The 72,089-nt window shown below is 42.6% G+C and overlaps 1 protein-coding gene across 1 annotated transcript; it reads left to right on the top strand.

Moving 5' to 3' along the window:
* The first annotated feature begins 14,017 nt into the window (after positions 1–14,017).
* On the top strand, positions 14,018–70,302 carry LOC112570613 (potassium channel subfamily K member 12-like). The gene is given in 6 exon segments (XM_025249143.1): positions 14,018–14,554; positions 14,807–14,969; positions 21,325–21,633; positions 22,812–25,821; positions 65,471–66,052; positions 66,055–70,302. Coding segments are annotated over 3 exon segments (1,233 nt in total). The 5' UTR covers positions 14,018–14,554; positions 14,807–14,969; positions 21,325–21,633; positions 22,812–25,481; the 3' UTR covers positions 66,366–70,302.
* The last annotated feature ends 1,787 nt before the right edge of the window (positions 70,303–72,089 follow it).

The raw sequence follows: 72,089 nt of genomic DNA, 5'->3' as shown, positions 1-72,089 counted from the left end.
GATTTCACCTCCACGCTGCTCAGAAATTCCATCCGCATACGCATACGCTTACGGGAAACACTTGGTGGGATCGGTCTGCGGAATCTCAGAGTAGCGCGAGGCTGTTGTTTACTTGAACAAAATATGTTGAACATACTTGCACGGGTGAATACTCATCAGAGTTGTTGTTTTGGTTAGTGGGTGAAAGGTTTTCAAACTTGGACATCATCAGTTCAGTCCTTTGCCTTCTGTCGGCGTGGAGTCGTCCCTTGACTTCTCTGCATGTTTGTCTGCGTTTGTGTTTGTATTTGTTCGTGTGTGTTTGTTTGTGTGTTTGCTTGCTTGTGTGTGTGTGTGTGTGTGTGTGTGTGTGTGTGTGTGTGTGTTTGTCTTGTCGCCATTTCTCTTCCCATGTGTTGCTCAACCAGATGGCCGTGTTTATCGAAATGTGCAGATGTGGTCAGTGATGTTTCCCTCGATGGCGGCGAAGAAACATGTATTTGGGTCGTCTCAAGGGAGACAATGCGATCAGTATTTTTGACAGGAACCTTCTCTCTCTCTCTCTTTTTTTCTTTCTGTTTTTGCTCTCGTCGATTTTCCTCTGACGGCTTCCGAGGAGTCGCGCAGGAGGCCTGCCTCGTAAACACAACATTTCAACAGCAAAAAGAGTAGGGTGGGGGAAACCGCAAACGCAGATTGAATTATCTCCGCATAAGACGCCAGCAAATGGCCGACATTAATCAACACGTGACAATGTGACGTCACTAGAGGTTCAGCTCTGGGACCGGAGAGTTGTCCTGACATCCGGTAAAGCAGAGAGGACTTGCTAGTCTGTGAGAAGAGGACCTTTTGGTGGGTGGACACTTGTGTGTGCGTGAGAGAGAGAGAGGGATGGATGTGTCCTCTACTCTTCTGTCGCTTCATGACGTATGTAAATGCATAATTATTTTCTTCTCGTCTTCTGAGAAGATATTGGAGGAGCGAAACTCGTCTAGTACCAGGCCAAACCTTTTTAACTGCTGATTGAACTCAATACCAGCTTATTATTTCTCCAAACGTGGATTATTAACTCCCCTCTGCTCTCGGGATACAAACATTACCATGCACATCGTAATAATAATAATAATAATAATAATAATAATAATAATAATAATAATAATAATAATAATAATAATAATAATAACGATTTAAAGCTGCTAGCCCTCAGGGAACATTCGTCTTGTCAAAGGACAGCCAATTAGATTAACTCTCTTTCTTCCTCACAGTGGCCGCAGTCGATCGCATGAATTTAATTTCGTCTGACAATTATTCTTTCTGTGTTTGCGAGATGACAAGAAATGCTTGTCAAATTATGGCGGTCTTTGCTGTTGCTTCCTTACGAAGAATTCTTAAGTGTGTGTGTGTGAGAGAGAGAGGGAGAGAGAAGCAGAGGGAGAGAGATGTATCAGAAAGTTCAGACAGTGATAATTGGATGTCGCTGGCGAAATATTTTCGAGAAAAAGTTGACGACTGCCGGAGAAGAGATGACTGTAATATGATTCTATAAAGATTTGGTTCTTTTTCATTTCTTCAATTTATTATATCTTGATAGATTGTGAACAATAATTGTCTCAAACACATCTTCGAGAAACTGTCCCCTTCCTCTCCTCCTTCTCGCCGCCTGTGATAAGCGTGTACAACACTTCACTCAGTAATGGCGGCAGAGGAAATATTTGTCTCCAGGGAGTAGAAACGATCAGTAATCCTTAAAAAGGTTACGGAGGGAAATCATTTCATGTCACATGAAGGAGGGGAAAGTTTTTCAGGGTGTTAGGCCGAAAGGCGAATAAACAATGGCTGACCAGGGAAGTGGGAGAGGGGGAGTCAACATGGTGATGCTGACAGAGGTGGAGTTGGAGGTGCCAGGAGCTAAAAGCTACATTGTGGAGGGAAAGTTCAGTGTGAGCCCAGGACACCGGATCCTCCATGTTATGCCAGGGGGTTTCGACTGTTTGTTCCAACACTTTTGCCTCACTTGCAGATTGTCTTTTAATTTGTCTTACGCGATGACATCATCATTCCGCCAATAGAAAAAGCTTACTCGCTTTGGTGTCACGTGATACTGAGATGGTGACACTAATGACGTCATGTGCACACCTACTCATAATATATGAGTGCGCAATCATTTTATTAGAAAGATACATAAAATTCAAAAATTAATGTTTTCATTTTCCCATGTAGTGTAAATCAGTGTCAAAATGAAATAATTGTCGTCAACTACAAAGAGAATAAAATATTTTCAGATTATCAAATATTAAAAAAGTCTGATTGGATGGGGGATTTCGTTTTTCATGGCAAAGGAACCGTCGAAGGGTCCAAGAGTTCTCCCCTCATTTATTTACTTATTTATTCTTGCACAGCAGGATGCATTTTTCGATCCAACTATTCATCGTCAAGCGAGTGAAATGTCGTTAATAGTGTCCCAGCATATGACACGTGAGTTCTCAATCACTCCTTCTTTGACAAAATAAGTAATTTTCATGACTGTCTCCATATTATAAAGTAGCCATCATCTGATCTGATTTAATACTCGCGTGTGTGTGTGTGTGTGCGTGTGCGGTTGCGTGTGTGTGTGTGTGTGTGTGTGTGTGCGTGCGTGTGTGTGTACCGACGGACCGCTGGTGGCTGGTGGCCGTCAAGGATCTGGTTAAGTACAGTCTACTATGTCTCTGTCAGACACTACGACCTGAGGGAGATACATTGCACAATCCGAGTATAATCTGAGTTTCTATAGCAACAGTCAATGCCATGTGTTAGGTGACATTTCCCTGTGGCGTCAAACATTAGAGGCCAAGAGTTTCAGAAGGAGAGGTGTGTGTGTGTGGGGTGGGGTGGGGTAGGCTGGGGTCGGGGTAGCGGGGCAAAGGTGGGTATGTTGCCGGCTGGGTTACAAGCGACTAGAATGATGAGTCGGATCAGAGGCGGCCTACACCCCATAATAACATAAAATCATTATTGAGCTCAGAGCTTGGTTGGTGCAGCACACATTTGTTTGTGGTAATTGCATGGTTTGGAAGTCATGTCTTCAATGAATCCTTGAACTCACTCACTCCCTCACTCACTCACTCACTCACTCACTCACTCACTCACTCACTCACTCACTCACTCACTCACTCACTCACTCACTCACTCACTCACTCACTCACTCACTCACTCACTCACTCACTCACTCACTCACTCACTCACTCACTCACTGATGTATTTTGCCACTACTTACAGAGCACTTAGCTTGGCTAATATCACCCATTCTATCACTTTTCGCGAATAAAATGATTCTGTAAGCTGTAACCAATCGTTTAAAAGAAAAACCACACAGCAAAAGGAATTCTTCTAACAAGTAATTAAAAGCTAGAAGGATCTTCGCCGGATTAATTCAGCTTTGCTGCCAGGCAGCCCGGATTTTAATGAAAAACTTTCCGACAGCAATTTCTCTGTAATGCTTATTCAAAGTCCAGTGAGAGCTGAAAAAAGGGAATTACAGACTTTTAAAACATTTTCTGATGATTTCCACCCTGGGCAAAGAAAGGAGTTGTTTGCAGCATTTAGACGATGTCTAAACCTTCATCAAGCTCAATCTTTGATTAAACACCAGTAGAATATGTGTGTTGAAGTAAGCCTTTCGGTCAGTCTGTGATTATTTTCTTACAAATAAATTTGTCTTCCCTTCAGCGATGTTGCGCCAAGGAGAGGTTTTCGTTGCTAATCTCCTTTCCTCGAGCAGAAGTGGAATGTTGACAACAAGAGACCGTGGTGAAGGACTTGGATGCTCTGAGCTGCAGGACGACGAAGCACCAACCTCTGGTGGTCGTGGCCAAGGAGAACGAGGCTGGAATCTTTGAGAGCGATAATTCAAAAATTGTCCAACGTCCATAAAAAGGGACACTTGACTGAGAGGTTCACTACGTCCAGGATATGATGTACACAAGACGAGGCCCATCCCACTCCTTCCTCCACTGTTGACTGCCTCTGATAAATCAAATTTCCGAGACTGGGTAGAGGGGAGTTTTCCAGTCACAGACCGGAACGAGCCCCGATTACGTGCTCTTTGGTCGAGTGCCTTAACCACCAGACTTAGGGAAATCTGTCATCGTCACTCGAGAGGGCGCGCACTGGGAGGTACACTTAAAGGAAGAGAGAGGAAAGGGTTGTTGGAGATTCTCTCTCACTCGAAGGCAGAGAAACAAGAAGAGAGTTGAGAGGGAGGAGAAAATGATGAAATATTGGTTTGCGATGTGCCGGCAGCTAAGGCTACATCACTACAGACAGCAAAAAATATGGCCACGTGCAAAGAAAGAACGGAGTTCTCGAGATTCGAACCTAAGACAGCGGATCCTCAGTCTCGGTTACATGTGCTTACCCATCGTTGGACCAATACCTATATTTTAAAGAACAGCCTACCCCTAACAAAGATCCCAGAAGAAAAAATAAGGAAGGAAAGAAACTAAATAAACGAAGTGTGTGCAGAGAAGACGCAAGCAGCTCACAGACAAAGACGCTGACGCCATGTTGTCTACCCATCAAACACTGGGACTGAACCGTCTGCAACCTCTGTCTCCAAGAAAGTGATAAACAAAACAGTTTAACACCTGAGCCGTTAGTTCCCGTTATCGTGGTCAAAGTCCGACAACATGATGTCCCAGCAATGGGTGAGACAGTCACAACCACATCCGAAGTTAAGATGGATTCCGGCAAATCCGTTGTCTTGGAAACGGCGTTCTTCATTTCTTGTCTTAGTTCTGACCTGAGAGGACGCGATGAGACCTTGATGTCTGAAATACACAGACCTTGTTTTCTGCGATCTTGGCGATAAACTGGTTTTTGTTGTTGGTTTGACAGCCGTGTAACGTGTAATCCTTCTTCGTGGGAGCTATTTGGACATCCGTCCTACGGAAAATTATTAACGCAATTCTTTCCCGATTCACGATTTGGTCTTTCCGTTGACAAGATCGATACGACAGGGCTTTTCTGATTGGCTCCATCGTTTTATTTTCTCCTCGAAAACGAGAAGGAATGGAGCGCAGCCTCTGACAGGCAAGATAAAGATTTATGATAAATTGTCTGAATTAGTGGCACAGCGAAAAATGGCGCCACATCAACAGACATACAGATATGAAAACAACATCCGTACCCGGTAGATGGTTGCTCTTACACACGCACATCCGGAAGAATGTACACAGTTATCGTCTCTATATGGATTGCAAATAATGAACAGAAAATACGGCCATGTATATGAATTAAGATAGCTGTTCCTACTTTCTTTTATTATTTTTATTATTTATTTTTATATTTTATTATGTTTTTCTTATTTTATTTATTTTTTTAAAAATATTATTTTTATTATTTACTTTCTTGTTAAAGCAGCTAACACCACATGAACATGACATTTTCTGAAGGAAATTACAAATCAGAAATTCACAAATTCAGAAATTAAGAAATTCTGAAGGAAATTACGATTTTCCTTTGGAAGTCAGCAACTCTACAAACGGTCTGCAAGGGTCTTCGTTCGCTCGTACTAAAGGTCAGTGGGGTCAACTGTGGGACTATGGATTACTGCCCCTGCTTGTGATATGCCTTGGCCGTTACGTACTTGTTTACTTAGTCGTGGTTGTGATAGGCGTTACCTTTCACTTACCTGTGTTTTTTGTCGCCGTGCGACAGTCTCTTGCTGACATTTGCCGAGCTGCTCGTGCGGCGTAGACAACAGTCTTCACAGATATTCTTAGCCAGAGGACGTTGGTGATCGATGTCTACAAACTCCATGCAGTCCCGGCGACAGGACTCGAACCACAGTAGTCTGGGAACTTCCGCTGACGTAGCGGAGATTTGGATGGAAGGCTGGGGATAATCTCCCTTTGGAGTGAGAGAGGAGAGAGTTATCTGAGCAGCGCGGTAGCCGTGGAGCGTTGGTCATTCCACTCTTCGTTTCTGTTTTTTTTTTTTCTCTTAGCGAAACCCAGATGAAAAAGAAAAATCAAGGTATCTAAAAACACGTTGGCCATGAGATTCCCGCTCTGAATGCGTGAAAGCAGGGGACACATGAATGAACTCACTTTGTCCTCGAAACGTTACAAAAATCGAGCTCTTACTCTGTCCATGTAGAATAACAGATTTTGATTACCTGAGCAATGTTTTCAGTTGATCTACAACAGACACCAAGTTGGAGCAGTTGTTGAGATTTCCTAAGTTCAACTGCCAGTTCCTGTACAACAGACACCAGCTGAGTTGTTCAGGGACTACCAGAATGTACACCAGGTACAGGTTGCTTTATTGTGAGAAGGACCTCGTCTACTTCATCCTCTAAGCTTTCTCACCATTATTCCTTGACATTCAATACAAAATATTCCTCTGTGTATTTTTAGCCAGAAATATTTGAGCGATTTTCAGAAACCGATAATTTCTTAGCAGAACAAACGGAAAGCCCGACGGGAGAGATTCCGCATCTTCCGTTTGCTCGTCATAAGGAGTTGTACTCGTACCCTGTACAATGATGACGAAGAGCATCAGAAGAAAGCCATCTCCTTCTTGGATACACTTTGTATACTCTACATAAATACATGATCTACGATCATCTGGTGCAGAAAGAATGGAAATACCAAGGACTGGGGTCATCTCCGTACCCTTATTCTCCTCATGGGGTTGTGTATGCAGTTTGGTTCAGTGTTTAATCTCATACTTTCTACAGAGATATTTCCCAGGTTGTAGCAAGGCTTTGTATAAGAAGTTGTGCGAATTTCAATGCAACTTTTAATAAACTCTTACTGTTCAATATCGAAAAGTGTGTTTTCCATGTAATATTATTGCTTTTCGTGAACACAGTATTGATAAAGTTTGAAAGTCTTTCGAAAAAGAAAACAACATGATGTAAGTGGACTATATACACCCTGCCTGGAATCTTCTCCTGATAAAAATGGTAATCGGTCAAGCATGAAATGATGGCAGTAGACTGTAGAGAGCTGCTTGACCCCACTTGACCTCACTTGACCCCCTCGGTGTCCACTCTTGATGAGTCTCTTTGGATTCAGTACACATCCTTCAACTGCATGGTCTGGAACATTCTCCACTTGGCCTTTATTTTTAACACTTTTCTTTGCCCAGAATAATCAGCCTCGTTTGGGCGCGCAATTTCGGGGAGGAGGTGGGGAGAGAATCTTGTTATTCCTGCATGAGCAGAATAGTGTTAATTGTGTTATTACTGCATGAACACAATATTGCTAATTGTGTACAGTAGCCATGACATTGCTATTTCTGAATATTAATTGAAGGACTTGATGTCTTAAGTAAGCAGAAAAGTAATTGAGGGTTTAGTTTATATTTTAAAGAAAGGAATAATCAAAGAAAGAAAGAGAAGGAGGATCGAAGACTGAAAAATGTGATTCAGTCGCTCATGACATCAGAATAAACCCTCGGGGATGGCTAATGTATTGCTTCTGTATTTCTGCTCGTTCATGGCAGATGAGGAGAATTCAAATAAGGATTCAAGGAAAGAAATCTGAAAGGCATGGAAGGAGGGAATCGATATTTTACTCTCTGTATCTCGGCAAAGCGGCCGGACCTGTTCAAAGAAAGAGCAGAGTAGTCGAGACGAAATCCGAACCCGTGCCAACCAAACCTCATTGTCATAGAGACAACCGCTTAACCTTTATTGTATCTCAGAGGCAGCTGATGAGAATTCTAGAGGTAAAGGATTTCTTACACAGCTTCATCGACTTTAAGAAGGAGTTTGACATTAAGGGCTGTGGTGAGGTATACGAGAATTGGACATTGAGGAGGGATTTTCACAAAGAGCTCAATGAACTCAGTACCATTCAATAACCAACTTTCAATTCTTTCACAAAACAGTGTCCGTCGAGGGTAGACTCCATGTCACGTGCTGTCTGACTCTTGATAGAGAGCATCATGCGAAAAGTCCCTAATGGTCGCCACACTTCTCTGTCCATCGGGGGAAAACCCATGTCCAAGCTTAGACTTTGCAGAGGACATTGAACTAACGGCAGACAGCAACAACGACTTGCAAGATTACAATCGGAATAGCAGACAGTATGGATTCATATCGAATGGAAAGCAGGATTGGCAAAAAACAAAGTCATGGGTAGCACCAACGGCGACGGCAAAGCTGAGATTCATGGAGATAAACGGAAAACAGATGGAGGTCAGCAGTTTCAAGTACCCTGTCCAAAGATGGCAGCTGCACGGCAGAAATCCGCATCAGGATTGAAACAGCGGCAGCAGCAATGACCAGGCTGAATGGCACTCCAGGGATTCGACACTAAGTGCCTGAGGAAATTGCTCTCAACCTTCTACACGAAACGTATGCCTGACGAGTAGGTACGAAATACGATCACCACTCTGGTGGACAACCATGAGCCCATTCTGGAAAACGTAACACGGTACAAACTTATCTGGTTTACCCACGTGACCCAGTACAACACACAAACATCGTAATTCAGGGCACTTCAGTATCAAACAAAAGGGACTGGCCACACTATTCAGGACTCACTGACCACCGCTCTAAACAATCACCTGTAGTCAGCCATGTCAGCCACTTCATCTATCCAGTTCCTTCCCTCACCCACTCCAGAGACTATTATGGTGGTGGTGGTGGAGGGACATGAATGGCTGGTGAGCTTGTTAAAAAGGTCGTCCCTTGGCCAGGGAATGGGGAACGAGTAATTTCATGGTCAGGGTTTTTTGTGAGGGTCTTGACCATCATCACTCTCTCGCTACCTTCATTTCCCCGTCCGCTAGCGAGTCAGATAATCCTCTCACAGCTGACTCAACCGGAAGAAGTACGCTGCGTTGCGCATGTCTGGAACAGGCGAGATGACGGCATTGGAGTTTGGACGTCACTGCTCTCGTCACATGACTAAAGTTATATCGCGGCAAATAACGTCACTGCTCTCGTCACACGACAAAGATCGTCACTGCTCTCGTCACACGACAAAGGTCGTCACTGCTCTCGTCACACGACAAAGAACGTCACTGCTCTCGTCACACGACAAAGATCGTCATTGCTCTCGTCACACGACAAAGAACGTCACTGCTCTCGTCACACGACAAAGGTCGTCACTGCTCTCGTCACACGACAAAGAACGTCACTGCTCTCGTCACACGGCTAAATCTATATCACGGCAAAGGTAAATAAATCTTCTGAGATAAACTATATTTATAGATGTATTGTAGACACATATAGACACGACTGTAGACATATACATATGAAGATACGGACTTGCTTGAAGTTCTCTCTCTCTCTCTCCCACACACACACACGCACGCACGCACGCACTCGCGTTCTTTCTGTATTCCTTCCATAAATAATCCAGTCTTACCGGCAGTCTTTGTGGTCAACCCCAGTCACGTCCCCTTCCTCGCCAATTCGTCTCCATCATCGCCACAAGAGGGCGCTGACAGTCGCGGTGCTGCAGCTGTGGCTGGGGAGGATGGGCTCAATAGAGTTATGCTTTGCTGGGCCACCATCCACCAGCCAATAACGGTTGACTGTGTGGAGGGGTCGGTGGCAGCTCATAAATGTTCCTTCACTGTGAATATCCACATCATAAATTCTTCTTTTCTTCGCTTGTCAGCATCATTGGAGCTGCGACCTGACGTGTGATTGCGAGTCGGACGGTTGGTTGCTGGGCATCAAATGCGAGTATGATATGAAAAAGAAATCGGAGGTTGAGAAATGACAAGAACCTGCAGATAAGTCCCCGGCAGGGGGGAGAGGGCAAAGTCGCCTCCCCGTGAAGAATGTAAAGTCACGTCGATCGATGAGTTCTTTCATTCTTTCTCTCTCACACACACTGGTGTGGTGTGTAAAAAAAGTGTATGTACTCACAAATACTGTTTTCAAGTGTACGTATAGAGTTTCTTGATATATATATGTGTGTGTGTGTACGCAGAAGTTGTTTATGACTGCTCTTCACATTATTTATTTCTGGATTGTATGTACAGCAGCTATGAGATGTAGATAATTTGATAGATGCTCACACCCTTGCTAGACCTATGTTATTAAAGCAATAAAGTATCAATCTCTTTCTCTCACTCACTCACCCAAGCACGCACGTGCAGAGATAGATGTATTTTAATGCTTGCATCAGATTACGAAACAGCAACAAGATTTCAGAACAGATTAATGCGTAACAGCCATTCAGAAATTTATTTTGCAAAAAATCTTGCTTGTGAAAAGACAGCAAATTAGAATAAACAACAACAACAACAACAACAACAACAACAACAACAACAAAATTTCCAATGTAATGCAATTATTATAAAACCTACAGCTCGGCAGGCAGGGGTCCTCGTGCCCCATACTTACCTCTCCTCGTATTTTGTTTTGCCAGTAGCTGGGCTTTTATACCATTAAGTTGGATTTCTATGATCATGTTCTCGAAGCCTTTTGCTTTTCTTTCCACAACTGAAACTACCCTTCCTCGTGACGAGCCACTCATCTGCCGCCTCTTATCCGCGGACATCTTTCTCTTGTAATCCACAGAAATCTTATCATAATTTGCATAATTGCACCTTGTTTCAATCAACGAAACGGATCGACCAATAGTTAACACATTTAATAAGAAACTCAAGGATGGATGACAATAAAGATAATGTTTCAAGAACAATATTTTAAAAAAAAATAAAACAAGAACGACAATGTCCATCGACGAGGAATTTAAACCAAAAAACATTCCATGTTCATTGTAACATCTTCACCTCGCCCCACTACAAGTTGTGAGTCTTTGTGGAGGACACCGGGCAATGGTCGACTTGGATATCATCAATGTCTGGTTTGTAGTGAGGCGACGATGGAGGCTGGTGTCGAGAAGGTCGATCTCAGGTGGGATTCAATGATGACTTGACATCCATGTCTGTTTAGGTCGGTCGATGTCTTGACATTGCCCTTTGTACTGCCAGGGCAAGGTAATACAATTCCGATCCTCCTCGCCATTTACCAACATCGAAGATTTCTCTCTGAATGTTCGTGCTTCCTTGGAAACCGCTACTTACTAACTAACCTACATCTCTCCAAGCATCTGAGAATGAGATTGCTCCCTACCTATCACTTGTATCACCTTACAATACCTGCTTGTCCATGATGATGACCTGTTCTTGCCTACATTGTTAATGAAGACGACTTGGAGGTTTATACTGATTAACATTATTTCTAAAGTACTTTAGGGTCACGTGATGTTATATACAGCAGGCTGCTTTATACCACTCACATGATTCCACTGAGACAGTTCTAACAAGATAAAATTAGTCTTTTCTACAAAATTCAATCAATAAACTCGGTATCAAAATATTTTAATTGCGAAATGTTTGAATAGTATGAACTTTACATTGATTACAAAAACATTGTATCCCATCAACCCTTCACCTCAAAACAACTTCGTCATCGTAACACTGTTCACCTTCTGACCTGATCATCAAGACAGAAAAAAGTTGTTCGTTGAGAACTAATTAGATGCTTGGAGCAAGTCTGGGTTTTTTTCTTTCGTCGGACGATACCTGTGGTGCGTCTAATGTAATCTATGCTGTTGTTTCTTTTTTTGTACTTCCCTGCCTGACCTACTCTCTTGTCAGAGAATGTCAAGATTTTTTTAATGGTCGAAGAATACTGACGGTAGACAAGAAATATATATTTTTTACCGGAGACTTTTCAGTGAGACATTCCTTTTCAAAGTAGTATTTTGAGCACACAGTGTGTCATTGCTTGTGAGTGTAACAAAGGGCAAAGATGATATGTACTTTAACATCCTACATCTGGGTACATTGCAATACTACATGAATGCAGGTCCAATTAAAAGTTTTTGTTAATCTGTTTGCACAGCTTTGGGCAATATTGAAAATACGCTGGACAAATCGAACGACTGTGAAAAATGTTCATTATCTGCGGTATTATTACTTTGCCATATTGTTTGGCCACACACAAAGACTGGACCAGCACAGAATAGAAAATAGAAGACAGGCTGACATATGTGTGTATCCTCTGATGTGGAAGTTGTTGCCCTGTCTCATTGACCAACTGGCTACCCGCTGTCTCTCTGTGTTTGCCATCTGTCCTGGACCTTGCACATCCCGAAAACTGTCTGTCAATCACCCCGGGCTACTCTCCCTCCCTCCAGAGACTTGTTCCGTAACATGCGCCGAGTGGACTTTGAGTTAACCCATTCAACTCTGTACACATATCACATTTACCCAGGTTTATATGACTACCCTTACAGTAACCATCAGCAGGTTACTGGCTCAGAGAATAAAAATATCTGGCTCCGTGAGACTACTAGAAACCTCCAGGGAACCTTTGTCCGGGACTCTCCATCGAGCATTGTGACGTCACGGTTGTGCAATTGGCTCGTCTATTTTTGTGGTAGACTTGTTGCCGTCTTCATTTTCCTTCAGCTTTCAAGTTGATTTTTTTTCTTGATACTGAAGCTTAGGGGTGGCTTGAAGGGAAGGATGATGTGGGGCAAAGCCCTCATCTGCGACAGTTTCTTTTGCCCTGGAAATCTTTGACAAACGCAGTTGCTTAGAAACTATTTTTGTCGGTACTATTTTTTCCGTGTAGCTAGATGCAGGGACAGGAAACAGAGGACGATATAATCAATCTCCAGGCTTAGAGAATTAAATAAACTTTTTGCACATATTCAACATAGTATATGACTTGTCAATGTTAAAAAGCAGAAGGTGAACCGGATGTGGAAATTCTGCGCATGCCTGGAGCTCTAGCATTTTGATAGCCTTGGCAAGTATGTGGAATTTCACAATGGCAAATTGCTGCGTGGGAGGTTGACTTTTTGCAGAGGGAGGAAAAAACCTAGCACGGGGAATAGGAGTGATCGCCATCGTCTTAACGAATCCCCCGCCAGCAATGCCAGATAAGCCCTCATTTCACCGAAAATCTGTTCGGAGAAACTATTTTGTGAAACATAATGCAGAGGGAACAAAGAAACGCACGAGCTGCTCCCTGTCTTGTTGCTTCCGTGTGCGAAACAAGATGCTAATTGTCCTTCTCTCTCTCTCTCTCCCTCCCCATGCCCCTGCCTGGCTGAACTCAGACCTCGATGTCGAAAGTTTTTATTGTCTTGCATGAATATTTAATAACATCGAAACTACTGAATGAAAAAATTTACGTTTTCAATCTAAAAAAAAAAACTTAATCAAAAACAAAAACAAAAATACAAAAGGCAAAACAACAAAATCCCAAAGCCGCAAAAGGAAAACAAAGCAAAACAAATCAGACTAAAGCAAATAAACTAGTAAATAAACAAGTCAGACCTACACAAAACAAGGAAAAATCTTCGAAAAATTATTTTTTCTTTTTTCTCATACATTCTATGTTCGGGCTCTTTTTTGGATTTATCATTATTAATTTGTTTTGAAGCAATGTCTTTTTCATCATCATCGTCGTCGTCATCGTCGTCGTCTACTTTCTTGCGAGGGCTTGTTTTGCGCATTATCAAATGTTTCCAGGACAGTTAAACGAGATTTGCAAACCGCATATGTATTTAAATTAATGTAAGTAAAGGCCAGTAGGAGTTCTTTGAGGTCGGGCTGCTGTTCATTTTAATCTTCATCCTGTAGGAAGCCACGAAATCTGTAATCCGATCTGCTACTTGCTGTGCGACAACACCACCAGACCACCAACCGCAAAGAGCAGACTCAGCTGATCTGTTTGGATGATCATCGCTGTCCTTGTTTCGGAGACTAGTCTCTCTCTCACTCTCCTCTCTCTCACACACACACAGACACATATGTACGCACGCACACAAACAAGCACGCTTGTCGGGAAGGCACTGGTGTTGAGGGGTAGTGCTGTCGTAGTATGGGTCTTCGCTGTACTACGTCGCTCACGTCACTGCCAACGCCTGCTGCTGGCGGGGGCTGTTGTTTGCTGCTGCTGCTGCTGCTGCTGCACGAAGAGCGACGCCGTTGATGCTGTCGCCACGCCCAGCAGAGCCAGCAACAGGCGGCGCAGCGACAGACTCGCCTTCCACCGCGGGGCTCGCCTGCTGCAGCAGCAGCATCAGCATCCCACAGCCATTGCGTTTGCGTGAGTGTGTGCGCGCGCATGTGCGCCGGACACCAACGGCTTGCCTTCGTCAGCCGATGTCCTGCTTCTTGAATGGGTGTCGACAGGACGAGGACGGCGATGCTGGAGTAGATGGTAGACGTTTGATTGTGCGATGCGTTACGTCACTGAGGAAAACGAACGCCGGGAGTAGAGAAAGAATGTTTCTTCTGGAGTGTGAAAACAAATCCAGATCGGTGCTTAAGATAATTTGTTTTTGACAGACAAAAGTTCATTAAGCTGTCGGCGCTTGTTGTTTGAGGGATAACGGTGTGGGAGGGGGCTGGAGGCTGCATGGAGGTCATGTTTGTTCGTTGTTTGCCGAGTGTCAAGCGAGCCCAAGTGTCTGGGTAGTCAGGAGGACGATTGTGAAATTCGTTTCAAGAACCAAACCACAAGTTCTGGTCTGTGATATAATAGGAACCGGCGTTGTCATGGAGATGATCACAATAAGCCAGCTTCTGAACCGTTAAGGTTTGTTCACCAGTTGTAAATGTACTTTCATTGTTTTAAATGTTTTATTTCTTTTGTATTTCTTTCGTTGATTTGTGATTTCTTCGCTCTGTCCATAATTTATGTCCTAAGTAATGTTGGAAAAAAACTAGTTAACTTTTTATTCATGAACAATCACATGACATTCACACACAATTTTCACCAGTCCCCTCTCGCAACACCTATCACCCTGTGAAAATCCTGTAACGTAATATGTCAGAAATAATGTCACAGGTGTTCGCTCGGGACACAGCTTGTGAGGTAGGTGTGGTCGTTAAGCTCACACACCTTCATGCATGACCACCGGGCTTTGCGACAACAGCTGCAGGCAATTACATCTTATGTCATTCAGCAACTCTCTCGTGCGTCACGAGATCACGCGGGGATTCCCAAGTTAGTAGGTGTCAATGTTAATGTTTCACCTTGTAATGCTATAATTAATGAGAATGATGATGATGATAACGACGACGACGAAGACGATGATGATGATGATGACGACGACGACGACGACGACGACGATGACGACGATGGTCGTGGCAATGATGATGATAATAAATATAATAATGATAATGGTAATTGAAATAGAGGTTTTTTCCATCGCACACATTATCCAATATGTGACTGTTTAGGAATTTTGTTTTAAATGACAGTCAGATTTAAAAAATTAGTCAAACATAAATATTCGACAATTTTATCTGATCGAGATAGTTTCATGGACCGCAGACTGGGCAAATGATCTGATAGAAGAAAAGTTCAAAACTTGGACTAATACAAACAATAGGACCAGCGACTATTCACAAAGAGCTGTGCGATGCTTCATCATCTGCTTGCTGTCCAAGAAATACTAACGATGTCGAGCAGGTGGTGTGGAGAGAATTTTAAAGTCTCAGTAAGACTTCCTGACATTTTTAACATCTTTTCAATCCGTTTCTCGATCTCGAAAATAGAAACCTAAGGGTTAAGAATAGTCTTCCTGTCATCTCCGAATAATCGGCGAGAGTATTTGAAGTTTGAGAACTGGGGAACCAAGGGGGTGATACTATCTAAAAATTAAGCGAATACTCTTGCCACAAAGAGGATTAGGAGAGAAGATATATCTAAGCAGATGTTTGGAAAAAATAAAATTCCTTTGGGGATACTCTAAGGACGCAATCGTGAAAATAAACTGACATTTATTCATGGTGCGGTCTGTCCAGAACAAACACCATAATCGCCATCATCGTCTCAACAACCGCTGAAAATGTCACCATGACTACAGAGCATTTACATTTTGAAAGAATGAAAATGTTATTTTTCACTAGTTAACAGACATGCATGCAAGCACTGCAACAGACCTCATCTACAGCAACACTGACAGATACATCATCTACAGCAACATTTCATCACACCTGTCACAATGTATCACCTTAACAACATCAGCGGACCAGGCTCTAGCCGAACCAACACCTGTGAAGTTATTTTTACCTGACATGTCTTCCATAAAATGAGCAATAATTCAGGGCAATGTCTGTTCTAGTGTGACAAGCTTTTTTAATTCCCTATTTATTTTTCATTATTATCTGATTATATTTACATAAGAATCCATTAGATTCCCATCAGCCAGCAGCAAGCAATGTCCATTGTACCACGGTAACGACTTCTCGATGGCGTGTAAGAAAAGACATCAATAATAAGAACAGAAGCAAAGCCTGCCTCCACCTTCTTTGGTAAATAGATGAAGACATATTAACGAGGGTCACAACACGGGGTTAGGACACCAAAATATTATTCTGTACAAGACATATTGCAATACTAGATATAACTTTGAGGCTGTACTGTGGCCATCACTGTAACGGCCACCAAGATGGAAACTTCTCTCACACAGGACTATATAACCTTGGAGTAATTGGAGTTAATAATCAGTAATTAACCTTCACATTACCCACACAAACCTTCATCACTGGTTGCATAAAAAAAGTTTTATCTTGCATAACGAAGCAGCTTAGAATTTCTGAAAATTTTTCATTTCTTTTAATTAAGAAACATATCTGTAGTCGCTATTCAAACCTTAGTCTTTCCTGCATTCTTTTATTTGTTGTTTACATTTTCGTGGACTGCATTGGTTGTGTTATATGGGATGAGTTTATTTAATTCTGTGCTCTCTAGAGTAGGTGGCAATATTAGTAGAGACGAATAAGGTGATGGTCAAAGTTCCCCTCAGTTTTATTGTGTTTTGCCGCTGCAAATTGGTTCCTGGACTTGCTTGGTGTGTGTGTGTACCTGTACTTGTATATGTGCAAGCATCTGAGTCTGTATATGGTTATTTAGTTGCATATGTGGGCGTCTGGGCACGTGTCTGCTTATGTCATCTACTCGTGCTGCACACCTGCCTACCTGATGCTCTTTATGCAAATGTTTTCCGCGCGCACTCAGCGCGAGAGCACTCGCCCACATCCTCTGAAAGTCGCTCTCTCCGACTGATTAAAGAGAATGCTTTGTGAGCATCCGACAGCAGGTACAGCCCTTTGCCGCCCCGGTGTCATCCTTTCTCTGCAGATAACAATTATCTGCGAGGCGAGCGAACAAACGATGACCTTGATCAAACAAAGATGAAAGGTGCCGCCAGCCCGCTAATTGACCTGGCAACCACGGTAACCGGCATTAACTTTAGAGGTGCTGTGTCTACCTCACTAACGATCGATAGGCATTTGATCATCAGGTTCATTTTCTCTAGTATTATTCAGCTATAGGCTGGGATGGGTCTCTTTCTCTTGGCATTCGTAGACATGGACGATATGGATTAAAATGACTGCAGAACTATTCTCGTATTTTTTTAATTAAAATCCTTTTAAGAAACTAATATCATAACTACATGGATTTTCATAGAGAGCTTCTGAGATGCTCATTATTCTCCAATGACTGCGTAAATCTAGGTGAAGGACATTATTTTTGCAAGATATGGATGAATACCATCTTTCTTTCTCGAAATGCTAATTTCAGAATGCATAGAAAGATACCAAAATGGTGAATTCGTCTTTGTTCACAGATATTCCTCATTAACATATGATTCCAGTTCTCCCATTGGCTAAGAACATGACAATATAAACGTATGCACAATGCTGACGTCAGTGTTGTGTCTTTCTGTGCATGATGTTTGTAGGCGGTTATGTAAGTGAACGGAAATGTATTCACTCACACTTGAATAAATATTATCTTGTGGTCAACTTTACGCGGTCGTAGAAGTGGTTGTCTCCCTACTAGTCCTTTAACATGCAGAGTATCGCAACCGCGTGAAGAAGACCGTGGGTCGTCGATCGACGAATGGGTCAAGGAGATCTCGATGGTGAGCGAGGAATGAAGTGACGGTCTTATCGCCGAGCTTTATCCGGAAGTTTGAAGAGGTCTCGTCGTGCGAGATGCAGTAACGTCTCTTGCGAGAGTTGTCTTGAGTCTCCCTCGGCAGAGTTCGCTATCTTTAAAGTGCAGACCTTTTATAGAGCGACAATCGAATAATGGATCTGAATAGTGAAGGGAAGAGAGTGTTGCTGGGCAGAATTTGTCATGCAAAGAACACACACACAAAAAAAAAAAAAAAAAAGAGGAAGGGACAGAGAGACGGGACCATAACGACTACGACAAACAACAGGAATAGTATCAAGAAGAAAAAAAAATAATTTAAAGGGAAAGGCAAGTAGAATAGCAAGCTGGCTTAAATGAGATTGATACTGATATTCTGACTTAGGTTTGGCTTTAATTTTCGAAACAGTCGTCTACTTACAGGCTAGCTTTCTTATTTGACCCTCTCCTTGAATATTCCATTCCAGGCTCACAAACACACTCTCTCAGTGCACGTGCATTGAGATGAAACGCGTCTTAGGGGAGACAACTACAACCGGCTCACGTACACGGTGGACCCCCCCTCCCCCAGCACGGGTGGATTTTTACTCGAGCGGGGTGGGGAGGTCGGATGTGGCTGGCATCGTCAGGGTCTTCGCACGTCGGTCTGTCAGTAGATGAGCCTGGAGCCTGTCACGAAGCCATACACTGCGGACAACGGCCACCATATCAGCTGTCGGGACCTGACAGCAATGAGAAATTCAGGGTTCAGATCTCGTCTCGGGACATTCACATTACGTGACACCTGCCTGCAGGACTGGGCGTTGGAGGGTTTTCTCTGGATGCTCAGGTTTCCTCTCCCTCCCCCGCCCAGAGTGCGAATAGGGCAAACTCACGTCAAGGTGGAAGCACTTTCTTACTAAATATATCAACCAACAAACCAATCAACCTGACTTGCAAAAAATCCAGTCTGGACCAAAATCTTCCCTCTTTATAGAGGAATTTTAGTTTCCCTGCAACCCCAGCCAGCGAGTGTCAGGCTTACTCAGCTTTTATCGCCAGTGGGGGTCAAAGGTCAGTTTATGTTTCCAATGTGCATCAGGCATGCTTCCGCTTTGTTTTAGAATGCTTCAATCTGATTTCAGCCATCTCTGCAAACCACCTTCGCAGGTTTTGTCAACTAGACTGCATCCTTTTTCTTTAACATGCAAACACCGTAGTAAGACTGATGAGCTTGAGGCGTGAACGCAACTTCCGATTGCCTGTATTCGTTTTGTATTTGTTTTGTGGCTTTTGCTGAAACCTGGCCAACTGAAAGTGACTGATTTACACATTACCGGCTTCTGCACCCAGTTACATCAGACTGATCTGCCACAATTACCTGAAAGGCATGTGGCGGCGTCTGTTCCTATGGCAACAAAGTACAGTACTATGGTGATTCCTCGAAAATGTGTTTACTCGTGGTCTTGAACTGCTCACGACATCTCTACTCCCATTTTACCATCTTTATTGTGGTAGTTCCACCTAGATTTGCCTCTCATTGCCCTCTGGGATAAATAAAGTTTTATTTTATCTTAAAAGTGCAGAACGCAAGGGGTAAGTAATTTGGTCAAAATTCAAGACATTCTTGCTGTCCTCCAAAGAAAAAAAAAATTCCTTTCAGAGAAAAGCTAGTCTTAAGACCATTCTTATCTGAGCAAAGTTCCCAAACCTCCAAACTTCTCCGAATTCCCAATGACATTTGAACTGAGCATGTTGACGGAAGTCTCAATGTCCTGATGTCTCGCCCCAAACCCATGTATTTCCTGTGGCAATCACGCACGACTTTGCCAAACTTGCCCAAATGTTCAACAACATTTTCCCAATTAATAACCACCTCTATCAAAAAAAGCCGACACCAGAAGAATTCTCTGCGTTTAAATAGTCACAAGCCACTGGAGACTGTTTGTGACCAGGTTGGTTGGCGGTCCTTTCAGGTGAGAGTGGGCCAGTCCACAATGGATTAATAGAACACCTTTCCACAGTCGGAGCCAGATGCTGCTGGTGTTGCCGCTGTTGCCGCTGCTGCTGATGTTGTTATTCGACCCACTTTTAATTGTTATCGCCTGAAGCAGCACCTGTTTCAGTTGTATGAGCACGGTGTTGTATTGATAGCTTCATGTGATCGATGCGGGTGGCCTGCTGGCCCCGTTTGTTTTCTCTCAATAAAAACTCCTCTGTGCTTTGACGTTTGTGATGCGAGTCGCAATCTGCAGTTAGCGAGGGGCAGACGACAGTTCAATGTTCGGTGTTCCCGTGAAATCTTTCTCTCTGTCTCGGTCGGTTGGGTTGAGAAATATTAGCCTTATCTCCCTCTAGCCATTACCGAAAATTTCCTGTTTCTGTGCTCGGGTAATTTCTGTTTCTCTGTTGGACCTGTCAAATTATCTCTTTTTTTTACACGACTTTCCTTGTTTTTCTCTTTTCATTGTCAATCTTATCGGTTGCTGTATCCGTCCACTTTCTGTCCTTATCCTGCTGTTACAACCAATACAAAACAAAGGACTAAATAAAGCTGAGTTAAAAATTCCGATTGTGTCCTCGAATATCCAGTTTTTGTGAAACCCTCGTTATTATTACTCAACCGTTTTCCGCACCAAATTTCCGGTTTCTGTCCATTAGATGATCTGCTTTTGCATCCTACTCAGGGTCAAATATCTGACAGTTTGCCGACTTGATTTCATGTGAAAGGTTGTCTTTGTCCTGTTCAGACAATTGTGTATAGGATACTGATCGAGCTAGGCCGAGTTTAAATTGTAATAAATAATCCACTTTAACTTATTTATGTATTTATCAATTTTAATTTATATGTTTGCCGGATTCCTAGTAGTGGGTGTCACTATTTGATGCAAGTGTCTTTGAGAGTATGTTGAAAGTGTGTTATTGTTTAGAAGCGTGTTATACTGTATGGTAGGAGTGTGTATCTAGCTATATGGAGGTAAGATATAGGTTACTATCATTTCAACTATTTACTGAGGTTTAGTTGGCAGTTCTTCAGATGAATGCTAATTTTCTTCCAGAAATACCGAAGATATACAGAAACAAGCATGGTAATGTCACAGATGGTTAGAGTCTCACACTTCTATTTACTCCCGGCTGAAAATGATTTTTGAAGTAAGATTCCAAAGCTTCAAGGAATGACAAATGACAATAACAATGACAAAGGACAATAACAATGACAAATTTCTGTTGTTGTTGTTTTTTTTTTATCAGAGTGGATGTAACGTAGTTTGCATCCGACTGGTTAGTTTCGAAATTCAGTCAAGCAAGAGATCATAGTGAGGCTGACTATTTGTGTTCGGAATATGTAATTATAAACTCTAGACCACTTATGCATCCAGCATGTAGCATACCATCTCTAGAAACACCTCCTTACTTGCCTGAATGTTTTTTTTTAGGGAAATACAACCGTCACGGACCAATGGCCAAAGAGAAATGCGAACCCTCCACGTTGCGACAGCACTTTGCACTCTAGGGGTCGGTCACGGCCGTGACTAAAGGCTAAAGGTCAGGCGATGTAAAGGCACCAAAAGGTTATCAGTTACAGCTACGACTACAGTCATGGTGGCAGCCGTGGGCGAAATAAAGTTCTATGGCTAAACATACCTCCCGGGCTAAGTAAACATCAGGAGTTCTACAACACTGGATGTGTTTACATTGTCAGTCTGACAGTCAGTGGGACAAGCTGACATTCTATGCATTAACAGGTCCGTGTGTGTGTACAGTTATGACAAGTTTGACCCTTTGACCTTTTGAATAGGCTTTTTACTGCATTAGACTTAAGGATTTTTTGTTGTAGGTTTTATGACTGAGCATACTTCCCTAGTTGTAATTACCCTGGGATTAATAAAGATGTTCAATTGTCGTTTGATAATAACTGTGCTGTTAAAGGATCACAAGAGGCAAATTTTTCCCATGCTAAACCCCAGTAACAAAACAATCTATGCAATGCAAAATTGACCATTAAAAATACATAAAATGATACATGTATTTGGTTTTGTTTAGGATACAGCTAATTTATTATATATAAAGAAATTATAATTGAAAAACTATGAATCACAATTTCATACAAAATATATAAGCAAAAGAACGTTTTCTTAACGACTTCGGTAGTGTGATTTAGTTGTGATTAACTTCGACTAAGCAAGATTTGTGCAACCTTGCTTGAGATTGATTGTTCCATCGCCGCCCGACTTGTAGCTGGCGACCTGTGAAAGGTCATGTCCGTGCAGCCTGACTGACATCGCTGAAGGTTATCACCATGCATGCGACATCCTCAAACTTTATAACCGTGCATATAATGTGGTATACCAAAGGTTATAATGGCGCAGATTACCCAGCTTTCTAAAGGTCACAGCTGGTTAATACGAAATTCCAAAAGCAGTAAACTCATTACCAGACAGACTGTCAAACGCACTGGTGGAAGCCTGGTGTTAACGATCTAGTGTGGTACAATGGGTTATTATATATTATATATAGTTAATTACGTAGCCATTATTTTCTACATTCGTTTTATAACTATCGCATGTGTTACCGCTGATGACTCAGTTAATCCCTTGCGATATAGTCATGCAAGTTACCAGCTGGAGGTGAATCACACAATGAAAATGCTGTTATTAATTGTCCTGTAAGGTTATGTACTATAATTATTTTATATGTTGCCCGAATCTCACACCTTCCTACTGCTGCTCTTCCTCTATGAAGCTTATCCAGTAGAACGACTTCATGTTAGTCGCCTAGCGTCTAGGAATGCGCAGTGCGTGTGGGCCCAGACCTCTTCCTGCTACGATCTGATAAATGCTTTTGACTGGTTGAATCTACCTCTTCGTATGTTACATGAGACTAGTTGATGTGTTTTTGTTGCTTTTCTGTTCCATGGAAGCAGCGTGCATGGAAGAACGATTGTGATGGAGCCTTCTGGATCACAGCCATGTCCGATGAGGCTACGCCTCGACTGAACCAGGCCAGGAGGAGGACGACTGGAAGCAGTGAGTGAAGCAGACTGGGTGGCTGTGTTGCCTCTCAGACCACTGTCCAGCGAAGGTCGTCACGGACTAGTGACAGTGTGGCTGCAACAACACAAATGGTATGAGTTAAAAACAAGGTGAAGACAGGACAGAAAAAAGTGGACCAAAGTTCAAAGGCGGGCCGCTATGGCGCCAGTAGGTTACAGCAGTGAACGAGAACAGTTGGGTCAAACAGTAGATGAGCACAACATCGGATACCTACTGAGGACCACAAAGGCAGACAGCAGTAAGGTAAGACAACAACACTGAAAAACGAGGAGCAGCTGAGGGCACACGTGAACTCCATCTGATGGCGCGCGCACTACGTCATGGATGACGTCTTGTGGCCCTCAGACCGTGTCAGTGACGTCGCCGTGGTAACTACCTTTATCCCTTTCCCTCCGCATCCCTTAAACACACTTCACCTCACTGCGTGTGCAATAAAAGGTTCCCTCCTCCAGAAGGATGGCATGAGCAGTTTTCAGTGTCACTGTCACCAGATACAATGTGCTGCCTAGAAATCACCAGACGTGAATCACTTTTCACATATTTAGCGCCACCCAGTCAATTCCGGGTGTGACAACTGCGCATGTCTCTAGAATAAACTAACTGCGCATTTATTTATTTATTCCTAAAGTGGATTCTTGTTCTTGGAACAGCAGGAAAGAGCATCACCTGGTGGGGACCACCTCGGTTCCTATCGTTCCTGGTCTGCGACTGACAGTCAGCACCAAGGCTTAAAGAACCGTTAGAGGGTCTCTGTTAATGGCTTGCTGCAAGTCTGTGAATCCCTTCCTGCAACTCTCCCAATGGCTTAATATAGTTCGGAATAAACCTTCCACCCGTCAACGAATGAGTTAGTACCCGTCTACGAATGGCCTGAGAAATCTCTCCTAAATTGTTCATGAACGCTGCACGAATGGCTTTCGAAGGTCTTGTGGATGTTTACGAGAATCGGTTTGTACTTTCACATCTGTTCGCTTCCCGAGATATGAATGACTCACAACAGGATGTGAGACTGTCGTGTTGACAGGAACAGCAACTCACCCTACCGACACCATCTTTCTAAGAGTTCATACGAGGAAAGAAAGCTGTCGTCTGCTCTGCCACGCAGGAAGTTTTTACCGGAATCAAGAAAACATAGTTATGTTAATTTTGATGAGCTACAAGGTTTAGCTTTCAACGTGGCCTGGTAGCTTCTCAGGCGGATTTCCTAAATGTAGTTTCTTGTCAAAGCAGAACTTCTGAATGCAATGTGATACTTGGTTTTTGTTTTTGTACCAAGAAGGGCTTGATGCCTCAGAGTGTAATGTCATGCGGCCACACAGACGAACAGACATGGATATCTTGCATGCGAATATTTTTAAAGAAGGGAATTTCACGATGTGTGTGTATTTGTTTACACTAAACATTTTGATACAAGGCTGACACTTCAAAATATCATTTGGGGAATTCAATTAGATCATCTATACATTATGGAAAATTTCGGAAATTCAGTTAGTGTTTACAGACGTACAAAAAGACAAAAAGGAAGGACAAGGTTGGGGTGGACAACATACTGGCATGTAACAATAAACATTACACAGTATTCACCAGCAATGAAAAGAAAATAATTGTTATCAGTGACGAGGTACTGCCACCAGCTACATCAGGATACGAGATTCTCGTGTTACACCGGACACGCAAGAGAATCAGCGTGATTTCTATTGAATCGCAGTGTTAGAGTCGCTCAAGTCCACTGCAGACACCCGGATGTAGCATCGTGAGACATCAGCTCATCCGGTCACTTTCTTGAAAAAAGAGAGCGCTAGCAAATCACCCACAAAAAAAAATCCATAATAAATATACACTTACGGGTAGGTTATCAGGAACATCAGGTGTCTTTGAAGGAGACATTACCAGACATCATCAGAAATGACAAAAAATTGAGAGGAAAGTAACAAATTAATGTAAGCGAGATGTGATTCAAACGTGTTGCCAGGATTTCTGTGGGTGTGCATTGGATTTATGTTCCGTGATTCTTTATGAAAAACATTTGGATATTGTGAGTCGGCTAATCTAAACTTTCATCTTTTTAAGAAACAATGAGAAATCAAATGAAAGATATGTTTCGATGTCTTTTATCAACAACACTTTCGATTTGAGGCAAAGACAAGGAGCATCGGAGAGTGGAAGACACAAGAAGCTGTAAATATCTCTTTTGAGCAAACAGAAGAGTTGTTGGTACAGCAATCTTGAAGTTTGTACGACTAACAAGAATTATCATCCTTTTCCCAGTAGGCGCTGGTTGTTAGCTTCCGTCTGCTTGTATGTATAGCAGGCGATGACCAAACCTCAGACCCCATCAAAGGCTTTCTCTGTGTCAGTTAAGAAGCTCGCATCAATTCCGTAAGATCCAGAGTCAACGTCCCTGTGTTTGTCCTGATCCCAACTTCCGGTCCTGGCCCTACATCCTCCCTCTGCCCCAGCTTGAAGGCAGTAATCTTAGCGGGCTGGGTGGAGCTGGATGATAGCCGGGTGCTGGAAGGTTAACTGATGCACCGGAAGGAATGTCTCGGCCCGGAAGGCGTGGCTGCTGCACGCTGTTACACCTGAAGGAGGACAACGCCCGCTTCATGCTGCTGGCGATAGTCATGTGCGTGTACATGGCAGCGGGCGCCGGCATCTTCATGGTCCTGGAGGCCGACAACGAACGCGTGGAGCGAGCGGATTACGAGCAGCTGTACCGGAAGTTCATGGACAGCAACCCCGCCGTCAACGAGAGCCAGCTGCAGGAGCTGCTGCAGCGCCACGCTCTGGCCGACGCCGCCGGGATCGTCGGGGACAAACGGCCTCGCTGGGACTTCTCAGGGTCCTTCTACTTTGTTGGCACCGTCGTTTCGACGATAGGTAAGTACAACAGTTTCGCCTTCAGCATCTTCCCCTGTGACGTATGTCTCTGTAATGTGACGTACGTAGACAAATCCTGTTTTTCTCTTTTAGAATTTATTTTTGGGTCCCAGTACATGACTATTCTGTAAGGTTTGTCCGGGGACTTGTCTTTTCTGAGACATTTCTGTCACATGTCTTGTGACGTGGCTGTCCATCGATATTTCTGTCCTGTGACGTGTGTAGCAAAATCGTGGCTTCTTGGGCGTCCCAATGAAAAGCTCTCCGGATCGATGCCTGTGTGTTCTTGCTCGACCCAGCTTCATTGCTCTCACATCGTGGTCCCCTAGAAGAGTGAGGTCTCTAACACCTTGCTCCCCAAACACCTAAGACAAAGGTTAGAGGTCGACCTTTACCTTGAGCCTTAACGATTTTCCTTCCCGTGACGCATCTGTTCTACTATGGTTCGTCTATACGAGGTTTCTGTTGTGTGGTGTTGCTGTCGTAGGACATTTCCCTTCTGTAATGTGACGCGCTCTGTAACGTTGCTCACATGTGACGTTTGTGTTCTGTGAGGCTTCTGTCGTGTGACGTTTGGACCCTGGAACAGTGACGACTCTTTTGTTTGATGTTTCTAGAATTATTCACTGTGACGTGTTTCGCATTGCATTACTGTATCATTATTCTTGTATGGCTTCTATATCTTTAGCGTCTGTGTTCCTCTAGTTTTGGTATTTGTTTTTTAGTAGTTTTTCTTGTTTCTTTGTGTACGGCAAGTATGATATGGCACACACACACACATGTTATGGTATAAAATATTTGTATATCAATTAAGATCAGGTAAATATATACCTGTGTCTCACGTGTTTTGGAGTATCGCATTACCTATATGTATATTACATTTCCATCTCCATGGCGATGTTTGCAACATGATACAATCCACAATGTCTGGAAAAAATCTGATTCACAGCAGGAGTGGGGTTTTTTTTCGTGAAGAACTATCCTATATCTGCCAGGTTTCCAGAATAATTAGTCTGTTTCCATAAGTGTGTGTGTGAATGAGTGTTCGTGTATGCAAATTTTTTTTTTAAATCTGCACAAACATCTTTCCTTATTTGTCTATCCATTGTCCTTCTTTCTGTCTCTCTTGTTTCTTTGTATGTCTTTTCTTCTATTTCTGTTCACTCTTTCGCTCTCTCCGCCGTTTGATCGTTCTATTTTTGCTCTGACCATCGAGTCCAGCCGTTGCCATTTGCAGATCGTTGAAAGCTCCATCCCACTGACTCACCCCCCTACCCCATCCACCCCTCCGAAGCCCCAGGTGTGCAGTGCTCTCAGACGCCACGAATGTCGCCGAAGCTAATCAAAGCAGTCCATCGCCAGCCAATCAGCTCGCGGAGAAAACCAGAAGCACTAGGAGAAGACAACTGAGATTTTTTTGTCTCCCAGCTGCGTCGCTGCTGTCGCTGCTGTCGCTGCTGCAGAGTCAGGGTTGACGACAGCAGCGATGGGGAAGGTGGGGGAGAGTGGGGAATGTTGAAGGGGAGGTACTTGGACAGGAAGTAGGATCCCGATGTCTCGTTCTGGGCGAGTATTTGGCCAGGAAGGAGGACCGTCAATGTCTGGTCTTGGCGTGAAGATGCTGCTGGAGATGACACTGCTTTCCGCTCGTGCGTCGGGTGCCCGGTAGGGGGCGTTTGGTGTCTGGCGTACAACACCTTGTTTCTTCTTCCTATCCACCCCTGGAATATTGTTCCACCCCACACCACCTTTGACAACAGGAAGTTGCTCCTGGGCCGCGTTCGGTGACGTTTGGCGCATCCGCAGTCCACAGGCGTTCAGAGCATCAATGAATGTTTCCTGTTCACTTTTCTGTTACCAAAATGGCGAAACATTTAGAGGCGTGAAATTATTTTAAGTCTGAAAAATGTATTAATAAGGGCACATCGTGGTTCAAATCGATGTGCCCTTATTAATACATTGTATCATGTTTTAACCTCTATTAGGATATTACTTTTATTATAATTGACCCTGTATTGTCGACACTCTATTTTGTAATTACGCATTATTATTAGTTGCTAAGGAGATATTCGTTGTTGACAATAGATCAGGTTGATTAGTTGATTGATTTAGTGGGAAAGTGCTTCAACCTTGAGGTGATTTCCTCCTAGGGCGGAGAGGGTGGGGGAAATCGGAGTACCCGAAAAAAAAAAGCCAGACTCCAGGTCCTGCAAACAGGTGTCACAGAGATGAGATCTGAACCCAGAGCCTCTCACTCTGTGATGACAAGAGAGAGTTTCAAACACTGCCCTGCATGCTGCTGGCGATTGATCAGAAACATTTAATGGCTTTAATTATTAATGACAGTTTTGGTGGCATGCAAATTAAAGAAGGGTCGGTATTGTATTTCATAAAATATTTTTCGTTTAAATATCCAGAAATAAATCACGATTATTCACATAAATGTCCAGCAATTTTAAAAATCTGTTTGGCTGTTTGACAATCATTACCCTTAAAAGCCATGGAATTGTTTTAGTTCAGAAAAACATGTCAAGAGTTTTTCCCTTAAACTATCAACAGCAGAGTGATGCACCTTTTGTGATGCTAGCCTCTATCCTCAACACCTCACATAAACTTGTGAGAGAGAAAAAATGTGTGCGTGTATGGGTTTATTCTTTCATTCTGTCTCTCTCAAACTTTTTGTAGTGTTTTGTGTCCACTCTTTCTCTTTTTTTCGTTCTTTTAATTTCATTTCTTGCACGTGGCTTAAAAGCCTGTTCCCTCCGATTTTTCTCTCGAGCAAAGAACTGTGCTTCTATTTTTTTTTTTTTTTATCACCAAGCTCTGCTATTTAAGCATGAACTAACTGGATCCATTAGCTTTATTTTGAGGCACCGAGCTTTAATTTGAGGGCGGGTTTGAGGTCAGTTGGCCGTTTAAAGAAGAAAAAAAAAGAAAATTGTCCCATTTTCCTAAGTGCATATGTGACCCCAGTAGTTGATCTTTTCATTAATGTTTAGCTGTGTTTATTTTCTCTTTAGGGCGTAATGCATTCAGACAGACGGTTCAGTGCCAGAGATCGAGCAGAATTTCCAAGAAAACATGGATAAAAGAGGAGGAAGGGAAGAGAGGGAGAGTCCTAACACGGGTCCTGACAATACAGACAACCAATCGGTCTCGATCTTTATATTATTATACGCCAGAGAACGAATGTTGGAATAAATAAATTACAAAAGAAAACCGTGAATAAAAATGGTGAAAGAACAAATGAAAGAATAAATGAATAAAATTGTGAATAAAAGAAGGAAAATAATGAAAGAAAGAAATAAGTAATAAATAATTATCAATGAATAAATAAATTAGTGAATGACCGAAGGTCAAATTAAACAAAGTATAAATAGAATAAGAATATATAAAAAAAATAAAAAATAAAAAAAGGTTATAAAGGACAAAAAGAAAACAGAGAGGGAAGTAATGACAAAAAAAAAAAAAAAAAAAAGAAAGACAAACAAAAAGATGACGAAGGACGACTCTAGTTATGCTCCAAGAGATGACATGCTGTGGTTAATTCAAATATGGATCCTTTGTATGTGAACATCATTGTTTCTTGGACAAGCAGGGGGCGGGGCTAGCGTCAGTGTTTGACATTTCATTTCACTTGGCGTTCGATGCCCATCTCGTCTGTTGGTACACGAAATGCCTGCCACAAGGTTTTCTGGTGAGAAGCCATGGCTACAGTGCAGTCGTCGAGGAAGGGTCGCGATGAAAATCGTTGCCGGAGGCCGGCGTTCGATGATGCTAAGTAATGATCACCTCGTCTGGTGACGCTAGGTAACGCTCCCCTTCTCCTCCGTCGCACGAGCGAAACATCTCGTGAGTTGTTTTTTTTTTTCTGAACACAATGGGTTGCTGATTCAGCGAAGGTTGATTCAGCCTCGGAAAGGATGTTGAGGGTGTGTGCTGCTCTTAAGCAGATGCTTTCAGGTCGTCAGTAAGAGAAACTGCAATTTTTGGTTGGTGAGGCATGGCATGCGTGAATCGTTCCGTTCATATATTATTCATCCATCTGACTGCTCATGCATTCATCAGTCCCAGACTCTAACTCAGAAAACGAATGAGGCGTGACGAAGATTTTCAGCCGATGGACTCCTCGTCTGTTGATTCAAGTCAATGTATTCTGTCCGGATGTGTGTTTGTATTTATGTACACATTGCGGTGTGGCTGTAGTCATAAACAAGAGTAGGTCGTTGTCCCTTCTCTGTGACGAGTTGTCCAGATTCTAAAAGGTTCTACTTTACCCCTGGGACCGTAGTCGTGGTGGTAAAGTTTCCAGGGGGTAAAATAACCTAGACCAATGCCTGCGAGGTGTGAACACTGTTCTGTAACAACGGAGATAAAGAGAGACAACATCCTGATATTTTCTTTCCCCATTTTCCCCCAGGACAACAACTTGCCCTATCTTCATCTCTTGGCCTCGGCTACTTTAATGCTCAACGTCATCCAACAGAAAGATAATCAGGAGTTTTAAAAAAAACCCTCAGGTTGCAGGATCAATGAGTTCGATACTGAACTTCTTCACCAACGCCACTCCACCTTCTCGCCAAAGACGGGTTAAAGGGGAGAGCACTCTAACACAGAAGCCGCTAGATTGTACACACAGCACGTCACCAGCACCCAGCAGGGGCCAACATCGAAAACCCATCTTGGCCAGCCAGGCACCGGTCAGCAACAGACTTTATGCATTACGGTGTTGTCTGACTTTTTGAAAATATCAATTTTGAGTCCGAGCCTGCATTTGGTAATTCCTGGACTGTCTGAACTTTGGAATCACGTGATAACATGTCCACTAAGTCCTTATGTCATCACAATTTTTAATGATTTATGTCCATTGAACTTTCGAGACTTCTAAGTCCTAAAATAAGTCGAACGCTGAATGACTCTTGACCTTTGTGATATTTGTTATTAGAGTTATGTGAACTGTTTGAACTCGCAGGCCTCGTGGTCACGGGTAATTATTAATATTTTGGAATTCCAGGTGTTAATAACGAGGGTTTCTAATGATGTAGGAGGGAAAAAGAACTTTGAGAAATGCATCCAGATAAAATGTCATTCTACATCTGGCATGCAGAATTTAGCAAGTGATTGAGTTCAACTGACCACATTCACGATAAACAATAATTTTCATAATCATCATTATTATCATCATCATCATCATCATCGTCGTCGTCATCGTCGTCGTCGTCGGTTCCGTTTAGTGCACTTTGTTGTTAAGAAACTCTAGAAATGTTATGGTCAGTATTCTACAGAATGATGCTGAAGGAAGAACTTGTTATACTCTTGCTATGTCTTTCCTTCCACGACTCCTGCTGTTCACTTAATGCTCGTTACTTTTCATTACCGGGCTCCAGCTGTTCATTTACACCCATTACCATTCACTGGTGGTTTTACTGTCCACCCAGTCGACGATTCGCAGCCGCGGTCATTGGCGACCACAAATATATTTACAGACATCGCTGGCGGATGGAAATCAGGGTTAGCTGTCCTGTGAGTCCATTCTGTGAGACGAAGAGTTGGAATAAACAGACAGGAGTGACTGTCAGCGCTGGTTCTCTTCATTTCCCATTCGTGTTGTAGCTGATGAAATCTGAGCTCAGAAAACGCCAAGGGGTTGTTTCCCCTGGCGGAAGAGCGTGATAAGTGGAGAAGTTGGAGTTTCCGATAACAACAGCAGCGGCGCAACTTCCCTGTCGCTTACAACCTTAATTTTTTTAAAAATAATCATTGAAAACTGTGCATTTCACTGGGAGTTGCCGATAGTAAATGAGAATGGAGGAATTAAGGAGGGAGGGAAATTACTCGTCTTAATTTTACCCTGTCTAGTCTTAGGTCATGCCGGGTCATTCGTAGACAGACAAGCCTGCTGCTGTGTGTACAAAGCTCCCATGTTGTTATCCTATACTATTGCACTCAATGACTTCAATAACACTTCAATGACTTGAACAAGATCCTCTTTGATGATACAGTTCTGGATTCCAGCCTGACTCTTGGGTGGCTGATTAAGCTTTGATTCTGTAGTTTTGTCAGTGTTCATATCCTTTTGTTTGGAAGAGGTATGGCTCGTGATTGCGTCCATTATTTGGCATGTTTGGTGTTACCTGACTCTTTGCCACAGAGAACTGGAATCTTTTGTTGATTCTTCCTTTTCCTGCTTGTGCAGGTGACCATAGATCACCTCAGACTAGTACAAGATGATGACCAGTAAAGTCGATCATAATGCTCTCTTTTGAAAAGGCGGCGATCACAGTCTTTGATGGCTGAAGCCATGGTGAGGGACTTCAGTAGCTGTTGGCTTTTTTACAACCAACTCTTGTCACCCCTGAATGTATGGTCCAGCACCGGGTAATCAATGCACCTTGGCTTTCTTCTTATCTTTTATTTACAGCCTTGTAAACAGAAGCTGCTTTGGGGCTGCTTTTTCACCTTTTCAACTTTTCTTTAATAATTTTTTCTGGCTACAGACCTCTAAGATGCTATTAGTGACCCAGGGCTGTTTTGTCATTTTATCACCTTGGGCTATTGTAATCTTGATCACCTTTTATAGTTTTGATGTGGGTGAATACATCACAGTCTACCGCACTCAAGAAGACAATCAAAGCTTAGGGCAGGTTCAGAGACGTTTTACTTTTACCTCCAACTTCCGTATCTTTAGGGCAAAGTTCTCTACCTGTGTAGATTCCTGGTATAGACTTTTTTGGTTTGTTGATGTTGGATTCGAAACCGCTTGAAAGAAGAATGAATCCGATTTGGTCGTGGAATAAATCGTCTGGAGAGTCAATGTACTGTCCTGGATTTCTTATGGGAATGGAGGGCATTGCCAAGTTGGTGGCTTTGTACAAAACTATAAGATTCTAGGCACGAAACTCCAAGACCGTCCTTCTGGGTACATTAGAGGGTGGTCGATGCCAAGGCGGGAACGATCTTGCAAACAAGAAGTGGACTGAGATCCGCTTTCTGAATGCCGTACCATAGACACAGTAAGCCACTCACTGCTCTTACGGCCTCCAGACTATGTAGGACAATTTATTCGCCCATTGCAGCTGAAACAGGCAGGTTCCCTGTTATTAAAACATTTCATTCATGACCTTACTACACTTGACCCAGGCAAGGTCCTACTGCTTCTAATCCGTTTCCCTAGAGAGTTCTCTGCCTTTAAGCCAACACAGATAAAGCAAATGTCAAAGCCATTAACATCCAGACTCTCTCTGTGCTCACATCTTGTGGTCTGCTAGACATTATCACCAGCCAGTCAAGGCCTTGCTGCGAGGAGAGAAGAGAGAGGAGGGTTTGATGTGCAAAATGGAAGCTGAAAACAGACTTTTTTGCTGTGTGCTTGTGATAGGCTTCCTCGACCTAAAAACATTTTTTTGAAATAACTTCGAGCATAAACGCGACAGCGAAATGTGGGAAGTTTCACGGAATACAAGACAAGATCGATGATCTGCGTGATGAAAAAAGATGTTTTCAGAATGTTCGTCTGATAATGAACTATTCTTACACCCACTCTTCAACCAACCCCATCACCACACCAAACCTCAGATTACTTCCTCCACACCTTTGCTTGCGGGCAAGACAATTCTATAAGTGGGTGTTGATTATATCGCTTGAGTTCCTCAAATAATAAATAATGATGGACATCGAAAAGATCATGTATTCACTTCGCGGTTAATAACAGTTTTCTCCATTGATTTCTTATGGAGCTTTTAATTAAAGAGATCGGCTTTGAAGGGTAAAGTAAGGTGCCATTTCTGATATCTGGGCAAAGTTCAGTCCAAGATGCTATTCCCATATCTGGATCCATCTTCCCATTGTCACCATGAACACCTACAAAGCACAGAATACGATGGACAAGACAATCGTCACGATTGTATACGGATAGCTTTATGTTGCCAAGGAGACATCCATTAGGAAAGCCGAGATCAAATGATAATTAGCCGTATTTGTTGATGAAGGTCGTAGTTTTTATGAGTATAGTGAGGTTTGCAGACTTGTATCTCGAGAACGGAAAGATAGGGGATGGTATTCAACCAGGTTTTGAGAAACTTCATCTTACACCAAACTTAACCTGGTCATCAGGAAACAAAATACAGCATCCTGCTGAACCTTCAAGTCTCAATTTTCTTGCAAGGATTGAACAGAGGTTACCTACTTACACCTGTGATGACAGCATGTCGAGTAGCAACACAAACCGTCGGCAGAGCCTGTCGACATCCTGGATTACTGATACCGTGTGTCCCTGGTTCAGATCTTGTCTCGGGCACTCTGTTCTTTCTCTGCATGTAGCACTTGTTAACAGGGCTGGCCCCTTTGACATTGCATTCACTTAGCTGCTGGCTTGGTGCAAAGGCTAACATGACAGTCAGTGTCTGCAAAACCCTTTTCGAGCTCCAATTCCTAATGTTCTTGCACCTAGTTTTTTTTCACCTTCTCCGTGTCTCATAATGTAATTCCGTTATTAAAGTCCAAATGCTTACTCCGTTTGGGAGTGGAGGGTAATGCATAACTAATTATTTATTTCAGTTGCAGAATTAATGAGAATCTGTCTTAACATTAAGGTAAATGTGTGATTTTGTCTTTTACTTACATGTTGGTTTGTTTGATACTCTTTTCTTGTCTCGTGTTTTGTCCGTCCGTCCGTCCTCAGTTCGTCTCTGGTACAGTTAACACACTGAAAGACAACAGATATCCGGTGCATGTAGGGAACGGGTACAGGTAGGTAAAATAAGCACTTGAACTTTTATTAGTGATCTCTCAAATTTTTTCCTGTTTTAAAAACCCACAAAAAACGCATTGCCTTTTCAGTCTGAACATATGAACGGTTAGTAAAATAATTTTTATGTGCTTACACCACCCAGGAAATTATCCTCCTTCCCACCAGCAAACGGTTTCATGCAGGTAGGTAGCAGAATGGGATGCAAGAGGGTTCTTTCATGTTGCTCGTTTACAGGCGGGTATACACGGCCTGGCGCTGTCCCTCCATTACACGCAAGATGAAGTCAAAGAGGAGAGTTTGCGAACTCAGCTCACCGTGCGAGCAAACCATTTCGTCTAGACAGGATTTTTTCTCACTAAATTTTTTTTTTCATGTTTCTGCTTGTCTGTTTCTTTTATCCTTTTACCCTTTACTGCTTTCTGTCTATCTTTTGCTGTGTCGCTCCCTCTGTCCTCCTTTTTCATATTTTTTTTTAAAAGCAAACTCTAAGAAAGATGCATTTCAGTTGTGAACGTTTACAAAACATTTATGCCACGCAAATATTCCGAACTCACAAAACGAACAAAGAAAATCATTGAGGGAGAACTCATAAAGAGCAGAAAGGAAGCGAAGTGAAAAGTAACCTCCCTTTGCGTCTGGGTGTGTCTGTATCTTGATGTGACGAGGTCCCGAGGAATGATGCCCACACAAAGTTTGTTTTATTGAGCCAACAAGGCCGTGTGTCTCTCACCTTGTGTGTGGAGTTGCTCACCAGCATCCCGCTGCACGCGCACGGATCGATGACGTCATTCGAGAGCTCGCGAGCTTTTGCGAGAGTTTTATCGTCTGCTGGTGCATCTCTCCCTGCCTCTCCATTCTACCCATCTTTTGATTTGGCTTCCTATGTGGAGTTGGTTGCTGAACAGTGGAGATGTTTTGGTTTTCTGGGGTAGATAAAAAAGACAGAGGTTTGAATTAAACAAATGAGCTTTTATAAGGAATGAAGGAAAGTTTTTTTCTGCTGCCTCCAGACTAGACAGGAAATTGATGTGAGACTCAAAGAAAAGAATTTGCATATATGCAAGAGAGTAGATTAAAGAAGTATTGTGTGTGCTTCTGCGAGATAGTTTTTTCCACCTCGTCTTGTTTGCGGGTGAGATGGACAAAAAAAAACAACAATGAAACAGATAAATAGAGGAGATTAGCACTCATTTTCTGTCCTTCCTACACTCTCTCTTAGACCAATGCTTCCATCACCAACCTCCAACCATTTCCCTGAGTTTAATTCTCTTAAAATGTTTTCTACTTCTTCTCATCTCCTTCCTCAAAAAAGGGGGAATACTCGTCGTGTTTGAGAATGGGTGGATAATTTAATTGACCCGAGGAGTACACCTGGGAGCAGCTTCGTCGGCTGATAAATGAAGCGAGAAAAAGAGGCTGCGACTGTTCACATCGAGAGAACTTGGTATTGAAGGATGATTTCACTGCCAAGTCTCGAAAAATCTTTTCAAAGGCAACAAACTGTTTTGATCCAATCGATGACAGGCCTCTCCGCCCTCGTCGGGACTTCAAACTGGCTCAAGGGTCACGACCTCCAGACATGCGCAGTCCTGAGATTGGTCGAGACGGATCATCCTTGATATCTTTCAAAGAGGCAAACTCTGTTGAGATGGCCGAGCCGATAATGTAAGAAAGTGATCGCCATTCACGAGGGAGAGAAGAACTGCGGAGACTGGGTGTTCAGGCCCGTCAATCACACCTCTGTTTCATCTACACAAGAGAGAGAGAGAGCGCCTGGTAACGATGGAGACCTTTTCATGGCTGGAGCTGATTGAAAACTGTACAAAAATAGCTTTCCATCAGATCCGAGCGAGTTTGTGTCCTGCGGATCTCGACCGAGGCTTTGGACTCGCGCGAAAGCAGTCCCATGCAAGGACCGAAAGGTTTAACATCCGGGGCGTCAACCTAGACTGCGAGCATGCGCACTAAGTGAATAAGTGAACAGGGGAGTGGGGAGTGGGAATAGGACTGGGTTTCAGTGCGACCTACTACTTCGCAAAATCCTGGTTAAAATGCGTCCTTGCTTTTGTGATGCTGACCTACAAACATCCCCATGCACAGAATGAGGTCAGATTGGTGACGTATGTTTGTGCACAAATACCATAAAACACTCGGCTAATGCTCGGTCTTAAAGGCCGAACGTTTAGCTCGTGGCAAAAAAAGAATGGTCCGACTCTAGGGAGGAAGTTGAGGAGTACACACAGCGATTATTCCTTGCTAATTGCCTCCATCCAACCCGACGATTACCCTCGCCTCCCTCTGACCGAAACTAATCCATTCTTTCCTGCAGGACAGTGTAACCTCGACTTTTTCCGGGCAAAGTAAAAAAAAAATCAAACATGCTCAATATGCTCAAAAAGTCTATTGAATTCGCAAATGTGTTTGCTAAAAGCATGTTGACCCAAGTTCCTTTGACGAAGTCATTGGCTTCTGTTGACCTCGACATACAATTTTTGCTAAACGTGGTCCATTAGACGATATTTCTTGTCTAAGAGGGCATTAACAGCTTCTGCAAAAACAAACGACCGATGCAAAATCTGGCGAAGGGGACACCACCACCAGACACCTCGACCCATTCCCCAGAAGCAGTCGGGTGGACGTGGTCCTTGCTTGTGCCTGACACCAGTCTGGCGCCCGAGTGATCCCATGAAAAGAACATCCGTCAAAGCCTTGAATCCTCGGATAGTCTCTCGAGAGGCTGCGAGAAGATATGAGACGGATGAGATCAATATCCACAATGAAGTTCTTGCCCCTGGGGACAGAGGCAGGGCTTAGCAAAACCTGATACATGAGAGAAAGTCAAATGCTGCGGTCATACTTTCAACACCCTGCTAGGATCACTTATCCTGCTTTCACAATGCTGGAGGAGCATTTAATTCCTGTACTATTTTACTACATGATTTTTTTGCAGAAAACAATATTAAAACATACTGAGAGTGAAAAGGAAATACAACTTTTTTTGGGTCCATGACTACCATTAGCTTCACCTCCCTCCATTCTTCCACCCTAATCGTCGACGTGGGTCGTCATGGTAGGCTCTCGCACGGCGACGATTAGGGTGGAAGAATGTCACCCCACAACCGCCATGTAACTAACTAAAAGTTGGCTTTGGCTGTCCTCTAAAATGGCGGAACAAGTGCAAGGGAAACAATTTCGCTGAGAGTTACCCCAATGGCTTTTCCCTGTCTAGTTTGGTTGTCTTTCATCCCCCTTCTTCCGCTGCCGCTTTGAAAATACCGAGTGTTGGCTTTAAACAACAAGCGGCATCAAAGGGCGAGACTGTATCTAAATGTAATCTTTTAACGAACACTTTCTGTAAAGCTGACGTGGCAGCCGTTTGACTGATGCCTTTCAAATTTCCTACGAATTGCGTGCGCAGTTATTTCCTTTGAGGCGCTTAATGTTGTCAGCAGCAATTGTCAGATTGGTTTGCCATCCTGATGTTTATTACTGTTGTCTTTTGTTATTTTGTCTCTTTTAATTGGTGAATCTTTGGCAATCTTCACAGGTTTATAATTGAATTATCTGTCATGGCCTGTCCGAAGGCTGAATGTTGTGTCGACTTCCTTGCAGTGACTTCCTTCCGTGAATTAGTAAATTAGTTTTCATTTGTTTGCTTTTTAATTGTTTTTTCAAAAAAATAAAAAAAAAGAAACTTCTCTGGATTGATTACAAGTTATCTTTATAGCATATATGGCTAATTTTATTGTTTCGGGAAAACGCTGTGAGATATTCCTTGTTTTCTCTGGAAAATTTATGTAGGCTCATTTACGTACAGATACATGCAATACACATATTCAACAGCATGTGCACACGCACATACTGACACACACACACACACACACACACACATGCGCCCAGAGACACGCTCGCGAACACATATATGTGGATTCTCTCTCTCTCTCATCGAAGTCTGTCTTAATTAGCTGAAGAAATCTCTTTTCTTTCCCTTCGCAAATACAAGATTTATGTTTGCATTGCAACACATTTTTTTTCAATTTTCGGTTCTCTGGATATCTTCTTTCTAAAACAAAGAAAATTCTTCTTATCCCTTCAAGAAAAAAAAAAATACCAGTCTAATTTATCCCAGTCTCAAACATGACTTAAAAGTATAATTGGAAAAAAATGTATTTCACATAAATTGTCAAAAAGAGTTTTTAAAATCCAATAAAGTTGCCAAGCCCTTAATCAGCCATGGGCAAGGGGCTTCCAGAAATGGTTCTTCGTCCGTTTGTGACAGACCACCAATACCAAGGTCCTCTAGTGCCTCTGTCCATCAGGGCCTCCGAGGTGGGCTCAGTGGACCGATTAAATAAAGCCACCGCGCCTGCCTCGATGGCGACTCCAACACCGGTCGATGGCTGTCATGGGCCCGTCAAGCCAACAAAAAAAGTCTCAATATCTCGAGTTCAATTAGCAAGACTTCGACTTCTTTAACTTTTTTCCTGTTACAGCTACGTTTCCACTACAAGTATTACTAAAGGACCTTTGGAGCTTAGTAACACAAGCATGCAAGTCACACAAACACATCAGCATTTGGCCACCAGCTGGTTGATGATTTGCGAATACCATTACAATCTCCAAAAATACCCAAGAATCTGGCTTAATGGAAAGATGAAAATTTCTGTAAATGAGCTTTCAATTCGCAGATGATCTCTTGGGAAGGACCTTGTTTAAGAGGTCACAACGACTTTGTTCCGTGAATAAGTTGCAGCTGTTACACTAGACCTCTACAAATGAGCGTGCAAATGTGTAATGAGTATTTGTACATGATCCGGCAAATTAATCGGACCAGTGGCTTCGTGACCAATTAGCGAGATCTGTGAGTAGATGATTAAATTTTAGTTCGATGTATATATATATAGTTAATGTCAGACATGCGATTAATTTGATCCTTTTTTAATCTGGGAGAGACGGAAAATAAAATTGTCATCATTTTTATTTAGAAACTTAACAGTGTAAACATTATGGTGAGCAGATTATATTCCGATGCATGTAGTGATGCTGAAATGGGATCATCTCATTGGAACCGGAACCAGAATTAATGACGAAAAATTTTCAGTTCTCGCCAACCAATGGTAGTAGTCGTTATGTTGATGACATTTGGACAACAATTGTAAACTAGAGATAGTGGACCAGTCTGAGGTTACAGGTGGGTCTTCTTTGGCGTGTACTTGCTACATCTTTCAATGTTGGCTATAAATAGTTACATCCATGACACCATGAGAGTTCAAGGCCGAGAGCAAGATGGTCCTTCCGCACCGCCAGTCTTCTGGATCCATTCCTGTCTTGGAACTGATCACGCATTTGCTGTTTTTTCTGCTTGTCTATAATACCTCCTCGAGCGCTCGCGTGCATGTAGGAAGGAGGGGAGAGTGTGTGAGTGTGTGAGTGTGTGAGTGTGTGAGTGTGTGCATGATTCATGTGTCTGTGTATACGTGTGTAAATTCATGTCTGTGCATCTGTAGTGCTCTCAACAGCTTTTGGATGTTACTTCTACCTCTAATTTGTCCTTCCCTTTTGGCCAAGTACTTCAAATAATGGCCTTCTGCCAATAATGCATTCCAGGCGCTCATCGAAGGAAAAGATCTCGGCTTCGACGGAGGGAAACATATTAAGAAGAAGACTTTCAAAGGGAAAAGCCTTGCTTCAAAGGAACTCGTTCGTGATGTACGACAAGGGGTCCTTTTCCTGCAATGGCAGCTTTTTGAAATAAATGCCAGGGATACACGTCACTCACTTAGCGATTAGTAAGCTCCAAGGAATAGATGATCAAAGAAATGGCAGTCGCCGACTACTTTCAGTGGTGGGAGAACCAAATGCATCAGCTTGGGTTTGCGTTGGTTTCTTCAATTTGCCGTCTGCAGGACATGTTTGGACCCGCTGATGGCGTCACTTCCCAACTTCTTCCCTCAGAAGGTCTCGGTTGAAACTAGCTTTCCGGACATCGACACATCGATTAACCGGAATATTCCAAAGTGGTTTGTGCGACTACCGTCAGGTTTTCCTCCCTACCACCCACACCATCCATACCCCCGAGTCTTACTGGCTAACAGTTGTTGGCGCCTGCTGTGCAGACCAGATTTCTTGAGGTTTCCTGTCTTCACGCCATTGTCATCGTCATGTTGTGATTTGTCAAGTCCTGAGCTTTTTCAGTTTTCGCAAGACTTTCTATAAATTCTTCTTCTTTTCCTTATCTCTCTCTTTCTCTCTCTCTCCATCCCTGTCTCACCTAATTGTGGGTTTCGCCTAACGATGTCCTTTCTTTGTTGGCAAGAAATTTGGCCACTTGCCTCGCGGTGTCGCCTGTCGGTTGGTTGCTGCTTTTGTTGCGGTCGGCTCGCCATTTACATCTTTTTTTTAGGTTTCTTCCACGAAAGATCAGCAATTAGCTAACGGGACCATGGGAACGCTGAGAGGCTGATGCGTGATTTAATTTTTTTTTTAAGGTTTCCTGCTTTCTAGGTCCTCAGCTTGCCCTAAGGGGACTGATATAAGCATAATTATTTATCCTTCTCTGCGTGAGCGTAGATAAAAATAAAAATAAAGGCATGGCACGAACATAGAGCCCTCAGAAAAATCTCTTTGTGTTATTACTATCCTCTACCCACTCCCAACCCCTCGTATGGCAACCTCTTTGTATATTTTTACCAGGGTCTTCGTTCTGAGGTGAAAATGTTTTGTTGGGTATTTTTTTCTGAGGAATGCTGACTGGCGAGGGCATATAAAAAAAATACAGATAAAAGCATCGCGAGCAACAGTCCTCAGACACGCATGCGGAGGAGAAGTTGTTGCTGTCCACTGAACCGCGAAAGGAGATGTTGTGGGTGTGTTCACTCCCAGTGCTCTCCCTCACGCACACCTCCTCCTCCCCCAACTATTCCTCGCAACATAAGCTATGATTGATGAGCAAGGATTTCGTATTTGCTGCCCAAGGCATGGCGGACATGCATGGAGGCGTTCCAGACACAGGAACTGAATCAGAAAAAAGGAGTGGAGCGATAAAAATAAGAAAGAAAGAGGTCAGAGAGGTTATTAGCTGCAATCTCTGAGGAGTTTGCGTCTTGGCCACGACGACGAATTGCAAATGTTGGTGGTAATTTTTGCTACAAGACCAGCATTTACATTTAGGATGATATTTTTAGAAGAGTTCCTACGGGCGATGTTTACAACGATGAACATCGAGGTGAATCAAGGATCGTCTTGTTATAGAATTCAGTTCAGAGTTGTCATTCTGGCTTTATTATCCTTCCATCCTGATATTATTTCACTGCTATCCTGGTGTTATTTCAGTGATATTTTTGGTGTCATCTGCGTTATTTATTTAGTAGTATATCAGACCTATACCACCTAATATGTCTGACTTACTTGACTCCACAATTATCATGTACCAACCCTTTAAAAGGTGTGATACTCATCTTCAAGAGAAACCTCACATCTACCTTCCTCTGATTGCTGTAAGGTTTTGGCGAAACTCGGGAAAGTTCCTACCGTGTCCAGCCAGTGTGGAGACCTCTCCTGCTATCATGCCGACCACATTTTCATCAAAAAAGAAAATTCAATCCAAAAAACTCATTTTTGTTTCGTACCAGCATCGAAGAAAACATCTACGAACATTCTTTGTCTGACGCGCCATCATGTCTGAGAGATGCTCACCGAACTGGATTTTCATTTTCCCAGTCGCAAGCATTGGGTCCTGTTGGGATTGGCCTCCATGTTCCATTAGAAAATCGTCCATAAAATGTCAGACTATCAATAGGTAGAGGATCTTCAGATTCACATCTCCAAAAATCATTTTTGACGATGTTTTTTTTTGAAAAGCGTGATCACCAAATTTTTTAAAAATACATATTGCAAGTTGTCTTGGTCAGCTGATGTCCCAGGATGAATAGGAGGGGACGAAATTTTTGTAATACTTCATTTTCATTGACATTTTTATTGACATTACTATGATTGCAAGCTGTCGTCGTCGGTCGATGTACCAGTATTCTCTCATATTAACACACACACAAAGATCTCTATAATTAACTTTTTAATATATATTGCAAGCTGTCTTCTTCGGTCGATGTACCAGTATTAACACATACACACAATGCTGCTATAAATAAATCATCGTCCGCCAGCTTTTTATTATATATTGCAAAGCTGTTGTCGTCGGTCGATGTACCAGTATACTGTATATATATATGTGTGAACTCATAAAGATCCAAAAGCACTCACTCACTCACTCACTCACTCAACTTGGATTTAAAGAAAAAGAGGAAAAATAAAAGTTACAGATGTGACCCGTATCCATCCTTCGCAGAATTTCGTCGATCGATTCTTTCTGAATTCGATTTCCTACGATGCTGTCGTCGACACAAAGCTTTGTACGGCTAAAATAAGAATTTCAAAAACAAAACAAAGATATTTATTGCTTGCTATTTATAGATCTCTGTAGATTTTCTCGTTTTTCTTTCATTTTTTCGCTTGCCTCCATGCCTCATGTAGAAATGTCACCGTCGTCTACTGTGCGGCGCTCGTCGTCGTCATCACCTTCACAGTCGTGCCGGTGCTTGGTGGCCATGTCTCCCCCGTCACTTCACACTTGGAAGTGCTTCCCATGGGGAACATTCGGGGTTTATTTTGGGAGAAAACTGTGAAAAGGATTTCGACTGGAGGTGAGTAAGAGGGAACCAGGAATATTGTCTCGGAGGAATTTTCTATCTGATAAAATAACCCTTCGTCTGTCGTTCTGTTTGATTGTATTTTTGTTTGTTCTTCTCTGTCTTTTGATCGTTGTATATTTATGAGAGGATGTGATATATGTAAAAGGGGTTTTTAAGAGAGAAAGAGAGTATATATGTGCAATATGTAATGGCAGACAGAAAATCTAGAAGTTCTGTAAGAGTGTCTGTTGGCGCGATGGTGAGCGCTTGTCACCAACACAATGAAGGTTGGCTGTCCTGGATTCGGCTCTCGTCTTGGGAACGCTGTTTTTTTTCTCTACTTTTGGCATATTTACAGGGCTGGCTGCTTTGTTGTGATATAGTCTTATTTGCTGGCTTGGCGTAAAATACTAATTTCCTCTTGTATATATATATAGTGATAATGGCAGTAATGCCAGATGTCAATAAAGAGTTCGAGTATATTATATATATGTGTGTGTGTGAGTCAGTTTTGAGCAACCAGAGTACAAAACAAAAAGAGACACCGGTTTCACATCAGCAACAATTGCGCGTGCAGCACAGCGAACACAGCAGGACACGCGACACGTGACTCGCGCGACATTAGTTGATAAAGACAGATGGAACAGATCGGGACTGCAAACTTTTCCCTCACGGCAGCCTACTTTGCTTTGCTTCTCCATATTTTTTTAACATTCGGTTTCTTCTTGCATGAAACTTACGCAAAAGGTCAGGTGCTAATGATCGACGCTTTCTTTACAGGTGCTCGCACGTCCCCGTGTTGCAGGTGTAATCAGGGCGAGGTGGCATGTGGAGCTCCCAGAGAGCTGTCCCTCCATCCTATCCTCACAGTTAACGCTTTGTTAAAATTATCAGCTTTTTAAAAATTTTTTTAGCTGAAGCTGGGGTGGGTTGCATGAGTTAAGCGCAAGCCTACGATTGGTCAGACTTACCCCATCATGCAGCCGTCAATCTCACATTTTTTCACCTGTCTGCAAAGGTGAGGATTCTAGAAGTCTGCGAACACTTATGAGGAAATGTAGGTACACGTGTACGCAAGTCTTTGTCCTCAAACACTCATCAAAGAGCGGAGGAAAAAAATGTACCCGGGGTGTGAGGAGCTAATCATGCAAGCCGCAGACTTGCGTCATGGAGTATCAATGGTGCTGAGGACATGCGTTACGGAAATCGGGGCTGCGGGTGGCGGGTATCGCCGGTAATGACGTTTCCGGAAGCCGCATTGCATGCTGGTCGTTATGCGCGGCTTCCTGTCCGTGCTTGCAGAATTGAATCGAATTGATTCCCAGGCACAAGAAAAGGCGATGCATTTTCGGAGTTATCTAGGAGCGCGGACAAGAGTTGGGGGTGGAAGGAGATGGAGAAAGTGGCGAAAAAATGTGTTTCCTGCGACAGTTAATCTTCTACCTTCCTTCGCTCGCATGCTTTACATTGTTATTTCTTGGGCATGGCGGCATTCTTAAGCAGTGTGCAGCTTCGCGATGCTCTGTCGCATCTGTGTCTGGAACTGCGATGGAAATCTTAACGAGTACACAAATAATTTAAATCATGCCTTAGAAAAGGGTTAGGCACCGCCATTTCAGTAATTCTGTTTCAAAAGAGAAAAAGCTCGATACTTGTGCCCTGTCGTGCATAAATAATTCTTCCTAAATAAAGCAGGAAAGAAAATAAGTTCTGTTGGAGATAATTGGCTCTTATCACATTTTGTAAATCCTGTTAGAAGCAGAATTTCCCCACCGCCGAGTTGTTTCCACCCCGGGTAAAAGCCCGACAAGTTGCAGACCCGCTGCTTGCTGTTTCCCGCGAGTGTTAGGTCAATAGTCTGCCGCTTGTAGGAGTGGTCAATAAGAAAATATGTACGGGTTGTTTATTTAGCGATTGAATGGCAGTAAACGAGTAAACTTTCTGTTTCTCAGGTTCTTTGCTCGAAGACCCTTGTGTTTCTCCCTCTCTTTTCTCTGTTCTCTCGTTCAATAATTGCTGAAAATGTGCATAAATAGAGAACAAAATCCATTTAGAAGACAGAAGGAGATAATGTGTGAGGCTGGTGAGACGAGTGGCAGTGTAAAGGTCTTATAGGTGCATTGTTTTGTAATGAGTAAATAAGCCTCGTGACGTATTTCACAGGTAGACATATATATATATATATCTTTATACATATTCTCCTGGGTGTGTGTAAATATATATTAGAGCCTGCGTCGGCGAGTGTGATTGATATCTGAGTAAATAACGACCATCATCAAGACAAATCCTAATGTAAAGTCACTTGGCAAATGAATCCTTCTTCTTCATCATCTTCTTGTTCTTATTCTTCTTGTTGTTCTTCTTGTTGTTCTTCTTTTTGTTCTTGTTGTTCCTGTTCTTGTTCTTGTTGTTCTTCTTTTTTGCTCTTGTTATTCTTGTTCTTGTTGTTCTTGTTCTTTTTGTTCTTGTTCTTCTTCTTCTTGTTCTTCTTTTTGTTCTTGTTCTTCTTGTTCTTGTTCTTGCTCTTCTTGTTTTTCTTGTTCTTCTTCTTCTTCTTCTTGCTCTTGTTGTTGTTGTTCTTCTTCTTCTTGTTCTTCTTCTTCTTCTTGTTTGTTTTTTCTTGAGTAATGTTTTCAGATGAGGTGCGTTTTTAGTTTTTTTTTTCATTTTCGTCTGTTCCGTGTGCAAGAGAACACAGATATTCATGTAATCACTTACGTGTGACTTATTCCGAAATTATTCTTTGAAGTTTTCCGTTTCATTCTTTCAGATTCAAATTGCATGAAAAAAATTGCAGATCAAAGGTTATTAGCGATCGTGAGCTCAAAAACTATCAAAAATTATAAAATAAAAAATGATAGATAAAAGACTGCCTCGATTTTTGTGGGTAGTGACAAGTATGGTGGCACATATTAGCCAGTGTCACGTGCACATCAACAAGAGTGTGTCAGGGACCCAGCCCCATGCCCAGACCCTCCATTCACACAGCAGCTGGCGCATAAATTCATTGTCACGCGCGCTGACACGTGCTGCAAGCTACTCGATGGCATCGCACGCACGATTGGAAATCACGATTGTCGTCTTTATTTGACTTTTGTTAAATCTCGGTGATGTGCACCTGCTGCGCTAGTTATGGTTCTTTTCACAGGCATACAGGTGTGAGCTTCCAACGGTTGTCTCGCCCTCTGACTGCATTCTCAGCAGGTGAATGAAAATATTGGCTTCCTCCATCACGACCATTTGTTCTTTCTTTTGTCAATTTTTATGTCACCCGTCATTCTCCAGCGAACGCCAGGTAACCTCTTGGCGAGCCTGAGCACCTGTGCACGTGAATTATTTTTGTTCTGGTCACGTGACCTCTCCCTTTGCAGGCGCGTCCGTGTGGTCGGTCGGAACAAATCTGATGTCGACAGAAACATGACAAGAACGTGCTAAAGACTGTCACGTGACCAAATCAAAGAGGTTTTTTTTTTAAAGAATGACTGGGATGAGAATTTTTGTTTTCGTAGAAAGATGAGGGCTTCCTGACAATCAAAGGACCGGTGGAGATGGGGGTATTCTGTTGTTTTTTTGTTTTTGTTTTTTGCTTGTTTGTTTTTTCTTTGTTTGTTTTGTTTTTTAAGAGCGATTCCGGTAATACAGAGTTAGACGGTGAGAGTAGTGAGGCCGTGGGTTCAAAACTCATCCGATACACAATCTTTTTTGTAGATACGACATCCATTCCTTGGGTTGGAAACTTCAGGGTAGTAGAGCTCAGCTTGTAACTCTTCATAAAACACCAAAATAAAAGTAAAGCAAATAAGTAATTGTTTTTCTTCGAACATCTCTCAGTAATCACGCAAATAGAAAGAAAGAGAAAAAAGAGAGAAAGAAGGAGAGATGGGGCTTTCTGTTCAACTTCTCTCTAAGATCGTCTTCTTCACATCCTGGCTCTCGCTGTATTTTCTTTAAACCGCATCACTTACTCCTCAGTCACCCATTCGACATTTTGTACCCTTGTTATCATTATTTCTTAGATTATTTACTCGTGGTTTCCTTCAAAGTCTCCATCCACCGTACCGTTCAGGGGTCCAAAACGGTAAAAAAAAAACTGTCCCCGAAAAGTCTCTGGAGCTACTCTCTTTACAAAAGGAAACTGGGTTTCCATGACTACTAATGTGCGATTCGTTACGTAAGCCGAGCGGCTGATAAGATTAACTGACGGTTTGCGCTTGAGGAGGTTCTGCCTCGTCGCCAGGCCCTTTACGACAACCAATAATCGGATTCCTTGTGGCAAGAGGCACTCGTGCACAGCCTCCGTGTCATGGCGCCCAGGCCAGCCCCCACAATCCTTTGTGTTTCCTTTCTGCGTACATAAAAGTGTCCGCAAGGCTCGTTCACTGGGAAACTTTTATGGGCACCTTTATGGACATACTTAAAAGCGCTCATAAAAGTCAGACATAGAAAAAGTTTCGAGCAGTTTTACGTGTGGACGTGAAATAAGAACGATCAAGCAACACCGATTTATTTTTGTTGTGAACATTAGCTTGACAGGAGTTAAATGAAGTTCAGGGATTTGGGTATTTTAGTACCTTCAACAGAAAGCTGTATATTTATATTTTCATGTGAAAATATATCATTGTTATGTAATGAACAGCTATATGGTGAAATGGTGGAATGAACTGTTTTAGAGACTGCATTTGTTGTGGATTTGTCTTTTTTATTTGTGGTTTAGAAATGCGGGATGCAAATTTTGGTTTATGTTTGAAAGTTGTCTTTCTTCACAGTCCACTGAATCCATGCATGAATTTTTAATGTCATCCCCAGACGACATCGTGGAGTGCCAAGATCTGAACAAGTCTGAAATCTTGGACTGAAACACAAAACTGAATGAACAAATTAAAATTCTTTCTTGTCGACCACTTCATGTAATTTATCACCCTTTTCCGTCCCATATAAATTGGCATTCTTCTCCCATTATGCCTTTCCCCCTAAAGCAGCTCCTTCCGTCCCACCATACCTCCCACTTCCGTCTGCCATGTTATATTTTTATTTTCCCTCTTCCATCTACGACAGCTTCTCTGTATCTTTCATTCGCCTTGAAATAAAACGATGGGTTCATGCATGCATGTGTGTGAGTGAGAGAGAGAGAGAGAGAGAGAGAGAGAGAGAGAGAGAGAGAGAGAGAGAGTAAAACTGAAAAGAAAAATGCCGACATGCCAACAGAATTTTAAAATTACTGGGAGTATCAACCTTGAAGGTTGTTATTTTCTAAAATACACGTCTGGATTCTGGAAATACATGAATATTTTATTACGCTGCATTTCGATGCAACCATTTTTTGATAGAGAGAAACTCTCCCATTTTCTACTCCAATATCAGCTCCATAAGTCTATTTGTGCCTGCAGAGGGCGCCACGTCACCTGGGAACAATACACAATCACGCAGCACGTGGAGGCTGCAGACGGCAGATTTCATGTTGGCCTAATAATTCCTTCTTTTTATTCTTTTTCCTTTTATTCCACGCTTTTTCTTTTGCCTTTTTATATTTGTCATTGTTTACCTTTTGTATTTCTGAGTTGATTTCTCTCTCCTTTTTGTCTCTCCGTGTTTCTCCCCCTGTGAGTGTTCGTCTGGTATCAATACCAAAGATCTGTTTTCCGTACCAGAAAATTCGGAGAACTGGTAGGTGCATGCATGCGTGCTGGAACACGTGTCTGTATGTCACTGTGTTCGCTAGCGTGTGTTCATGCTAAGAGAGAATCCGTTGATTGGCGGAAGCTCAATGAAAGTCGCATGTTCATTGGATCTTTTTGAGCGCCAGGCAATGGCCTCCCAAGACCTGACGAAGCAAAAGAATTTATTGCATGCGTCTTTCATTTGCTTTGCACAATACATTCGCTTCTACTTGTCAACGGCTTGTTTTTACTAACAGATCAGGGAAAAATGTTAAAATTAAAACGGCCGAGCGTTACAGCCCACAGCAGCTTTTTTTCATCTTCTTCCGTGATTTGCATGCGGAGCTCTGATTCTCGAGTGATTGCGCATGTCTGCGGTCAGCAAGGCGAGAAACTACAAACGATGCCACTCCAATCGTGGACAAAGGCAGAGGATCTGAGAAAATTGAAGAGGCTATTACATCCGCGCACCTTCCACTTACTAAAAAAGAAGTCAGAACCCTGCGAATGTGGAAAATAAACAAATAACTTAGGCATTCCCTAAGCATAATCTTTAATACTCAATACTATATTTAACACCCAAAATAGTAATATAATATACTAAAAACTGATGTTTCGGAACAGGATGTTTAATAAATTTAAAATTAGTAAGAATGATAAAATGCATAAATAATAAATGTATTTTGTGTATCAAGATTATTTATCATTTTGTAATCTATGGTGCGACTGCGAACTTTTCACAGCAGGCCGCAAAACTAAAAACAAAAAATCAATCAAATTTAATTATTCTTGTCAGACCCACCAATAATCCAAATCCCCCGAAATCCAAACCAGAGAATTCTGAGAGCCGATTTTCTAACAGGTTTTATATATCGGAAATATATATGTTTACAATTGAATACCTTACTTTCTCCTGTGAAATAACAAAAGTCATAGTTGCCATGGACATGATAAAATAAATACTTTCTGTCTAAGAAGGCGAGGCCAGCTTTAACTCTGTCACTTGACAATGTTTGGGTGAAGCATTTGGTCTCAACAGAAAATTCATCTGAATTTTTTCATATGATTCGGTTTCTATGGTAACCAGACCTCAATGTGCCTGCGTGAAGGCGTTCTGTCCTTGATATGTTGGAGCGGCTCTGGAGGAAATGTAGAGGAAAGCATTATTGCGGTAGGGAGGAGCTTAGGGCACCATGTAGTTTGTCCCACCTTGTCATGAAATATATTGCTGTACAATGTGTGTGTGTGAGAGAGAGAGAGAGCATGCACAATAAAATCATGTTCCACCATCATGTTCCACTTTTCTTCCCTGATAACCATTTCGTCTTCACAAAGATTTTTGACTAGTCCTTCTTCCCCGCCACCAGTAATTATTTCCTCTCTCTCTCCCGCTCTCTCTCTCTCTCCCACTTTCACACACACACACACGCCTGATTCATACAATTAACAAGCTGGTTGTTGGCCGAAAACGGTTAACAAGAGCATATCAAACATTGACATGCTGATTGGGTCATTCACCTTTAAAGCCAACAACTCCAGCTGGTAAACAAATGTGTGTGGTTTTCTATTTCTGCACCTCTGCCATTCCAGATAAAGCCCACAGACCGAGCAGCCGTTGCTCCAGAACCAGAGGTAAGGTCGCACACCAAGTGACCTGCAGCCCAGATCATCAGATATAGTGTTCTTTATCACATTTTAAATAGCATTATCATTTATTGTTATTATTAAATAGTATCTCGTGTGTCTGCATTGCTGTCTGGCCTTCTTCGCTACTGCCAAGTTTCTTTCTGTTGCTGTTACATATTTTGTGACAGCTGTCAACAAATATACAGGGATTTTTCTTGAACTACAAAAGCATGTCTATGAACAAATGGAAGAGCGAATAAAAGAAAGGCAATGGATATAGAAAAGGATTTATGCAAGAGACGAAGTCCGGAAGGAAGGAAGTCTTCGCCAACATGGCCAGGATGGAACCCATCACCTGAAAAGTGTCAAGGTTGTGTTGGGAGGTGACCATTGTGTTTCCAATTTTATCGGAGAATTTTATTGAATTCGTTCAGGGTCTGCTTTAGTGTCCAGATCGTTCCTGTTTCAGGCGTGAAAGGTCGTCATGCATACAGAAAAACAAATCGAAAAAAAAACCCAAGCAGGAAGAACGATATGGGGCACCTTTGAAAACGTTTGGTTCAGCCATGACGAGTAACTGCCTTCTTCATGGTGTCTTTGCCGCGGCGGTCAACGATGGTTCACGTAGGGTCCAAGGTCTGTCGAAGAAATATAATCTCACCAATCCTTCTTTGCAGGCCTGATTGCAATCAGATTTTTTATTTCATTCTGAAGCCTGCTCGTCACCGTAAAACATCGGATCGCTGTTTCTTCAATGACCGCTTCACCTTACTCATACGACATCGGCCGTTAACCCTCCAGCGGCCACACCGCGCCATTGCTGTCAACGAACAGCGGCAATAAGATTGTCCGTCGCCAACAAATTCCCCCGTTGACATCGACCGGCATCAATTGCCTCCCTGATGTGGACTAGAGAACTAAATCTTCAGTCAATGGTCGGAGAGACTTGGAAGGTGGGATAGAGGGCACCCGGGGTGAATTTCGTTGAAAATTACAGCGTTGGTGGAAGTTTATTGTCTTTTCTTGGCATTAATTTCACGGAGAAATAAAAGGGTTTCAGTCCATATGGTATCTGATCATTTGAGACTGACATTTATTTGAGATTGGGAGATAAGGAAAGTGAGGGAAAATAAGGAACTAGTCTGAAATAATGAACAACTGCACCTGAAGTTTAAAAAATAAAAACATAGACGACACTCAACCAGCAACATTTAGAGAAAAAAAGAAGAGAAAAGAGATCCGGTAAGGGGTGGGTAGTGGGGTTTGGAAGAAGCCAGAGCTAACCTTGTAACCCAAAGCGACCTCACGTGATCAATATTCTCGGGGGTGGGTGTGGGTGGGTGGGGAGTGGCAATCAACCGTTCTGTTTTTCATCAAATGCAGCAGTAAGCCATGCTTGGATTTCTGTCTCCTGCACAAAGATGATTCCATTGAGCAAGCGCCTGTATCAGCTGACCAGCCAGCGCCATCTTCTCACGTCATAACGGTACGCCAGGGGGCGCCAAATGGCTGAGCGTAATTTGATTGGAGTCGTGTGTTTGCCCTTTGCCCTCCTCGACCTCGCGTGCCCGCACTTAACGATAACACTGAGTGCTCGTAACAGACTCGCGCGTTTCCACACTATCCCCCCGGGGTATCTACACAAGAAATGTGCGGGGGATAGGGAACTACAACTCCTTTTAAAGCTTTCAACTCATAATGGGCTTTTACAATTTTTTTAGGCCACGAACCAGACTCGCTTCTTTTTTTTCTCCTCGTGCCCAAATCTGATTTTTGACTTCAGTTTTCTCATGTAAGCAAACAGGATAGTGTAGTGTATTTACTTCACAATCACCGCTTGTGGACAAAGTTTTTGCCGAGGAGCTGTCTACCCTCATACAGACATGACGAGATGGATGTCCACCCCACTTGTGAGGTACCTTGAAAGATAGTCTTCAGCAAAGAATCATGCTGGGTCTCATGGACAAACCAGATCAGCTTGAGTGTTCAAGTAGGGGATTCCTGGTATCCTAAGGGTTTAGTGACCGTGCTTTGTACAAAATCTGTGTTAGAAATTCGGAGCAGCCTCCTCATACACTTGTTCTCGAATGCCCGGAGTCTCCTTTCCGTGTCGCCAAGCATAGTCCAGGTTTCACATCCATTTATTCTTGTCATTATTGGTTCCTGTTATCTATGCAACGATGATGATGACCACAACAACGACGACGATGATGCTGATGAATACGCTTTTTCTAGAAATGACAATATACACCGGCAATACCCGACGATGCCAAATTCTGACAAACTCCATGGACAATACCCAACAGCTTCTCGGCTTTTTGGAAAGAATAACAATGGAATTTCCAATATCGTAGAATACTGCCAAGCCACACTGTCAGTACATCGTGGGAAATGCAGTCTACTGGCAAGACACAGGGCCTCTAGCCAACAGTCCAGACCACCGGCAAGTTGCACTGACTGTCCCATAACATCTCGCGGACTACGAGATACAGCTCTCTGGTTGCCATGCCAGCGTCTTTAAACCAAGTTTGTGGGTGGAGCCTCGTGAAACCAGTTGTTACTGTCCCGTCCAAGCCGTGCTTCGACCACCATAGTCCCGTTCCCCGACAGGGGAAGATATGGGGGGAGATAATAATGGTTTACAATCGGTCGGCCGCTATGAGTGATGGCGATGGCGAACAGAAATAACAAAGAAGTTTAGGAGAGTAGATATGACGCGAAGAATATTTTATGACTCTTCTCTTCTGGGGCATCCAGTGCAAAAATATCAAAAGGAAAGAGTTTTCTTTGTGAGAGAAATCGATTTATTTTCTCGGGAGAAAGAGCATGCTGTTGTTTGTTTATGAAGGGGCCCTGGAACTGAATCTCATCCACAGCCTCGATATCGGAATCGCTGTGTTTCCGCTCTGTGATCTTGCAGCCAACATAAAGAGTCGATATTAGGGATTTAAAAAAATATATCCCGTTATAACTGCACAACAAAAGTACATAAGCAAAGCATACATACATTTCTACACACGTACACAGTGAATATCAACGTACACACAGATAACTCCATACCAAACATGACAGATGATATATTTTGGTCAGTGTTGGTTTTTTTTTTCAAAATACACGTTTTGTAATGAGATCGTTCAATCAACTTGTGATAAGCAGCAGACTGCAGGTTTGACAAGTTCCGGAACTTTCCTCCCATACGTTCCCCAGCATGGTGAAGGGAGGTAATCTGAGGACACTCCGACGCACTTTTCGGGTTGTCGGAGCTGCTAACCGGCCACTCACTTATCTCCCTGAACTTTGCTCTCCGGCATCATTTTCTGGCAGCAGTAATTTCCAGAGATTTTATTTACAGAGCAGCTGTACGTTAAAGTTTATTTATAACTCAGGTAACCTTAGAGCGGCTAGTTCTATGTACGACGGAAACTCTCTGTGTGTGTGTGTGTATGTGAGAGTGTGTGTGTGTGGTAGGGAAGGAGGGAAGGAACAAGCGAATCACACACGGTATTACGGAAATAACCGAAGTAAGAAGCAGACGATGGACCGACACGTTTCCCGCTAAAAATAGCTCAACCTTCGATCTCTGTTTCTTTTTGTTTTGTTTTGTTTTGTTTGTTTTTGTTTGGGTTTTTTTTTTTGTTATATGGCGTGACATGGCAACACAAGGGATCCTCATAATCCACCCCTCTCGCTCCTCCCATCCCCCGCTAATCCCAAAAGGCCAGCATCCAACGGAGCATCACGGTCCATGGAGCATGAAGGTCTGGCTTACTGTGACCCCGGCCATGCGTTGCTTAGAGACGGACAATATTTTGAGAAGCGTTTCGCTGGGCGGTTTTATTATTATTTTGTGCCAGCCTCACAAAGTGTACCTTACCTATTCACGTATTAGTTTATTGTCACTGTTAAGTATCAAGTGCTGAACTATATCAGCTTTATATTTGCCAGCCTTGATTACAGGGTAAGTGCTTATTTCTCTACAGTTCTCTACAGGTCGGAGAGCAAGAGTAGCACAGTACGGCGATATAGTCTTAGTAGCGGACGGAGTAAAAACACAGATTTCCATCCCCCTTCCACAAGAATAATCAGTTCTCTGTTCGTGTGTGCTAGTGTTCACTTCTGTGCTTCATATACGAGTACATATCTGAGTTTCTTTTCCGTCCCGCGCCGTTGTTCCATGCAGCAGAAATAGTGTTCCAGACTTGGTTGTGAACCTTTTTCCTGATGCTTAATGGCATTTTGCGGCAGTCGTTTCAATCTTTGTTCGTATGGTCCAGCATTTAGAGCATCTGAATGGAAATGATCCATACGAGGCTATGTATCACGCTGTCCTCATGGCGCCAGCCCAACCGATCTGTCTGGAAACCGTGTTGTAAGTTCTCCTCCTTGCCGAGGTTTGTTGACCAGTGTGTATTTATCATTCTTACCAACCTTTAGCAAGCATTTTATACAAACAGGCATAGAGATTATTCTTATTACGACTAGTAAACCTGTTGTGTCTACTCGGGATCACGGAACCTTTCAGAAAGAGCAGCAGTTCTTTGTTCCTGGAAGTTATCGATGGCTGGATGCTTGAGTACGCGCATTGATGTCCACGTGTAGACCTGTGTGTCGGTGTGTGTTTACCTGTCTATGGCCTGGAGTACATAGTCCCCTGTATGTATACGTACACTTGTCACCAGGTGATGTATGGGCTTGTGTGTGTGCATTGTGGGCGCGTGCAGGTACCATCACGCTTTGTCGGTTGACAAAACTCCTCCCCTTGCTGCTGACGTCATGCCAGGATGCATGATGCTCGTGAAATGCACGGCAATCCTACAGCAGTGCTGTTGCACACACAGATCAATCCTGCACGGTTATTCCAGAAATAGAGAACTCTGGGAATCTCTTCATTACACTCTATTGCGAAATTCTCCCACGTCTTTTTGAGACAATAGCCATGGAGCACAACATCGAGCCTCATTGTCCAGGCAAGTGGACCAATGGACATGGACTTATGGGTTTACGGCAGCCGTAAACACACACACACTCTCTCGACAAAAAACACCATGGTGCCGAAAGTCAATTACTCAGCAGACCTATTCTAAGAAAAACAGACTTGCTATATCAGAGCACTTCAATTAAAAGCAGATACTCTAAGTCACAGCATTCGGGGAGGCAACTACCGTTTGTTCTCGGAGTAATGTAAGGTAGGAGTCCGAGTCTACATCCGGGACTCACAAATTAGAGAAATCTGAGGCTGTCTGCTTAATGCAAAAATACGTGGCTTCCAGAACGAGGCTATCAAATTTCTGGCTGCAGGCGATCAATGGAAGCAAACACGCTTGACGGTTCTGCAACTCCCTTTGCCATAAGATCGATCAAAGTATTTTTTTCTGAAGAAAAGTATATATTTGTTTGCTATTAATGGTTGAAAGAATCTGCAGGCAAAAGCAAATCTCAATTTTTCCTCTCTATCTTCGTGCCTCAGTCAACAGGTTTAACCCTCCCAAAAGTCTCCATGGTCACATATTCCTGAGGACTCTTGAAGGTCCGGTGGTTCTTCCTCCAATACTACTAACCCCGATGTCCTTGCTGAACTGTCCTCATGAAGCGCATGTGCAAGAAGAACATGTGTTCACTTCATGTTGTGGCCAACTCAAGGGTAGAGTCGAAAATTTCCGCAGTTTCAGAATTTGCTACACCAGTGACATAACGCTGTTGTCAACTGAGCAAATACGGATGAATGTTTGACCAAAGTTTGACAAAGTGTTTTAATCGTCGTGTAAACTCTTGCCAAGCCCTCGTCAATCGTTAGCTCACATATTTTGGTTCTTAATTTTAAAAAAAAGTTTTAAGCCCTTTTCATACCTTTATTTCTACAAGACATCGTTACAAAGCAATAATTTTCCTGCAAAGACTCCCATAACTATGATTCCAGACCTGATGGCTCTAGTTGCTATGGAGTCTCACGGATCCAAAACAGTTGACAGATATTTCAGGTAAACGGGAGGAACGCCTGACACACCTGACCCTGTCAAAGGTATGTTCACTCTTAGTGTTCTCACAAAAGAATAAAACCGATTTCGGTCGACCCCACAGAATAGAGGTCGGAATCTTGTCGCCATGTCTGGTACAGTCGCACGAACGAGGTTATCGTCAACGTCACGTTGTCACGTGCTGCAAAGAATGAAGCAACTCTTTTACGTCACGTTGCACGTGCTGCGAGACTGAGGTCGACGCCTTGACGGCGCTGGTTGTTTGTCACTCCGGTGGCGCCGCCTGGGTCTGGCACCCGCACCACGCCGCTCCAATAAATCCAACTCCAACGGCGGCGTTGATAAGGGAGACGACTGTGCTTGCCTGGCAGCAGGGTTACAGCCCCTTGTGACCCCCAGCGGCCGACCTTTCTCATACGGCATTAACGAAGTTATGGCACTGTCTTCATCCCAACATTAGCTATCTCTCACTGACAAAACAAATAAATAGAATAAATAATAAAAGATCTGAAGGAGAGAGCGACACAGAGAGATATAAACAGAGAGCAGAATTTATTTCTTTTCTTTGTTCTCTGTGAACGCTTGAGACTAAGCGTGAGAAAGGAAAACACTTAGAAGCTTTTACTGTACTTTTTTTCCTTCTTTCCTTCTTATCAGTTTTTTTTTTCTTGTATTTCTATCCTTTTTCTATATGTATGAGTGATTGAGAGATGGGGAGAGAGAGAGAGTGGGTAAAAAAGATACCTAATTGCTCGCTTTTTCCCTTGTGTTACATTTCTTTTTTACATGTCTGTCCATGTCATCTCCATCATGACACGGAAACACCCACTCCCACTCAAGTCTTCTTGATATTTTTTTTATTATATCACCAAACTATTAAGACAGGCAGCGGGAGGGACTTAACCCCGCCTTCACACTGATTTTTAATCATCCTACCCCAGAACCTACCCCTCACTTCCGGAAAGAGTTCCACAATCATGGAACTTCTCTAAAACACCTTTTTTTTCGTTTCCTTGTAACATTTATTTTCTCCTCTTAACTGTTTGAATTATTAAAAAGCTAATATTGCTTTAAGATGAGTGTGTCTGCCAGTGACAAAAGAAAGTGGAAAATGGAAGAATGTTTGCAGACGGAACAGTCATTTTTCAGAAGGATTTTGTTTTTTAAAAACAAAAGGTAAGCCAGACAGTACTTGAAGGCCTGTAAGTAGACCCTTTCTTCTTATGGTGCACAGCGCGCAATAATATTTTCAAGCGTCAGGTTATTTGAGTAAAATATTGACATCCTGAATATCAGTTTACAGGTAAACACGGTTTGAAAGTTAAAGAAAAGCGGTTACATATGTGAGCGGAAAAAGCTTAAAGATTTCGTGTGTGTTTTCAGAATTTGTGTGCAGGGTTTTGCTACTTTCTCTCTATCTCTAATTTATCTATCAATCTGATTTGTCTTTGTCTCCTTTCCTCCTTTGTTCTTTTTCTGTACTTTTGATTTTTTATTTCATTATCTCCATTTATCAATCTTCTCGTTTGAATTCTTTTTCTGTACATAAGAAACACGTTATCTATTTTTGATGCTTTTCAAGTTTCCCTGTCTCTCTCTAATAAATCTTGGCTCTTTTTCTTCTCTCTCTGTGTGCACGACCGCATGAACAATAAACGTTTACTACCTTCAAAAATCATTGTCGTGGTCTTATATATCGTGGAATATATTTAATATTTATTTCTTTAATTGTGGAGGTATTCTGTGTCCATACCTTCTGATAGAAGTCATACTATTCATCAATAAATCAAAGTATTATGATAAGGTTTATTACTACTTTCAGAGTTCACAGAATCTTCTCATTGTTACATATCATCGGCACTTCTGAGATCATCATCTGTTTTTTACAGCAGGGCTTTTTTTTATTTCCCCTTCTTTGAAAAGTCTCAAAATCGTTTATCAGTTTTGCTAAAGTTTACATCAACTTTCTTGAGAATAACCTGCACAAGTTTGAACCTGGATATCCCGACACCAGCAAAATATTGTAGTTTAAATTGTGTCTGGCACAGCACATTAATTAGTGTGTTCTTACACAAAAACAAACTTCAAGTCTGTGACTGAATGACAAAATTTCACGGTGAGAGTTCCTGCCCAAAGTAAGCAAATAACTGCCGATGTAGAGAGGAAATTTCAGTGGAGTTATGGCCGTGGACTCGAATCCCAGTTGCCAGCAGTCTGGGTCACGTCCTTAATGATGGCGGCATCGACCACAGAGGTTTGTGTCGACATTTCTGTATGTAGATGATCTGTCCCGCTCTCAGTCCACATCACTTGCAGTAATGCTAATACTTGCTGAGCGAGACACCCATGGTAAGAACAGGACACTTGCACAGACCTGTATAGACACAGAAAGTGTCAATAAGGAGAGGTCGGTCTTTTGCTTACGGGAGAAGGGACGTGACAGGAGCGATCCCAGACACGCTGGCTGGCTGTCTGGCTGGCTGGATCTCACCTCTTCTCTCGCTGTCTTTCTCTTCATCTCTCTCTCTCACACACACACGCTACAGAGCTTGTTTAAATTCTTACTGGAAACTTCCAATTTACATCGACTTGATTTCAGTTTAGTCGTTAAAGATGTCTTGCAAAGAAATACAAGAGCAAGAACATGAAAATACAGTTGTAGGTATTAGAATAATAACAAAGCCGCTATTTTAGGACAATGTTTTTATTATTACAACAAAAGCAACAACAAAGATGCACGGGGAGAGTTAGGTCCATGAAGAGGGTTGACTAGGCACGGTGAACCACTCCACAGCTGACTTTATGCCTATCATAACCTTTTAAAGCCCTTGTTTTTTTCATGTCTTATACTTTTGAATGTGGGTGGCTGGTGTGGACAAAATTTGGAAATTGTCAGAGAGCGTTATGGAGAGATGAATTAAAAAGTGTAAAACATGTCCACGTCGTCACATCCGCATTTCCTAATCACTCTGCAATAACATCTATCAAACCAATCACAAAAATATCTGCCTCGAGGCTCCGGTATAGGCCTCGTCACCCAAGAAACGAAATGTTAAAGACAGGAAGGTCCAGCAGAGTTTGCCGGGGTGCTTCACTAGGAGGACAAGGGAAGCCTCACGTGCGTCTCTAGTAATTAGCGTGTATTCCTGCGCGGCCAAGCGCCCTCGTCTGTGCACATAACCGCCGAAACGTCATTGATTAATGCGCTGCTGCAAGTTCGCGCGGTCTGTTTGATCTGCCAACCGGAGCGCGCAACCCTGACAAATGTCCACTTTTTTACATGGGCTTTGATTATGTTTTATTTGAACTGTCTCTCTTCATTTCTCTCACGGATTCTTTTTCTATAATCATCCGTGTGTACTTCGTTTTAAAGCGATGAGGAGAATGGCTTCGTATGATTTTTTTTTTTAAACAAGCTATCTTCATTTTTTTGGAAGTAATTCTTGAAATATTTTTAGCCTGGAGAATGCCTTTTTGCTTGTCCTTCTGTTTTACCATAGTCTTCCTTTATCGCTCTTTGCCTTTCTTTTGTCTACACTGCATATCTTTACGAAGACGGGGATGGTGATGGGGATCCTCCCGGCACGCTTTTTTTTAACCGGTAGAATCAAGATTTTCACAACAACTGACAAGAGACGATTTCTATTTCTTTCTCAAGGGAGATATAAAATTAGGGCATTTAAAAATTCTTTGGGATGCAATACATCTTGTGTCTACTCCACGTGACTTCTAAGCCGAAGGTTTATGGTTCACTTGGACAGGTGGTATTCAGACCTAGCGGTGCAGCTTCGTTTTTTCGTGATTTCTTTTCCTTGTGTGCATTCTTTGTTTGTGTGGTTTTTTTTTTAAATTTGATTTAGTTCTAGAGAACTTGTGCGTCTATTTTATTCCTTTGATCACCTCGATGTGTATGATGAAGGTAACTTTCGGGGTAGGTTTATGGTTAGAGTAAAGGTTTTGGTGTAGGTTTTTATTTGGACAAAATGACAGCACACAAAATGATGGAGGGCTGGCAAGCACGCTGGGTGGCTAGTCGTGCAAGTCGATGTAAAAATAAAAGTAGTCTCCCGCTGTCTGCTGGAGGACACAAGTTGCCGCCAGGGGGTTAATGACTTCAAGAGCAGAGCGTGGCAGATGTTTATTTTAGTGCCTCGTCGGCGGCTCTCATCCGTCCGCAGCTTTTACCTCTGTGGCAGGATGTCCCACAAGCAGTGTCAGCTTCCTGTCTGTCAGGAACGTGAGTCAATCAACTTCCTGTCTCCAGTGCCAACGCTGACGTCACTGACGGTCCAAAACGTTCCGTTGACATGGTAAACGTTAGACTTGTCCAGGTAACCCTCACTGGGTTGTACTTCTATGTTTCGTGTACTTCTGCTGCTAAAGAGGTATAGTAATATGCTACGTATACAGTGTTCGTATTAAACTTCCGGTTCTTGAGAAATACTGTTCGCAGGCTTCTAATAATAAACGAACTTGACAAATAATATTGTATAGGCTTTTATAAGCGGCGTAGAGTTTTATTAATAAGCTTCACATCGCTCTAGTAATCATTTTGAATAAAGTTAATAAAAGCCTTATTAGAAAAATCCCATTATGATGTTCACTAATAGATCACGTGCTGCGACCGTCCAGAAACTTCAAAGCAGAACTGTGCAAGTTTATGTTGTTTCAAAGCAGATCGACACGTAGGTGGTAAAGTACACATAAAATTAGGAGACAAACGTTTTTGTGATAATAAAAAGGTCTAAGACGAAGAAGGAAGGAATGAGAGAAAGAATACGACTCCACACTTACCGGAAGCATCCATCAAGTTCACAGAGAAAATCTACCCGGAGGTCGTTAACTGTCAGACGGTCGCCCGTATAATCGTAGCCAACCACCATTGCCTGGGGAGCAATGAATTGTTCATAAAGTAGACTGACCAGCTCAGCTTTTGAAAGCGACTCACACATCACAGCCAGCTTTAGGATGGGGGAGCGGGGATGAGGAGGAGAAATGAAGGAGCGCTGGAGACGATAGGCGAGAGTCCCTGCGGCAGAGAGTGACTTTGTCCTTTGAACTTCACATCTCGCTTAGTCACCGCAGTGCTTCTCTCTCGTCTTCATCGCCACGAAAGCCACGACTATGAATATCTGTTAGGTTAAGAATGTAAGGAACGAGGGAGGAGAGAAGGATGAAGGCGAGTTTGAAGTATCGCATGGAACAGGCAGAAAAAATACAGAACAGTCAGAGTGCGCACCATCCATGAATCTGTATCCTCTGGATGGCTCGTAGACAATTTTTTTTCTATTAACTGCCAGAACGAGGTTACCGACAGAACAGCTTCCGGTTTTGAGAAAGACGACAATGGCTATGACAGCAGAGTCTGAGAGAGTAACAACAATAAATAAACAGTCAGGAGGTGGCTTTATACTGCTGCGTGGAAGGATACTTATGTGCAAGTGTCAAATGTTTCGGTGTAAGTTTTTTTGTTCGCTACCCTCAAGCAGGTATATCGAAAGAGCAATACGAGTGGCGAGTGGCTCTCAGTCATGCTATAGGCCGTTCAGACAAAAGTTTCAAATCCACAGACTTATACAATTCTGAGGTCTGAGCGATTGAAAGCCAAGATTTGATTGAAGTGGAAGTCGGACTATATTTCAGTGCCACCTAGCCTATTCTATATATTTAAGGTCCCTGTCATGTAAACATTGAAGCATTTGCAAAAGGACAACGCATTCTTTGTGTTAATAAGGCTAAAAGTAAAAGAAAGTCCCCAGGGCAGGTTTGCTCCTCGACAAATTACTCCGCCCATTGGATTTCGTTCGGCCTTATGGCGTCTGATCCTTCTATCTGGCCATCCCCAGCCAAGGGTCACGGGTTACTCTGAAGACGAAGCTCTCGTGTTCATTTTGGTCTTCTACTTGCTCCCCCACAACCTCCACCCCATTACCCGCCACACACCCCATCCACCCTATCCCGGATCTAATGACCCCTCTACCTTGTCCAGGCACGGCTGACCTTTCCCCTGGCACGGGTGACCTTTTCTCTTGGCATCAGCCTTCGTCTGGGGGGATCGATGTTCGATTCCTTTTGCCCGAGATTGTGACCTCTCTTTCTAATATTGGTCGTGAGTTGCTGTCTCTTCTTAAAGTTTGGCCCATCTTAGTAATAAATATAGTCTTTCAGATGCACGTACACGCACATTCATACACACACGCGCGCCCACGCTGGAGGAGACCTCTTCAAATCCTATAAAACATGATGGCTACATTGGATCAGCCAAGGGGGAAGCGCAGATTTTGATGTCTTTGATGTCCTCACATACAGCCTCTATCTTTTCACCGAGTCCCCACCATACCATCACCTGATACATCTCAGATTATTTTTAAAATTTGAAGCAAAGATGTCGCTGAGAATGTATCTTTGATCGTTTAGAATTTGAAAGGTCACCAACAATAAAATCAAATTTATTTATTCTCTGGGGAGGGAGCAATTGCAGTGGCTTGCTATGAAGCAAGTACACGCAGAGAAATATTACAAGAACACTTACAACAAAGAAAACGATGAATACATTCATCAGACAGACATTGTGTGCCTGAAATAATTCGTTCTGGTGAGGTCAGTTGTTTACTTAGAAATGTCACGTGTTAAAGAAACGGACAATGTCTAACACCCACATCAAGATGGTGTTGTCCAGTAGAGAACGAAAAACACTACTGTCACGGTCACTAGTCCAAGTACATAAACTATAATAATTAAACGATGTTTTCAGATACAGAAGTGTGCATTTAAATTACGGTCATAGAAAAAATACAGAACTCTGAAAATTTTAAGAATAGACGACTAAATATCTGGGTATTTTTGGACTAAGCATACGGACTGAGCAAGTTAGAAGAATCTCTATTTTTCCACTCTTATGAAGTCATATACATGTACTTTAAACTCCAGTAAAACTTATCTTCGACTCGTGATTAGATATGTTTACTTCCCGCTTCGATGTCTCAGGAGCTATCATGCCCACACACAGACTGAACAAAGAGAACAAACATACATCAGGCTACCACCTCAGACTGGCAGACAACTGAATAACACCAGGCAATCATGTCCTCTCAAATGCTTTGCCTACTCGAGGTAAGGATCGCCTATTACATAGGTGTGTCTTCCAGTCCTTGGCAAGGAGTCAAAAGGAGGCGGTCAATCAAACTGCAGGATAACTCTTAAAGGATGGGAGGGACGAAAACCGGGTGGGTTCGGGGCCAGCTTGATCCAGGACCAAGAAAAATCAATGGCCGGGTCTTTTCTAACGAAGTCAGCGGCCCACTTCTACCCTGGGCCTATTAATCCTTGCAGCTTGTCTCCTCCTGGCCCTGCAAACACCCAGCGCCGTCCGACCCACTTCGAAATTTCTGGGGCCGGCAGACCAATGTTCCTGGGATTTGCCTTTGTGTTGAGTTTCAGGCCTGGGCAATGCAGAAAGGGGAGACAAATGAGCAAACGAGGTGAGGCCAGCAGCGCCTCCTACTCTCCACCTTGACAGCAGAGAACCTCGTGGTGGCACGACTCTGGTCCCGAGAGCTGATGGATCGAGTCTGAGGACCCTTTGGTCCCCAGGTTCTTCAGTCCTAGACGTCCCGCTGGAAACTTACCTCCCTTGATGTAGTCCCTGAAGAGCTGTCTAGGGGAGGTTATTAGTTAAGCAGTTAACTCCCTTGAAGTTCAACAGGGTGGAAAGTGTGTCTTACAAGCCTGGGGTCAGATGCCTTGTTTGTACAAATTAGCTCCACTTTAAAATAACAACCAACAAGATGCTGGACACAAAGGCGACTGCTTTTTCCACAAATGCTGGTGAAAAACTAAAATCTCCATGTGATTGACACATATATACACATTTAGGTTTTGAGAAAAACAAAATAACTGGACAATATTGCTTTGCAATTGTTTTTTTGTGGGGTGGAAAAGTATGACGAATAACAGTTTCTTGTCTGCTGGGTTTATTATGGTTTGCCCATCTAACCTTCTGTCAGTTTTTTTTTCTTTTTTTTTTTTTTTTGTATCTGTATTTCATGTTAAGTATAAATTGTATGTGTGCGCACAAAATAAATGTGTGACCGTCCTTTAGTTCTGCATAAACTTGCGTATGTTTTTCTCTCATTTCTTTCTCTAAATATAAATGTGTTACTTTCTCTCTTTATATATGTGTGTGTGTGCGCGCGAGCGTGTATGTGAGTTTAGGAGAGAACAAGTCTCTCTAAAGCTTTTGTATATATATATAAAACTGTGTGTATATGTATACCTTTGCGTATAAATGTGAGAGAGAAAGTATGTGTGTTCGTTCATGCCTGAGTGCGTGTGTATGTGTACCTCTACGTATGACTGTGTGTGTGAGAGAGAGAGAGAATGCATGTGTGTGTTCGTGCGTGCTTTCGTGTATATGTGTGCGCTTGTGAGCTCGTGTCGTGAGAAAGGAGAATAAAGAAGTCAGATAAGATGAAAGAGATGAAAAAGGTAAAAACCTCTTTTAAGGACTCACGTAAAGTCAGCGAAGAAGAAACACTGACTTTTTTAATCAGCAAAATAGTAAAAATCAGAAAGAGTGAGTTATTTGGTGGCTAAAAAGTAAAAGTCATGAAAATGGGGTCAGGGTTCATCAGGAAAGATGTCAGTAAGAATTGGTGAGTGGAATCCATGCATGTATGTCGTGGTAGAATTTCTTCATGAAGTAAATGGCGCTTTTCACCTGCTTGTGATTCCGTGCTAATCTTCAAATTATTCCCTGTAATTTCTGCTGGGACCATGAATTACGAAATCTCAGATTCTGAATACCCAATCATCTTAACTCTAAAACCAGGTTCCAGGAATCTCCCTGACTCCTCTATTCAGGAGACCAGCACTTATTTCAAGTCGTCTTGTGGTTGATTCCAGGAGTCTTCCACCTCATTCCAAGATTCTAATATTCGATTCTTTCCGTTCCAGGGTTTGGCATGACCACGCCTCGGACAGCTCCCGGGAAGATCGTCCTCATCTTCTACGGCTTCTTCGGGTGCGCCGGCGCCATCCTCTTCTTCAACCTGTTCCTGGAGCGCATCATCACTTTCCTGGCCTTCATCCTGCGTGCCATTCACGAGCGTGACCTCAAACGCAAAGGGCTGATCAACGAGGTCAAGGACGCCGGTGGCCGCAGGTCTTCGCAGGTCTCCGAGGACGACCAGCTAGACTCGTGGAAGCCCTCCGTGTACTGGGTCATGCTTATTCTGATGCTGGGGGCCATGGTAGTGGCCGTGTGCGCTTCCTCCATGTACTACCCTGTAGAGGAGTGGACTTACCTGGAGGCCATCTACTTCTGCTTTGTCACCTTTGCTACCATCGGCTTCGGGGACTATGTTGTGAGCCAGAAGAACTCCTACAGCCACATGCATCTGTACCGCCTAGGAAACTTCCTCTTCATCGTCCTGGGCTGCTGCTGCGTGTACAGCCTCTTTAATGTCACCTCCATCGTCATCAAGCAGGTCCTCAACTGGCTGCTGCGGCGCCTCAACTGCGACTGCTCCGTTCGCAAGCCCCCATGACCCGCCGCAACGCCATCACTCCAGGTCACGTGCACCGTGGGGGCAAGACCCCCGCTGTCACCGTCACAGACCCTGACGGTGACTCCGACTCCGAATACCGCCGCAACTCCGGCGAGATGATCTCCATGAAGGACTTCCTGCAGGCCAACAAGATCTCACTGGCCATGATGCAGAAGCAGCTTTGGGAGACAGCGCAGAGCGGGCGGGCCAACAACAACAATGGCGGCTTCCAGGGTGGGGTGGGGCCACTGGCCATCCTGAACCGAAAACTGGGGCAGGACGAGTACGATCCCGGTGTGTGAGGATACATCCATAGGTAGACAGGTAGACTGGTGTCGGTGTAGTCTCTGACATTTCTTCAGAGGTAGTCATCCGGGTAACACAAAGTGTTCATGCCCGTGTTCTGTGCAGGAGTGTTTGTCTCCCTAGCTGCAACCGTCCCCTTTCGCGACCAATCGTAAAAGGATTAACGGATGAGGTCATTTGGAAACTCAAAGGTCACCAGAACGTGCCATTTACCCATACCGCACTGCAAGACGAACTTGCCGGGTGCGATAATTTCAACAAGGCAAAATATAATTTTTATTTTTGCCTTCAGCTCTTATTCAATGTGAATAAAAGCCTCAATGACACTGATTCAAATTTCCATTTGGATAAGGTGTCGCTTTACTGGATTCGATCTCAGACGAACGAAACAAGAAATATGAGTGAGTTTCTACCTATGAAAGCGAACGATGAGGTGAGCTAAAAGTTTTAGGAATTGTCTGGGTAGCTGTGGCTGGATTTTCATGCAGAATCTGCACGCGCGTATTCGCGTTTAGTAAAACAAGTGCATTCGTGCTAAAAATAGCAGTCATTGCTACAGCAACATTTTTGACTGTTTGCTCGTCGACTGGATTTATGAAGGGGACGACGGTCGTTTCGATGACGATGTGGTGGTTTTGCTCAGACTGAGCTACATTGTTATAACCGACCTGATGTTCCAACTTGTATTTCTTAAAATCTGATCTTGCAACATGTCTGTCAGAGTAACTACACCTGATGTCTAACATTATGAGATATTCCTGTATCAAACTTTTTTAATAGCAGTTCTTTTTATATAATCTGCTGTTAGAGATTGCAGTTGCAATTTTTACAGGAATAGAAATTGTTACTATTTAAAGTAGTGGCTAACCAGTCTGGTCGTGTAATTTAATTTCCTTCTCCATTCTTTCCATCCACCCCACTTCGTCAGGGGAACTCACCAACGACATCAGACACAGCTGCTGTCAGAATTAGCAAGATGCCATCGCCAGTATGTAGGTCTAACCACAGAAGGTCTGGAAATGACAAAGATGTCTTTCTGTTATCTCCGGGGTGTCAACGACAGAGCTCGTGTCGAGGAAAAAAAAGTTCACTGCCAGATTGCTGAGTCGGAATCTGCTTAGTTTCGATGATGTCCTCCGACATCTTAAATGAGATGGCTAGATTGACTACAAGACAAGATGGCGACAAGGAGAAAAGTCGTTTGCTGAGCTTATCTTTCGAGAGTAATCAGTGGTTTAGTCGTGTGATTGCAGCAACTGTCAACACACGTGGAAAAATAAACTCTACACACAAATTAATATAAAAAAAACTTCTTGAATATGCTTACCAAGAAGATGTATCAACTAAATAAACCAAGGCAGCCATGTTGGGTTGATTTCTAACTGATGTCGCTGGCACATTTAAAATCACGTGATCTCACTAAGAAACATAACAAACAACACCGACAGAGTCGTGAGGTTTTATTTCGTTTGCTACAACTGAGCGTCTGGTGTTGCCTAGGCAACCATTGCCCTTTGAGGTCAGCAAACAGAATCTAGATGCGTCGTGCGGTCCTTGGATGTGCATTAACCTGCAAGTGAACCATCGCCGGCCGTGGAAACTCTTGCATTCTTATTTCTTATTGACCTCTCAAGTCTTGCATACCTTTGACCATGGTCTGGTCTCCTTCGTTACTGAAGATGTCCGCTGTTGCCTCCTACATCTTCAGCTTGAAGACACTGATTGGCAACAGTAACTTTTGCATTGTGATTTTTAAATGCCAGCATTGCAAATGATTTTGTGTTTTTGTTGCAATTCCGCAGCATGCATAGGGAATGGTGAAAAAAACCTCCAAAGCCAGTTATCACGGATGCTTTGGTACACTTCCAGTTGTCATGCGGTTAATATTTAATTTTCATCAGCGACAGTAATTTTCTACGAGCTGTTTCCCAGAAACGCAGGGAAAAAAAATAACTGTCGTATTCTTGGAGTTTTGATTAAAGACAACCGGAAATATACAAATATCTACATTGCGCTTGTAAGATTTTCAGGAGTATGAATGATGTTGTTAATATTGTTATCAGGTATATATTATGAGATGAATGAGTATCCATGTGAGTTTTGATTGACAGCTCCCGGAGATATACAAATATCTACACTGTGCTTGTAAGATTCTTGGTCTTACGAATGTTGTTGTTAATATTGTTACCAGGTGTATATCATGAAATGAATGGTAATCAATGTGAGAGGAATGTCAGGTAAGCTGTAACTGTGCCTAGCATTCATGCATGCTCCGACCTGATTTGTTGTCTTTCGAGCTGAGTTTTAAGTGTTCTTGCAGGATACTTATCTGGTCATTCCTACGAGAAAAATAAGCTTTGCCTGCGTTGCATTCTTACGGAACATTTTATGTACGTTATCATTGTCAACACTATTTATATCTGCCTTTTTGTTGTGAGACAATTCATGATGGAAACACTTATTAAAAATATGTCTGTCAAAGGGAACCCGGTGGCGATCTTTCCCCCGCTGAATTCCAGTATCCATGGAAACGAGCGGATTTAAATTGTTATTTTTAGTTTGTTTTCCACTTCGTCCGTCAGCCTGGTATTGTCTAATTTTGTTGGCTACCATCATTAGAATAAAATACAGATAATTCTAGCAGCAGGGTGAGAACTGCATGAAACCGTTAAAATTCACTGTTTAAAAAAATGAAATATGGATTAGCCAAAAAAATTGGCAAAATCTGTTAATTTTAGAGATGGTATACAAACAGTATCGAGGGTTAAAGTGAGGCACCATTAGTGCTTTCCGCTTATATGCACCAAGATAGTAATAATGCACCTAATGGTCTGAGAACAGATTGAATAGATTAGTGTCTTTTTAAAAGTCTGTTTGTTCATATAAACTGCAGTCTATTAAATTCCAGGTCTTTTATTTTTACTGTAGTAAAAATGTTTTGGGAACATTCGATTTTTCACATTTGCATCATCATGAACTGTGAATATTTAGAAGATACTGGATCCGCACGATTGTCATTGAAAATCATGAAACTCATCTTCTAGACCAAGCGATAGTTTAAAGAAAACAATTTTAAAATTTTTGTCCAAGTTTGATTACTTTAAGATGCGTGTAACATATTTGCTTTCTTAACTCAATGAGGGCAGTAACAATAATTAAAACCTTTTATGGTATAAGGTTCTGTATTTCTTAACTTCAACATCGTTTGTAAATATTATCGCAGCTTCATTGAACTACATTTGACACTATCAGATAAGTTGTAGAAGAAAAACGTCTTATATGATGTTTAATGGTAGGTTTTTTAATGCGAATTTATTTGTTTATTTTTTTTACTGTCTCCTTTAAATTCTTCTTTACTTTTTTTTTTTTTAGTTACCATATTTTTAATTGAGATATTATTAGTTTTGTAGCTATTATTTCTGTGGCAATAACTTTAGTGATGATTTGATTCGATTATAGTTCTTTTTCACGAAAATTGTCAACAGCAAAGTAATGTCCGTTGGAGCAAGCGTCCACAGTCCATAGGTCCAGTCCATCTTTTTTATCGTCCCTTGTGTTAGCATTTTTAGTGAAATTCAATGAAATCTAGTAAATTTACATATTGATTACTTTATTGGCATCCCTATGTACTCCATCCTTCCTTACTATTTAAAATGGACTTATTTTCTTCGAGGTGTTAATTTTATCTCTCTTTTTATAAATATATATCTTGGATACGTAGGATATAGATGTTGGGACCGATAGTACAGAAATGTTTGCAGAATACAGCGTCTGGACTGAACTCAGCTGATGTCGGGGAATATGCAAAGGACGCTGGCAACAACTTCGCAGCTCGTGCTATGGTGTGACCAAAGTTAAGTGAGGTTTGTTTGTCTACGGATGACGGGAGCAAAACTTCTTCAGACATCAATAAAGGGTTGTTTGTATTACTGACTGCAGTCTTCCTGTTGTGTCATTGCTGTGCTAGCACCTGATGTGTGTACAAGGCGGGGAAGGTGTAGGCCTAATGCATGTACAGAAAAATAAAATGTGGGTAAAAATAAAGGGAGTGCATTGACTACAAATTCCGTACACATTTTTATTCTCTCTCTCTCTCTCTCTTTCTCTGACATATATGCACAAGGCGTTAGAATGTAAATAATAGATGTAATTATAATATTGTTTCATAACTAGAGTGTTTACTCCCTTTCTGTAGGGCAATAACCTTCAAAACAAAACAAAAACTCTCTCTTCTTATTCTTCTCTCAGATTTTTATGTCGAGCCAGCTTAAAAATTTCGCACTTCGTTCCAAAATGCAGAGAACGCCCAGGGTAATTCGATTTACATTCTTTGCCTAGACCATGTCTTTTGTGGCCATTACGTTTTGTTGAAAACTTAGCTGCAAGTGACAGAACCCAGAAAAATGAATTACCGACATTCTATCCTCCCAAGGGAGGCTATCAGACGCGAGCTGGGTTTCACCTTAAAGGGAGGCGACTTCGTGCAGGGGAAACTTTGAGTAACTGGCTGTGATTTGTCCAGGGTCCTCCTCTCTCTCTCATCTTCGATCGCCAGGGCTTGCTCTGATCTGTTGAAGAAGACAAACTTGTTTCTCGAGGGCGCACTCGGACATCAAGGGACGGATAAATCTGCTTGAAAAATCCATGCACGTTCTAAAGTATAGGGAAGAGGGAGAGAAATCCATTTGCATGGTGGCTCTGTGGACTTTCTATTGCTGCAGCAAATGGTATTAACTCTGGCAAACACTTGTCGCCTTGCGATGCGGTGGACCAGGATGACAGACATCTATGGTAAAGTGGCAACTTTTTTTAGGGATGCGTTCGTGCGTGCGTGCGTGAAAAAAAAGAGAGAGAATGTTGGGAGTTTTGAGAACTCTATTAAAAGCATGTTACTCAACTGTAAACTGATGACTTACACTGACACAGTGTCAATATGTCACTTTTCATATATAAGGCTTTGTTAACCAATCTCTTAGGAGATTTCACCTCTGACCTCAACTCCTTAATGTTTTCAACCCATCCACACTAATCTTTTATTATTTCTGACCGTCTGGGCAAATTTTCTTTACGTGATTCACGCACGTTTCTACGCAGTTGGTCGAACAGATATGTCCAAAGTCCAGAACTTTCCCCCTGTATCCTAGCTTATCCCAGCTACAACTCGGTGATGATGCTTTTGCCGTAATGAATGTCTGCACGTCTGAGATGTTTTCACTGCGTCTCGGACAGCGGATGTTGTGAGTGCGCATGCGTCAGACCGGCTTACGGTTGTAGCACGACGGAAGTTCAGAAGCAGACGCCATAATCAACTTAGACGAGTAAGAGACAAATGGCAACAGACAGCACCTAATGCGTGTTTTTTTTTTTTTTAGAAGGAGGCATCGAGTGGAAGAAAACATGAGGGTAAATACACATGACTGCTTTGTGCCTGTCTGACTGAAACTCTCTCATACACACACACACGCACGCATGCAAACACACACATTACACGTACACTCTCTTTCACTAATTAAAACACACACACACACATTAACATATATAAATACCTTTCTACCTTTCTCTCTCTTGCACACACGCGCGCGCGAGCACGATCTCATACTCATGTGGTTGTTTTTTTTTTTTTTCAATTTGATCTCAAATAGAAATATGCACTGCCAATTTTTGTAAACTGATATATTAATTACCAACCGTTACTTGTCGCCATCTTGTGTCTAGTTACC

This window comes from Pomacea canaliculata, linkage group LG8, assembly GCF_003073045.1.
Source record: "Pomacea canaliculata isolate SZHN2017 linkage group LG8, ASM307304v1, whole genome shotgun sequence".
NCBI lineage: Eukaryota > Metazoa > Mollusca > Gastropoda > Architaenioglossa > Ampullariidae > Pomacea > Pomacea canaliculata.
This window is presented reverse-complemented; position numbering and strand designations above follow the sequence as displayed.